The sequence below is a fragment of the Patella vulgata genome, chromosome 2 (genome assembly GCF_932274485.2).
Source record: "Patella vulgata chromosome 2, xgPatVulg1.2, whole genome shotgun sequence".
Classification (NCBI taxonomy): Eukaryota; Metazoa; Mollusca; class Gastropoda; family Patellidae; genus Patella; species Patella vulgata.
Window position 1 is genome coordinate 66,686,728 of NC_065880.2, and position 67,690 is coordinate 66,754,417.

At 35.3% G+C, this 67,690-nt stretch overlaps 1 protein-coding gene across 1 annotated transcript; it reads left to right on the forward strand.

Moving 5' to 3' along the window:
- The first annotated feature begins 23,309 nt into the window (after nucleotides 1–23,309).
- Nucleotides 23,310–60,746, forward strand: LOC126811186 (potassium voltage-gated channel subfamily KQT member 1). The gene is made up of 11 exons (XM_056099186.1): nucleotides 23,310–23,440; nucleotides 28,785–28,881; nucleotides 29,891–30,019; nucleotides 34,961–35,071; nucleotides 42,109–42,204; nucleotides 44,174–44,405; nucleotides 52,424–52,538; nucleotides 52,842–52,917; nucleotides 54,083–54,177; nucleotides 55,127–55,229; nucleotides 56,084–60,746. Exons 1-11 carry the CDS (start codon nucleotides 23,310–23,312, stop codon nucleotides 56,207–56,209), a joined length of 1,311 nt encoding a protein of 436 aa, XP_055955161.1. The 3' UTR covers nucleotides 56,210–60,746.
- Nucleotides 60,747–67,690: the final 6,944 nt, after the last annotated feature.

Here is a 67,690-nt window from a genome sequence, read left to right on the forward strand (position 1 = left end):
ATGTCCTCTATCCTTGGCATTAACAGCAGGTGTTTTGAAATTGACATTTTCACAACTACATTTATAGGTTTAAAAGGATGTTTCTTGTCAGAAATGAAGATATGAGAATGTTTCTTATTTAAACGTGTAAATTCAATCATTTTCTATGTTAAATAGGTCATTGGCAGTCATTTTTATACGCCCACATTGAAATGTGGTTGTATAATGTCGTCGCTCCCGCCCATCCATCAGTCCGGCATACACAATTAATGTATTAATATTGTAGAATTTTTGCTCTTGAAATTAATGGTGACATTATATTTCATTAATTAATATCTTTGGCAAGTTATTAGATTCACATATATGTAGTATTGTTCTTAAAAATCAACTTAGTGAATAAGTGACAGGTTGACACATAAAAAGAGTTACAGAACCAAAACATAGCTGGTTGTATGTGTCAATAAAATACCACGAGATTACACCTGCTTGGAAATTTACTAATTGCATCATTTGGCTAAAGTAACTAATCATAATCAGTAATTGCACAAGTTCAGGGTCATGAGTAGCTTACTCTGTGCGTGATATCCATGAGTCCTATAAAAGAAATCATGGTAAACTTTTAAGACAGACTTTCATTTGATTCCGGAGAGTTTACCATCTGAGTTCCTAGATAGCAGCTTGATTCCAGAAGGGAAAAGATGTAGCAATTTCTATCAGCAGATTCGCCCTGCGAGTCTGGCTGGATGAGGTTTGAGAGAATGACTTTATTCTATTGTACCATATGTAAGCAGCTATGATATATAAAATGTAAAAACGAACTGTTGCATTGTTATTCCCGGTAAGACAAACGTCTTAAGAAAAAAGTAAGAAGTAAATACACAACGTGAAGCAGAAGCAAAGAAAGCTAGAGACAAATTCTAGATGATCACAAGGCTACTAATTAAGATATGTAGTAAGAAAAGATGCATGGGTGGATCCAAAATCTGGTGGATGCTCTCGAGGCTAAAGTTAATATCCGATTGACTTTAAATTTATACATAGTGTTTAAGGTTTGAGACGAAGAAGCCTATTGATTTTCACTGATTTCCGATAATTCTGCCAGAGTTATGGCCCTTGATCACTTTGAAAATCCTTGTGGACGCTCTCAAGGCTAAAGTTAATATCCAATTGACTTTAAATTTATACACAGTGTTTAAGGTCATCAAGTCATGATATTATATTTATACACCGTGGTTCAATTGACTTTAGATTGATACACAGGGTTTAAGGTCTTGAGACGAATAAGTATATTGATTTTCAATGAATTTTGATAACTTGAACAGCTAAATTCATGATATTAAATGTTTTGTATACTAAACGTTAGCATGGGCCAAACAAATTCCAATGATTTTCAGATAATTACTTAATGAGTTGTTACCCTGTATCAGATTTTTGTGTATTATAAATGTTTCATTACCGACAAAAGTAAAAATATGCGACAACTCCTGTTGACTGTCCGAACGATTTAGCTGCTGTAGGCGTATGTTTCGTTGCCTGGCAACCTATCTTTAACTCTCTCATTCTACTAACATCTGTTTATCTCAGGCACTATTTCCACAATGTCTCACCCACTCACTCTACTAACATCTATCTGTCTCACCCACTCATACTACTAACATCTATCTGTCTCACCCACTCATTCTACTAACATAATATCAGTGTCACCCACTTATTCTACTGTTATATGCCTTACCCTCTCATTCTACTAATGTCGATCTGCCTCACACTCTCATTCTGAAAATGTTGTAGAAGAGTTTAAACAGTTCAACTGGGATGTCAATTTAGTATTGTGACAGTTTTTTCTGGGACTAATTTTGATTGGTACTGTGTGGATGAATGAGTTTATTGGTATCCTATGACAGTATGTAACCAAACTGAGATAGCCTTTGTACTTGAAATCAATGAACAACCTGTGCAATTGGTACTATTAAATATTGGTCTAGTACAACACATATTTCCCCCTAGTGTTTTCCGTACAATCACCCAGTTTCAACTGTCTTCACCATGCAAGATAAATTGTATTAAATGTAGTGTTGACACTTTCTAAAAATGGCCCAAAAGCATTAGTTAATGGTATGTCTCAGACTAATAGCCTTTATTGTATATGAACTTTTTGATAGTATACTCGGGATATTCAGAAACAATACAAAACTGTGGAAATGCACTGCTGTTTTTATTAGAGGTAACCAGTGTATGTTAATAACAGGCCAATTGCCTACACATGAACATAAACAGTTCATATGAGCGTCTTATCTGACGGCCCCATTTCACTCGCAAAGAGATACACAGTCAAAATGGACGTTTTTGATTTTTGTCTTGATAATGAGTAATTGCTCCACCAATCCTCAGACATTCAGCAATTCGTTGTGGCATGCTCCTAATCAACCGGCCAATCACGATTTGGGACAATCTGACCCACTCCTCTTGCAGTGCCACTGCCAGTTCTTGCAACGTTGTCCATTGACGTTGACGTCGACGAACACGTCTCCCGGTCATGTCTCAGACATCCTCAAAAGGGGAAAGGTCAGGACTCATGGCTGGCCAAGGTATATTGACAACATTGTGATGCTGGAGGTAGTCATTCACGACACGATAGTGCGGAGCACGGGCATTATCATCTTGAAAGATAAAACATCGACCTGCACGTTGAGCAAAGGGCAGAACTATCGGTGCCAGGATGTGGTCACAGTAGTACACACCAGTGACCCTTCCTTGAACAATATGCAAGTCCGTTCTGCCAGTCATGGTGATTCCCCACACCATAACAGACCCACGCTCGAATCTGTCATGCTGTCTGACGTTATTGTTAGCATGACGCTCATTTACACGCCTCCAAACACGAGCACGCCTATCTGTGAAATCCAGAGTAAATCTGGGCTCATCTGAGAACATTACACGCGCCCATCAACGAATACCCCAATTTCTACGCTGGCTACACCATTGACGCCTGTTTGCCATGTGCTGGCGAGTTAATGGAGGCACAACCTGCAGTCGTCGCGCATGCAAATTGGCTGCATGTAGCCGATTTCTAGTCATTTGGGGTGTAACTCAAATTCCTGTAACTTTGGTACAAGTTTACAGAAAGCTGATTGGTCGTTTGTCCTCGATTTCGCAGGACCTGTGTACGAATGTATCGATCCTGGGCTTGTGTAGTCGCTCTAGAACGGCCTGAACGAGGTCTATCATCAACATTGTGTGTTGGTACCGGTTCCACAGTCTGCTGATCACTGACTGTAACACATTAAGCATGTTGGCTACTGCTCGCTGTGTAGAACCCATTTGAAGCAAGCCAATAGCACGTAGACGTTCATCATGTTGAAGACGTCTCATTGCAAATTAAACATAACACACTAAAGCAAAGATGGATAGGATAAACCAGCACGTGGCAATTTTCATCAACCCTTCCTTGAAGTGTCAAATTTGACAATGAACCCTTCCCATGTGTATGACGCTATTGCGTGTCGCACGTGCAGCTCAGTGGTTCTGTTGGGGTGATAAGTTCTTCATCTGTGAACATATAGTCTCAAAGCATGTCAAGTGTCCATGACTATTTATCATATCACAACCTGCATAGGTATTTTCATTTCAATATCCCCCTACTTTTTTTGAAGAGTATATTTAAGTATATATTAGAGTTTTATTGATTTCTACAGTGAATAATAAGTGTAAATGTTGACAAAGGGCACTATTATAAAATTCATCAATTTATCTGTCAATATATATATATATATATATATTGTTAATGGATTTACTATATGATTATAATACTTGCCATTGTTACTAGTTAATAATTTAGTGACATTAGTCTATACATGCTTTCATATCAAATATATAGCTGTTGTTAATAAGGATAGACAATATGGGGTGTTAATCATTTATCTAGCATATTGCTTCTTTAAAGGAGCTAAATCGCTAACATTTGGGGCCTAGAAATTGACAAAAGTGGGTCGCAACGCATATAATACTGTAATATGAATGTATATAAACTGATTTACATTCAATGGTTTCCGTTTTTACTCCAATTTCAAATCAGTTATGTTCGGCGAAATAAGCCAGCAGTCTCAAGTGAGTTCAAATTTCTAGCGTCTGGTTATTCCAGTCTACATACGCCGTTTGATTTGGTGCAATGTGTCTAGCCTCGTCCCTCGAGTCTCTTGATACAACTGGGGCTGAAGCGCATTATGGTACACGTAAAATCTTTATTTTGTCTTAAATATTGGATATCAAAAGCCCATCTTTTTCCGGTAAGATCACAACATGAATGTTGATTTAATTTGACAAATAAATCGTGTTTTCATTGTTGAAGATTTTGGATGATATTGAGTTAGAGACTTAGCTACTTTAAGTAATTGTGGTTATTCTACATGTATGATGTAATGCGAATATGCCTGGCTATAACTCTACCCTCATTCATACCGTTATTCCAATACACATGTAATACAGGTAATGTGTATGGTGGACAAATTCTGCTATTTATTCTAGAGTCGAGCAATAATAGATTTGATCCATTTATGGCCAAAACTTGTAAAAATGCACAACAAATTGGCTCTATGAAATTAATAAAACCTATGTAAACAAAAAAAACATTTTTTTCAAAATAAACACAGTACTTATGATTATTGTAGCACCATGGGTCTTGTCAGACGTGGAAGCGGGCCCTCAAATCCGGTCACCACATCCTACGTATGACCCATGCACTCACTTCTTGCTACATATCTTAATAGCCTTGTAATCATAAATAAACTACAGATTAGTTTGTTTCTACAACTTTGTTATTAAACTGTTTTGCTTCGTTCTCAATAAAGTATGATAGCTGTTCGGAATATCTGGGTGAGCTCTGATAAATTTCGCTCAACACCCTCATTTATAACCCCCTAATTTCTGTACGTCATAGACTTACCTTGGCATTAATTTCCTTCCCAAATATGGAATAAACATCCCCATTCTCCAAAGTCAGGGGGGGGGGGGAACACATTACCTTATTTGGGGTCCACCAAACACATGTCATAAACAAGATAGTATTTTATGGATATTTTGACAATAGTAAGGATTTTACCAAAATATCACTGATTTTTATATATAAATATTTCACTCAATTCATCAAGTACGTGTGATTTGACTCTTTAGAAAGTGAGAACCAAATAACTAGTTAAAGATACAGTATGGTCGCAAGGACCATAGTATTACATTATGTAAGGTCTTAAACTCTGTATTTAGCTGTTTAAATGGCACGTCCACCAAAGTAGGCCTATGCCATTAATTTGCCTTTGTTATAAAATGTTTTGTTATCTCTAATATATTATTCAATATATTTACTGTCATTTATTATTTGATTTCAGATGGTAGAATACATCAAGCTAATGGCATTTTAGAACTGAGTCAACTGACATGGAAATACCCTGATAAACTAGCTGTTGACCTGCTGTCACAAATCACAGCTCATGTTTGTTGACAGACTTGTTAGCAGCTAAGAGAATCTTTTTTAAATCTTCCATCTGTGGTTGTTCATTAACAGGATCTTTGCTTCAAAAATGTGTTGTTTTGTATTACACAAAGAATGGTCTCTCAAATGTATTGGAGATTTCTACCCCTTATTAAGAAATGTGAAGCTGGTTTAGATTGGAATCTTTGTGTGTTTGAAATCAAGCTAACCACGGATTATAGAATTTATCAATAACACAAGTAGTAAATGGAGAAAAATTGTCAATGTCAGCTTGGATTTATAATTGAATGAAAGAATGTCAAGTAATCGAAGTCAAACAGACACCAAATAATATCAGAGGGCTTTATATTTATTTGTTTTAATGTGTATTACATTAAGATATGTGAAGAAGATCCCATTTATTATATTATAATTTATATATTCTTCAATATATTTAAAAAATGACATGATGTATGTAGGGTTTCAATATAGAATGACGGCTCTATAGAAAATGTGTTTAAATGATTAATATATAAGTTCACCAGTTTTAACAAGAGAACAGGATGTGATTTATTATTCTGCGAGTCTTGTTTTAACAAATATAACACACACTTTATAGATTGCTGCATCATTTTTAATATTTAACAGGATTTGCCAATGTGAGTAATTGAATTCTTGTTAGCGCTAATCATGGACTCAACCAAGGAAAATGACGCCATATCACAGAAGATGCTACAACCCTCTAAGCCAAAAAGTTTCCTCAGGCGAAACAAAAGCAAGTTCTCTGGTAATGGCTTTCCAAGCATATTACCAGAACATTTAGAGGTAGAATGCTCATCAAACACATTCACAGTGACTGAATCGAAAATAGCAGGAACTCAAGTGGATAAAGTGTATACCTCCATGCTGTATGGAACCAAAATTCACCCAAAGACATCAATTCAGGCACGCATCTATAACTTTCTAGAAAGGCCAACAGGATGGAAGTGCTTTTTGTATCATTTCACTGTGTAAGTATATTTTGATAGTACTAATATTTTTCTTCACGTTCTTACTAAAGTGTAGTCTGAAATGTCTTGAGTTTCTCCCTAGTGATTACAATGGATAAAGCTCTGTTTTTTGTTCATTTTCCAAACCTTTTCCAAAATTTTAAGATTTTAGACATAGGGTACATTGATCAAAAGCTTAATCAACTGCCTGTAAAAAGATGCATGATATAGAAAATTGTGTACAAAGTAATAGGTGGTATCATTTGGTACACACTTCGTACTTACTACATGCTATAAAAAGTTCTGTGATGCATCCTTCAAAAAGTAAATTATTATGTTTTCGTATCCTTTAGACTATACAATTGTATGATTATTTGTAATTATATTGAATAAAATATTGTTTAAACCAAAATTCTCAAAATAACTGACCAAAAAATAGGGTCTTATCTCTTAATTCTCATCATTGCCCTCAAAGAGGCTAGACTCTTGTCAAATATTTCCAGCTAAATAAAAATTTTGTTATACATGTATATTGTGTTACCCATGGTGTTAGTCCATCAATCTGATTACCACTGTTCATACTATAGGTAAAAAATATTAATTAATCATTGTGAATTTTTATACGCCCACAATATTATGTGGTCATATGATATCGACGCCCCTGTCCGGATGTCCGTACACAATTTGTTTGTAGACACTTTATAGGTCCCAATTCTTATTCAATTTTGACAAAACTTGAAGTATAGGTTTATCTCCAAAAGATCTCAGTTCCTTTCAATATTGGCATGTATCGGATCGAAACTTAATGGATTATGGCCCCAGATTGTACGTAATATCTCGTTTTTAGCTTGTGATCCCCCATGAGGTCACAATTTTTATCTGATCTAAAAAAACATTCAAATATATCACCATTACACCATAATGATGTTTGCGTTCAAATTTCATGAAAATCGGACTGAAACTTGATGAAACTTTAAATTTATGTTTATATCACAAAGATCTCAGATCCTTTCAATATTTGTGCATTGATGTATAAAAATAGTAGAGTAAAATCCAGTTGTTTGAATATACAAAAATGTAAAACAATTGATCGAACAGACACAAACTACATTTTAATCTATATTTTGGGGTTTGAAGTCAGCCAGGTCTTTATTTCATTTCTATCTAGTATTACTTTCTTCTGTAGCATCCGTATAGTATCAGGTTTATGTTATTATTAGAAGTATAGCAATCATTTAATAGCATTAAGAAACATTATGGGTCTCTTTATCATCTTATCATATCATATAGCATTGATCAAGCTTTAGCTTATATTAATGCATTATCTAGATTGATGAAGTGACATATTATACGTTGAATAAAGATCAACTTCCTCTATTTGATACACTGACTTCTAGCGGGGAAGATTTTATTACAATATACATTAGCTCAAAATTTATTATATTCTTTATATTATACTGTAACTTTTGCATTTACCTGTTTATATGCCCACACTGAAATGTGGTCATACAAAAAGTACTAAGCCTGAAAAGGATAGATCAATTGGGTTGAAACAAACTTTTGCCACCAAGTACAATCATTGAATGAATCACAGACATAAGAACTGCAAAAAGTGGCTGCTGAATTTAAGCATGGCAGAGAGAGCCTTGACGGTGACCCATATCCTGGAAGGACAGCAACCATTCAGGAAAACATTATCTGTGTGCATGACATGATGATGGCATCCCTCATGAGAGGGTTATCGCCAACGAGTTAGGAATGACAAAAGTTTCTGCAAGATGGATGCTAAACCTCTATATATCGGATCGGAAACATATGAGATTCCTGATGTCGTGTGACAATCTGCACCTTTTTGAAGCAGATTTTGATAATTTTTTTGCCAGATTTGTAACCATGGATGAGACCGGTTTCCAAAAATGAAAAAGGAACTAGCAGGTCGTCATTTTCCAAGTAATGTTGACATCATGTGAGCTGTGAACGACTTTTTTTTTTAGAGTGGCTGAAGAAAATTTCTTCCTTGGAACATCATTGGCAAAAGTGTATACACCTGGAAACAATTGACTTTGTACAGGTCTTTCATAGATAGGCTTGTGTGTCTGTCTGTTTGGCATCCACAATTGCATGTGAAAAACTTTCAGTTAATAGAAACAAGTAACACAAATCAATTACAGACGGTTTGATAGGGGCGAACCTTGATAGGATCCCTTTTGACCAAGTCAAAAATAATGTATTGGATATCTTTTTGTATAGATATCAGGATCTTTTCACTACTGTAGGCCTAATTGTGTCCCAATAGGGGACTATTAAAATGGGTTTGTCAGACTGTCCATCTGACCACCTGTTTATCCGTCTCGTTTGTCTGTCTGTCCACCTCAGTTTTTGAAACACAATAACTCTTAAGCTTGGTGTTCATTATGTGAATGTTTTAACTGCGTTTGATGATAAGCATTCTATTTGATGAGTACAAATCTTAGTTTGACAAGTTCTGAAATCGCTTTGTAATTTTTTTTACTCTACAGTTGTAAAATATTTGTGGGAACCTGCCCACATTCTCTATATTACCTATATATATATATATATATATATTGTTCATAGATCATTTAATTACATCAGATAATTAATAGGTACTGTCATAATTCCTGCACAGTTTTATAAGTGAATAATATGCCACTAACCACTGAAATTAATTACTTTTATGATACAGTATCTTATATTAATCATATAGTTATAAAGTTCACAACTAAGCTGCCGGTAAATTTTCATATAAAGTCAAAGTTGTTTTGTATTTTTATTGGTTCAGTTCAGTTATAGGCAATATGAATCACATTATGAACCTCCCATTACACATGCTGTCAGCTTCAGAATTTCAGAAGGGCAAGTTGTAGTTGAGATTAAACGTTGAACAGATATAATTTATACCTACAATTAACACAGTTAAGGTGATGAAATATCCCAAAATAACCAGTGAGGTCGAGTTAACCACCATGAAAATAACCAACTTGGTCAACTTAGCCACCTCAAAATAACCAGTGTGGTCGAGTTAACCATCTCAAGTGTGGTTGAGGTAACATTTCAAAATAATCAATGTAGTCAAGTTAACCACCTCAAAATAACCGGTGACAACAAATAACCAGTGTATTCGAGTTAACCACCTCAAAATAACCAGTGTATTCGAGTTAACCATCTCAAAATAACCAGTGTAGTCAATTTAACCACCTCAAAATAACCAATGTATTCAAGTTAAACCATCTCAAAATAAATATTAGATTGATTTTAGAAGATATACCAAGTCCTCCAAATATATTGGTCTGTATGTCATAAAATTCAACATCCATGACAAGGCTAATCCTTTTTACATTTACCAGATTTAAATATTGATTTCTCTTTCTCAACAAAGAGAAGGATAATAGCAGCAATGTGTTAAGGGTATTGTCTTGCTCAATCTAAATAGATTATACTAGATACCGTGACTACATCAGGTATTAAAATCTAAACCTCCATATTGATTCAAATAAAGCATGCCTTTCAGTCGGTGTGTACGTCATTGATGGTTAGAATAAGATTTCATATCCGTGTATAGAGCTTACGGATTCATTTTCTTCAGTAATGCATCCACCTTAGGGCAATATCAATGATTAAAATGGTAATTAAAGCTTTATATTCTCATAAAAGATACCCATTAATATTTGAATTAAAGATACACCATAATCTTCTAATTAAATTTACACCTTGTTTAAAATTGGTTGATTGTTGGTTGAAGTAATAAAGGATTTATATGCATTGTTTATATTTTTGAGATCAATAAAATTATTAAATTTCAGTTAATTCTGATACCATAAAAGTGTTCATAATACATATATAATGCAAGATGAGAAAGGTCCACAACATATCAATTGCAGATAGAATGATAACTTTTAAGACACCATGAAAAACTCCAGAGGTTGGGTTGTCTATGGTCTCCAGCAAATCATATCAATGCGGAAATTACTAAAAATGACAGATCCACAAACGATAAAAGCAGAGAGAGAAATGGAGATTAACGCCACTTGACACAAACTAGTTCATTTCGGGATTAATACATAGTACAATTTTATTTCAGTCAATCGTTTGCACATAGGGGTCATTAGCAGTGGGAGGAAACCAGACAAAAAGATAAACATGTCGATTGGACTAACCAGGCGCAATTGACTGCAATTCAGTTTGGACTGCTCTCATATTTCACAGATGAAAATTGAAAAATTGAATGTAAATCTGTACAGATTCATATTACATTAATCTATGCTTATTGACACGTTTTCATCTGTTTTATGGTGGCCCTCTCCCGGAAAAGTTTTAAAATTAGAAGCCAGGAAACGCAATTTCGATGGATTAGAGACAATAAAGTTAAGATTGAAAAATGGGCGTTTTTTTAATGATAATTGTAATTTATCACTCGAAACTTGAATTATATTTTATTCATCTCAACTTCGATTTAATTATTGAATGGACATTTCGAACAACTTCATGCAAAACCCCATTCCTTCCTCCACCCCAACCTCTGCCAGGCTCATGGTCAAATATGTTTTTAGATGTATTTATATTTTAATAAAAAAATACTTTCAGTCTTTATTTGACACCCGTATATGGATATTTTATCAAATACAACATACAATCATAAATAGGGATTTTCTAGCTACAGCAAACTCTTAACTCCCAGAAATTTTAGATCGAGGCTAAATGATAGAGTCTACGAAGCGAGGCCGCTGTTGAGCAAGGCCTTAACAAATGACACCTAAACTAAAGTGCAATAAACTAAACACAGATAATGTCAAATTATACAATTCCTGGAGACCGTGTAATGACTAAAACAGACGGACAGGTCTTCTGTCTTAATAATATCAATAAAAATATTTTTATTTTCCCCCCGGGCCCCAATGGACACAACACCACTGCTTTTATATAATATGTTCTTATTTTTAACCTGTGTTTTACTTAAATGTATTCTGTATGTTTTATCTTGTCATTTTATACTTGTCGTTATTTTACATTTTCTGTAACCCTTTTATTTATATGTAGTTCTTATTTATGTATCTTTTAATTGTGTACAGCGCATATGGGCACCTAACGGTGGAAGCTATGCGGTTTATAAATTTTTCAATAATAATAATAACTCATTGTGATGTAAATCTTCAGTCTTTCATAATTTTTTTCCATAAAATTTATTTTTCGAAGATAATTAAATACTTAAAATACCCGTCACAATCCATCATCTTGTATCTAACTTATACAAGAAAAAAAACCTAATGGAAATTAATAAAGACATACATGCATAACATAGAACAAACGATTTTATTGACATTCTGACATAGGAAATCTGAACAAGGTCTCTTAAACCATAATGTCACTGTTTAACTGTCTGGTCAATTTATTTCTTGCGCTTCACCGTATACAAAAAACACATTGATATAACATGTAATAGAAAAATGAGTTCTTCAGACATTTATCAATTACCAGGATCTCAACACAGACTAATCGAGGAATATGTTTGCCATTATTACAAAATAACTATTCTCTTTGAATATACGTTTATTTCAAATAAAAAAAAATTATTATCCACATCTAAACAGATGGGACATATTTCTAGAAATTCAGAAATGTGAAATTTGTAATGTTCTATGCAAAATTAAAGGAGAAATTGTTCAAAAGGTATAAAATACTGTTTATTACATAATATTATAAAAAAAAACTTGGATTTATCATTTATTACAATTTGTTGAGCCACAAGTGTTTTCAGATTTTGGGGTCTTTTTTAATCTTAAAAGATTTTTAAACAAGACTTTAAACAATTTCCTATAATTGCATGTACTGCCAGAGATACTCCCCTCAATTATGTAAACTATACAAGGATCAAGGAATAATATTGTCCGGCGTCCACAATTGCTTGTGGCCATGAGACAAAGAAGCCTATTGATTTTAAGCGATTTCCGATAATTACTGCTAGAGGTATGGCCCTGCCCTTGATCACTTTGAAAAATCTTGTGGACGCTCTAGAGGCTAAAGTTAATATCCAATTGACTTTAAATTTATACACAGTGTTTAAGGTCATAAGACGAAGAAGCCTATTGATTTTCAGCAATTTCCGATAATTACTGCCAGAGTTATGGCCCTTGATCACTTTGAAAAATCTTGTGGACACTCTAGAGGCCAAAGTTAATAGCTGATTGACCTTAAATTTATACACAGTGTTTAAGGTCATGAGGCGAAGAAACCTATTGATTTTCAACGATTTCCGATAATTACTGCCAGAGTTATGCCCCTTGATGGCTTCAAAAAATCTTGTGGATGCTCTAGAGGCCAAAGTTAATATCTGATTGACCTTAAATTTATACACAGTGTTTAAGGTCATGAGACGAAGAATCCTATTGATGCACAGAGTTTAAAATCTTGAGTAGAACAAGTATATTGATTTATATTAAATATATTAAAAGTTTTGTATACAAAACGTTAGCATGGGGCAGAACTTTATAAAAACCAAACAAATTCTAATGGTTTTCTGATAATTACTTCATGAGATGTTGCTCTTAATCAGATTTTAGTGTATTATAAATGTTTCATTACCGAAAAAAGTAAAAATATGCGACTACTCTTGTTGACTGCCTGGACGATTTAGCTGCTGTGGGCGTATGTTTCATTGCCTGGCAACCTATCTTGAATATTATTATGTTATTTAGATTATAGTATGCTTAAAGAAGGCAATATTGACGTTTAACTATAAATGACACCTACTGGTCTAAAGTCATATCCAGTTTTCTTAAAGGGATTGTCCCGAGTCTCAAAAATAAAAGTCTGAATACGTATGAAATTTAAGCGTCAAAATATAGAGGAATGGTGTATTTACCTTGCCTCAAAATTTCAGCTCAAAATATTGAGTCGTTTGGGCGTGAACATCAAAACTACTTATCCGGACACGTAACCCTTTAAAGATTTCTGGTAAATTTTTTCGTTGGATGGCCTGATAATCGATTCCTGTTCCGTCAAAGGTCTATACAATGAATGACCCATGTGCTGTACTTGATAACGAAAGGTAATTTTCACCTACACATTATTTTTATAAAATAAAAGTCTGGTTACATCCAGACACCGCAAAATACAGCTTGGGGCACCGGTCTCCATTTCCAGATGAAGACTGATGGGTTTAAGTTGTTTGAAAACGTATCTCATATGTTGAGTTAGTTACTCGGCCCTAAGGTAGAGAATTTTAAGCAGTTGTATTCTCCAAAATATTATTGGGATTGGCCCTTTAAGGGTGTTGAGTAGTCTAAGATATGCACTAACTTTTCAACACCAATCTTATGAAGGGCATTGAGTACCGGTACTCTAAAATACGCATTTTAAAGTGAGCACTGTAAGATGTGCATTCTTTGTTATTTGGGGTGTTAAACTACATATTATTCAGCAAAAAAATAACAATTTTATTTACCAACTATGTTCCCAACTTGGCACAAAAGCATGATAATAAAGGGTGTTGATGACAATAAAAGTCGAATTTTCTCAGTTATGCTTGCATAGATTTTCATCAAATTTGGCATGAACAATGCTAAATGCAAGTCCAAGAAACCTACGGGTCACTTTTGGGCTATAGACCATGGTTTGTCTGGTATCCATGGAAAAATAAAATTTGATGAGTTTTCTTGGAAATTCTATTAGTTCATGCTAAAAAGAGATATCGATAATCCCTGCCCTGCCATAGAGGTAGGTTATAAGCAACATTTCGACACCAGAGACATTAAGAAATGTCAACTCCGCTGCACTCAAATTCATATTATGCATTCAAAAATGATAGTTGTCGACCATCATAAAAAGAAATTCAACGCTGTTCCAGTCATGATAGATTGTAGATCTGGATAATTGCGTCATAGTGGGAATTTCTTCTGGTCACGTGACTTAATTAGGATATGTCGTCCAGTGCGAAACTGTTGCTGGAAGCAGCCACGATGTATACTACAGATCACTTCACTGATGTTTACAATGTCATAATTTATTCAACAACTGATCTAGGTTGAAGAATTGTTTTTTCTTTCCTCTTGTATCTCCATTATTACACAACAAACAGTCGGACTGTTATGTGTTCTCTGGGTTATTTTACACAGAGAACCAGTGTGCAAAGTCTTAATAAGATTGGTGCAGAAAAGTTAGTGTGTATCTTAGACAACTCAATGTCCTTAAGAACATATATTCTAAATTATTCAGACTTTCATAAAACATATTACATATATAAGCTTGTTTTTATCAATATTAGAATCTGTCCACCAACACTATACCTTATATGCAGGTGGTAAACCAGGATATTTACTGGAAATAAATGTAGATGAAAGAACTTTTTATATAGGATTATATAAGCCCCAGAAAAGTCAAAATTTGTTTGAGTAAAAATATCTTGTTTGTTAAATAAATTTCAGTTGGATATAAATTTCAGTTGGATATAAACCAGTTTCCTATAAAGTATGTTTTGGTATTAAGGTTAGTGTGAAGCCCTTCGGTGTAATATATAGAAACTCACCAGATGATAAGTTACATCAGTCAACCTCAACAACAGTGTTAGTGTAGCACTAATTTTGTCTATTAAAGGCCCTGGTCAATGCACATAATTTCAGCAAATAATTATTAAAACAAAACATACACATTTCAAATATCTAATCTACGGTAATCCATGTGAAACATACATAAATAGCAATTAGGATATTTATATGCCCACATTGATCCGTTTTAATGTTTTTAATGCAACCATTATCTGCAAAAGAACATATATGCGACAACCTTGTGGACTGCTCGTACGATGTAGGTGCTGTAGGCATATGTTTCGATGGCAAGCAAGCTTTCTGGTCTATATAAATAATAATAAGAAAAAATAATAATGTTGTAGAGATTGGCAACTACAATATGTATTACTCGTATACATCAGTATGATGATATACCAGGTGTATTATATCTTAATATGATTGGATTCAATATCCAGTTAGTCCGAGTGAATCAAAAGATTATGAGAACAGCTTGACATTGACAAGGGACATCTCTTGTCATTGATCAAGACAGCATGATGTTGGCCTTTAACTAATGTACTTGAAGCTTTTAAATTAATAACTAGTTCTTCTACTAAGATATTTCTTTTAAAAAAAAACTAGCTGTGTTACCTGGCTTTGCACGAGATGAGTTTATCTCCATTTTTCTAACATCCGTATTAATGCAATAATCATTAATTGTCAGTCAGTTTCATCAGACAATACAGCATCTGGTAAAAATTTGGTTATGAAGTTATTCTAAAGTCCCCTATTTTCCATCTCAAGGACATAAACATCTTGTGCAAGGTCGATAGCTCTCAGGACCCACTTTATAAATACACTTACATAGTACAATTTCTTCAGTATACCTGTTTTGCATTTCTTGTGTGGTATATTATGTATTGTATTTTGTGCAATTACATAACTTAATAATTCCGATTAGTTGCAAAACTGATAGTTTATTAACCTTTTGGTGTTATTTTATCTGGATTATTGCCCTTTTTATTGTGGTGTTTTTGTCACTTTCTAAAATTCTGACGTCATTGACAACCTACGTCATTCCGTCAGCAGACGGCTGTCTTTCAAGATGGTCTACATTTTTCTCTTTTGCTTCTTTGTATTCAGTATTGTTTGTTTTTTGCTCTGTTTTTGTGATGGGGGGAACATTTACCCTACTGTGTTCAATATGCCTCTATTCTATTGAATACTGAAATGTTTCTTAGTTGACTTAGAACATTTAGTTTTTGACTACCTGCTTTTTTTTTTATACATTTCACCTATGTGGTTACTTGTATAGTTAAATTTTACTACAATATATGCTTACATTCATATTTCTTGTAACATATAACAGATCATGACTCATGCTGGCATTACACAATGGTTTCTCTGGGTTTTATTCCTGATTGTTTACAAATTTGAATGAAGTCTGTGTCACTACAGAACCGGGATTGTACAGCGCAGTGGACGCTTACGGCTAGCCCCCCAGATCCATTCACTTTATTTGAATTGTGCGTTTGTTTGTGAGTTCTGTTTAATATGTCTTGTCCGTATATTTGGTTTTGTGTAAATTATGTGTGGTGCAGTCCCCCTACACTTACTAAAACTATTAAAGGACACTTTCCTCGTATTTCTATATTCTAATATTAGCTATAGATACTGTTGGAAGCTCTTTTTTTTAATTTTTTACTTTAAAGACACCTCCAATCAAATGCCACACTAAACTAAAGATCGATCCAATGTCATTAGAATCAAAACTAGCAATCATCAGTTAGAGAAGGTAATTTGACCAGGGGGAGTTGAGGAGAGCAGTCAAATATGATTTGGTGCAATTTATGCGTTATCCATTATATTCACATTTATGTTTTTGCTCTAATATGAGTGATATAAAAATTATGCTTTTTATAACACATTAAGAATTTAGTCAGTACAATTTTGTAATATTTCATTGCATTACTTTTTTTCCCCTCATTACGCAAAATTTTGAAAAATAGGTCAAAATTACAGCTATGTGTGTGTGTGGGGTGGGGGGAACAAAAAAAGTTCTTTACCTTCCTAGCACTGATAAACCATATTATGCCACTGTTACTGAGCATGAAAACAAAGTAATTTTGATACATGAGATAAACAGATTTGGCCTATATATTATAAATATCTCCATTTTAAAGCCATATTGACATATCTAGTAGTATTAATGATGTTGCCTTCTTTAATTAGTGGCAGTGCCTTAATGTGTCATACGTACCTTATAAATTCCTAAAAGGTAATCCAATTATCTGTCCTAATTAAATGTTTCTCTGTTTTATCAGAATATTAAAAAAGATGAATCATTCCCTTTAAAAGAAGATTTATTTGGACCTCTGGTATAGAATGATTTATAATCATCTGTAGAGTCATTCATCAATATTACATATACAGGAAGTAGTTTCATTATGTAGAAATCTTGGCAATCCTTCCTAAAATCATCTGTCAAATAATTTGAATTATTGAATATAATGGTATTGATTATGCATTCTTATCACAGTGTTTTATAGCCAGCATATTGCTGAGGCGGGTGACAGGATTGACCGAAGGTGCTACTGTGGATTCAGCGTTAGTGTATTATCACAAAATTTATACCATATTTTCATGGAATGTTTGGATGAGTTTATCAAACTTTTCTAATACAAAATAGAAATACATCTTACATAGAAGGAGCATTACCTATGAAGTAGCATGATTTTATTACAGAGTTATTGCCCATATCATCAAAAACTTGTAATCACACTCCATACATAAGTTTTTGAGATTTTTTTCCAAACATACGTAACAATGTCATAAAGATGAAACTATTCACTATCAGGGGTATTATTGTCCCCCGCCTTTCGAAGAAAGCAGGGGACTATTGAAATGGTTTGTCCGTCTGTCTGTCCGTCCGTCCGTCTGTCTGTCTGTCCGTCACACTTTTTGGGACACTATGACCACGTAGAATTAGAGCATAGTTAAATTGAGGCCCCAGCCATTATAGATTAGCCAGAATCCTAATTAAAATAAACTCTGTACAGCCATTATAGATTAGCCAGAATCCTAACTAAAATAAACTTTGTAATTATATTAGAGAGACATTGTTTTATAAATTATTATCTATTGTAAAGTTTATCCAGTAAGGTATTAAATATATAACCCATCGTGGAAGGTTGGACCATAAGCAGAGATAAGCAATTTGATTGGTTGATGCTTTGGGACATGATAACTTTAGTTCTAATTAAGTGAGAGTGAAGACACATAGTGTATAGGTTTGTTACATCACTACCTTGACTAAGTTTGATGATGAATATTTTCTGCTGAGGGTAAGCAGAGCGATAAGCAATCTGTTTAGTCGGGTGTTTGGAACACAATAACTCTCCTTCTAATTGAGCTAGAATGTTCAAACTTGGTGAAGGCGTTCATTAGGTGAATGCCTTGACGGAGTTCTATGATGAACATTACCGTAAGCAGAGATAAGCAATCTGATTAGTTGATGCTTTGGGGCAAGATAACTTTAATTTTAATTAAGTGAGAGTGATGAAACGCCGAGTATAGATTCATTATATCATTACCTTGACTAAGTTTGATGATGAGAATTTTCTGCGTAGACTAAGGAGCGGTAAGCAATTTGATTAGTCAAGACTTTGGAACAGAATAGTGGATAATCAGTTTGATTGCTTGATACTTTTGAACAAAATAAATGTGCTATAAATTAATATATGTCATCTATTTATTTTGGGATTTCGGCGCGGGACATCAGCCTCGCTGTTGGCTTGTTTACAGTGATTTACCTCTCATTTTCTATGGTTGGTGTCTGGCTGGATGTTAGTTCTTTTTGAAGCAGCTTGCAGAGATTGTTTGAATGATTATGTGTCAGAATCATATTAATCATTATTACTCAAAAATCATTATTACTCAACAATCAACAAGTTTTGAAACCTTTAGCTTAGATGAGTGAGATGACTTAGCTGGTGGTGGGTATATGTTTCATTGCCATGACAACCTCTGTTTTATGATGTTATAAAAATGTCAAGAATATAAATTCGCTATAATTTCCTGGTCATGGCAACCTTTTAGAGAGAATATTAATTACATTTTTTAAAATTTGATTCAAGAAAATCTAAAAATCTATCCATATTTTCTTAAAGGCCCAATTAGACGACCTAAGCATATATTGAATTGCCTGGCAAGCCATTTTATTAAAAATCAAATAGGGATCAGAGTATAATTTGCATCCTGTCATTGATATTTGTCATTCTAATGAAGGGCTCATAGAAGGAATGTCTGTTCTGATTATTATTAATAACATATTTTAAAAGTGAAAATATGAAGTTGACATGCTGGTATTATAAATGGTGTTATATATGTATGAAGAGAAATAGTCAATATGTTCACCAGCTAATTCTGTGTTCTCAAACATTGTCATCTTATGAAGTTTGATTGTCAAATGACCTTGTTTTTACTGGAAGCCAGATTTAAATATAGAATAGACTTTTTAGATTTCTTTATTCAGAACCAGACATGTTGCTTTTGGTGGTACTAATTGGGATTTGTACATTTGAAGTTGACCGACCCTGTGGGAGAAATGGGGGAACTTTCAGGGGTGTAGCAAGGTTCGAAAAGATAGCAGGAATGAGTACATTAAAAAGGGTGTCATTACACATACCAAACACATCTAAATTCATTATTCATTTGTATTTTGATTTTGATGAGCCCAAAAAGTTATTCAAGGCCATCCATCAAACAATAAAAGAAAATGAGATTTGACTTTTATCGTTGAAGTAAAGAAAACGAACCACATTTTAACATGTGCTCAGAGGCAGCAAATATTGCCCATGGCCTCTCCCTAGCTTATAAGCCACTGGGTACCTCAGTTTCACAGATTTTCAAGTTTTTATGGTAAACGTCTTGAAATGGCAAATTTAGACTTGATACACATTTTTATATGCCTTGTTTACACTTGGAGGCGATATGCGTGCTGGTACCAGGCCATGAAAAATTTCAAGAAATTGACCCGCTTACATTGCTCTAAAATAACCGGTGTTGGAACTGTGCAAGGCACACCAAATGTGGAACTCTTCACAGAAACGTAAATTTCAGTCCCTATGCAAATGACCGGGATGAAAATAATTATGGTGATTGGTTAAGTTTAGGCAGCCATTTTGACAGAAATGATGACAGAACTATCAAAGTTTGCTGGAAAAAAGGTCAAGGTTCATTTAGCGCATGTACAGTAATCCATACCGAGAACTGTTCTTAGACTGGATAGCAATTACGCTACGAAAATTTAATTGTCGTGCCTGGCACCGTTTCAAGATCAGCTGACTTCAGTGGGCCAAATTGGCACCGTACTCAGTACGACATGCTTATATTTGACCCGTTTACACTACAAAAAAATTAACCATGCTGTGCCTGGTACTGTGGATGGCATGCTTAAAATTTGTAATGTAAATGGGGTTATACTTGAGTTGTACTTTTTCAGATTTATTAAGTTGAAATCAATAGGGGTATCTTAATGGGTTAGATGTGACTTCTCTGAAAAATAACTTGATGAATTTCATTGAAATGGGGTAGATATATTGCTTAATTAGATTTGTTGAAATGAGGTTCATCAGAGTGTTGGGGTAACCTTAAAGGCTCAAAGTTAGACATGATTGTGTTACTACATGTACAACAAATTGTAGGAATTTGTAAAGGGGGAGGGGGTTAGACAACACTCCCTTAAAAGAGTAGCATTTGAAAAAGGGTTGCAAGACCTGAAACATTATGAATATACGTTACCGCTCTATTCTAAACACCTGTTTGTACTTCTGGTCGAGAAGGGATTATTCTATGTTGGCTTTTCTACATACTGCAAATTGTCATGTGTACACGGTACGAGAGAAATTATTATATATTCATAGCATAATTTAACCCACAGATAAGGAATGAAATGGGATTTAACTTCCTACTTTTCTGCACCAACTGGGCTAATGAAGATTCGACAGGCATACAGATAGTGGGCTTCAGCTCTTGTAATATACTCTTCAAAAAAAGTAGGGGATTTTAATATGCAAATACCTATGCAGGTTGTGATATGATAAATAGTCATGGACACTTGACATGCTTTGAGAGTATGTTCATAGGTGAAGAACTTATCGCCCCAACATATCCACTGAGCTGCATGTGCGACACGCAATAGCGCCATACACGTGGGAGGGGTTCATTGTCAAATTTGACACTTCAAGGAAGGGTTGATGAAAACTGCCGTCTGCTGGTTTATCCTATCCATGTTTGCTTTCCTATCGGTTCTTAAATAAGATTTACTGTTTAGCGTATCTTTGCTTTAGTGTGTTACGTTTAATTTGATCGGGAGACATGTTCGTCAACGTAAACATCAAACGACAACACTGCAAGAATTGGCCGTGGCACTGCAAGAGGAGTGGGTCAGATTGCCCCAAATCGTGATCGGACGGTCGATTAGGAGCATGCCACAACGAATTGCTGAATGTCTGAGGATTGGTGGAGCAATTACTCATTATTAAGACAAAAATCAAAAACGTCCATTTTCACTTTTGACAGTGTATCTCTTTGCGAGTGAAATGGGGGGCCGTCAGATAAGCCGGCCATATGAACTGTTTATGTTCATGTGTAGGCAATTGGCCTGTTATTAACATACACTGGTTACCTCTAATAAAAACAGCAGTACATTTCCTTTCGCAGTTTAGTAGGCTATTGTTTCTGAATATCCCCTACTTTTTTTGAAGAGTATATTAAGCCAGCATGATGTTAGTTGTTGATATTAGCAACAAGATGTACATTATTAGTAAATATTATTTTACAGGTTTATGATGGTGCTTATTTGCCTTATATTTAGTGTCTTATCTACTATTGACCAGTATGAATCTTTTGCGAACGAAACATTATTTGGAATGGTAAGTATGCTCTATTTTAGTTGAAATTTTTTAAATAGAATTTCCATGTTTTCCGTTAAGATTGTGAGCAGGTTGAATTTTAATTGTCCCCCACCTTTCGAAGAACATGTGTGCAATGCTTATGTAGAAACCTGTTTAACGGTTTCATTGTTACCTGAAGTGACATAAGTTCAAGGGTAACTTGGCTCCAGAAGTGACTTAAGTTCAAGGGTAACGTGGCACCAGTGAAACCCGTCATTACTGCATCGCAGTTCTAGTTTTAATATAAAATCTTTTTCTTTCAGGAAATTTTTCTTGTGGTATTTTTTGGTTGTGAGTATGCGATACGATTGTGGTCTGCTGGATGTCGAAGTAAATATATGGGATTACGTGGGAGGTTTCGTTTTGCAAGGAAACCTATATCTGTTATAGGTAGGTTTATTATTAGTTCTTTAATCTGATGTAAAACTTGACAGAAATACTACTGTTCAAAATGAAAGCTAAGTTCACATACTTTTACCCTATGTTTTTTTTTCCAAGGAAAATAATTTGTCGAATAACTACCGTACACAATTTGGTTATTTTTAGTTAATGAAATAGATACCTGCACAACAAAAAAAAGATAGAACAAATGATACAGTAACAGAGTAGGAACTGTAATATTAGATAGACATCCCCAGATGACCACCTTCCCACATTTTCTTGTTAGTCTTGAATAACACTTTTAGGTATCTGCAAATGTGTTTAAAACTAAGTTGGGTTGCACCAAAAGAAGGTAGACTTTCTTACAGAGAAATTATTGATAACTTGATGGCTTAAACCAAACCACTGTTAGGTGATTAAGCCCACTTTGGCTCTTGTTTATTTTAGGAGTAAACATTAGATCCTTTTAACAAGTCGACCAGTTGATCTTTTATAATATAAATGGGTGGTCTAAGATTGGAATTAATCCCTGATTATCAGTCTAGATAGAATCTAAGGGCTTATTTTACCTCACTCTATACTGGTAGCAGACTTATATATAATGGTTGTTCTAGCAAGTCATTAAGAGGTTGAAAGCACTGCTTCCTAATCTGACATCATTAGTGTTAGCTATGACACCTGCTTCATCTTATATATAGTTAGTTGTGTGGTCATAAATAACAATAATAATACCATGTCTTACTATGTGTTAACTAAATGGATGGATGGATGAAGGAAATGTGCGAACGCACCAATCCAAACAAAAAACAGGGGCTCTTGTTAAAGAAAATCATCTCTGTTGACTAATGAATAAAAAAGCTATTTATTAAATTGTGGCATTTGATTTGAATAGTTAAACAGGTAAACAAACCTTTATTTCAGAGACCTGGTGAAAAAAGATGTTTTAGTTTGTTAGGTAACAAAACGTACAATAAATGTCAAAATTTAACCTTTCTGAAGGACAAGATGAAAACTGGCCAACTGCATGGCTGTTGAGGAAAGAGTTAATCATAAACACTGCTTCTTTTCAATTACAGATTTCATAGTAGTAGTAGCATCGTGTGTAGTGCTTTCTATTGGTTCAGAGGGACAGGTATTTGCAACATCTGCTATCAGGTACATTAGTCATGTTATATTCAGCTAGACAATAATGACCTACAGTAATTTTAATGTATTTTCATATCATCATTGTCACTGTTTATCACTCTACTGTTTTTGAGATTTGTTTATCAAAACCTGTTGGGCTTATTCATAAACATAAAGACTGTGTTGCCCATCAGTTATATCAGTATTGCCCATACCATTGAAAGTTTGTAATCCTTTAATAGGTTAGAGTTTTTAAGTATAACTCCAGCTGTATGAGTAAAAACATAGTTTAACTCTAGCTATAGGCCCTATAAGTAAACATATAGTTTAACTCTAGTCGTACAAGTAAAAACATAGTTTAACTCTAGCTGTAGGAATAAAAACATCTAAACACCGATGAATCCTAAGCAGCTTTCAGGAATACTTCCTATAGTGAATAATGGCATGTGGTTTAAAGATATTTAGTAACAAAATACACAGATTACTATATTAATAGAGTTCAAGTACAACTAATGATTATGTTTGACATAAAAACATTATTTCTGGGTGGAATGTCAACAGACTGGATGTAATCCATTCTGCAACAATAACTACTAGCTGTCTACTGTCTTTAAATTACCTCACAAATGATGAAAAATGGCTCTAGTTAACTAAGTCTTTAATCATGGCTGATTTGTTGCAGGAAATATTGAAAAATGACCATAAAGCATATGATTGTACCAAGCTGAATAAACTACTTATTATTCTGATATGTCTATCAGCTTAGGGGTAAAGATTTTGTTGCCTGACAATCTATTCTTTTCTGGATTTAAGGGAAATGATGTTTTAAATTAATGCTTTATATCAAATGGAGCTTCCTTTAAATAAAATAGGAATAATGACAAGAGTCTGATAATGTCTGTGTCGGTTTTGTTAATAATGACATGTTCATGTATTTGATAAACTGATTGATGACTTCATGATTACAACAAAGCATTAGTCCAGCATGCTAGCGTGATAATTGTACACACTTTAACTCATGATTTTAGTTTTCGTGTCAGTTATACACAGAGCATTTTTCATTAGAAGTAGATGGATTTTCCAATCTAAATAGATTTTTTGAATAACAAACCTTTCTCTCTTCTGTGCAGATCAAAAAGCCTTTATAAAATTTAAGCATACTGTCTAAACAGGATATTTTACAAAGATACTAGGATTTGTCAGAATCTTTTCGATGTAAACTAAGAGTATCAGTAAGATAAGATAAGATAAGACAAGGTTTTATTGTATCATACAGAGTAATGAATAAACTGAATTTTAATAAAATATCAGCAAAGGCAATTGGGTGGATTATTTTATACGGATCAGTTTATCTTAAATGGGTATTATTTATTAATGTCTACTGTAAGTTTACATCATTTGTGGATTAGGACCCTTGGGAGACGGGGGGATGGTAGGGGGTGGTAGACACTGCCCCTTTGTGGGACTCTCTTTAGTATGGAAAAGTGCAGATTATTTATTTAATAGAAATGGGATGTTTAGCGCATGCGTACTGTATTGTAAGGCCTGTCATTGAGTCTACTGGTGTGGTTTCGATTTCCCGGTTGTACATGACAAGGTGTAGGGTCGGCTGTCCAACCTTGTGGGTTTTCTCTGTGTTCCCTGGTTTCCTCCCACAGCTAAAAACCCCTACGCACAAGCAAATTATTGAAATAAAATAGAACCATATGTTAGTCCCAAAATTACCTAGTTTGTGTCAGTGGACATTAAGCTCTCTCTCTCTCTCTCTCTCTCTCTCTCTCTCTCTCTCTCTCTCAATAAAAGAAAAGAAATTGAGGGTTATTAGTTGCACAATTGTGGAATCGTATAGGAATTCATCATTTTTGTCCGTCTGTCTGTCCGTCACACTTTCTGGGACTCTCCTTTAATTGAGCTAGAACGTTCAAACTTGGTGTAGGTGTTTATTAGGCCAATGCCTTGATGGAGTTCGAAGATGAGCATTTTCTGCTTAGGGTAAACAGAGATAAGCAATTTGATTGGTTGATGCTTTGAGACAAGATAACTTCAGTGAGAGTGATGAAATTTAATGTATAGTTTTATTACATTAATACCTTGACTAAGTTCGATAATGAGCACTTTCTGCTCAGGGTAAGCAGAGGAAGCAATTTGATTGGTCAAGACTTTGGAACACGATAATTGAGGTAGAATGTTCAAACTTGGTCTAGGCGTTCTTTAGGTGAATGCATTGATGGAGTTAGATGATAAACATAGTCTGCTTACCGTTAGCAGAAATAAGCAATCTGATTGGTTGATGCTTTCGGGCATGATAACTTTGATTATAATTAAGTGAGAGTGACGAAACTCTGAGTATAGATTCATTATACTTTGACTAAGTTCGATGATGAGAATTTTCTGATTAGGCTAAGGAGCGATAAGCAATTTGATTGGTCAAGACTGAGGTAGAATGTTTAAACTTGATGTAGATGTTCATTACGTGAATGTCTTGACTGAATTCAATGATTAACATTTCGAGCTAATGCTTTGGGATAAGATAACCTTGATTCTATCTGATAGAGAGTGAAGAAACTTAGTGTATAGTTGATAATAATTTTGATTGCTTATACTTTTGAAACAAAAATAAATGTGCGATTAATTAATAAATGTCATCTATTTATTTTGCGATTTCGGCGGAGGAAATCAGCCTCACTGTTGGCTTGTTTTTATATTAAATGCAGATACTTTGCATGCTGTTGCGATACGTGAACATGCCTACAAAGATGGTTCTGGATGGATTTTGTTAATTTGGATATACAGGAATCCACCATTGAAATTCAGAAAGTTTCAAATGACAAATCTAATGAAAAAGTAGTAATTAAGTTTACCAGAATGTACAAATGTGTAATTGTAGTTTTTACACAGAATATATGATCTATTGAGGCTTTTTGCCCCATTCTACTTTATCCTCCATTGCTTGCCAAAATTATTAAAAATGTATCTTTTTCAAATCTATAACCCATTTTGACAGAATAGTAGGACTCGTAGATTTTAATCGGCAGACAGCTTCTATCATATAAGAATTACACCAATTTACATATATTATATGTTAATAATCAAAATTCAGACATTCATATTTCCTTTAACATGTGCTAATTTGGGATGTCATGGCTGAATCATGAATAATGTGTCTATAGTTTCAAGTTAAACTAGATACCTGATAGTGATCATAATGTGCATACTTCTGTTAATATTTTTATAAACCCAGATTGCAGTGCAAATGATCTATTAGAAACAATTATAGTATTATTTACTTGAAATTTATATGCATAGTTTAGGTTTAGGTGTGATAAAGAAGCATATCATATTTTAGATTGTTATATATGTTTGAACATGACAAAATGTTATTCTGTCAAATCAGTTATAAGTTTATCTCTAGAACTTGGTGTGTGTACATAATTGTTTCATAGTTACTGAATAAATAACTCTTTGTAAAATCAAAATATGACTCTGAAAGCAAGCTCGAATTAAAAGTCACCAAAACTCAGGTCTATAGTCTGTTTATAAGGTGTCGTGTGACAGGGGAAATAATTGATGGGTCGTATTCAACACTAAAATACATGTAATTGTTGATTTTATGTTGATACATTTGTCAAAAGAACAAATATTGATCATGAAAATGTTGAAAATAAAAGCAGTAATAAAACCCAGCAGAATGTGGGCATTTAAATAGGAGCTAAAGCTGAACTCCGGTTACAAAAATACTGAAATAATTAAATAAAAAAAAGTTAACACCCCCAAGCCGCCATATTTGTTTCTTATTTGTGAAATAAATATGGCGGACATGGAGGCTTATGACCTAGAAAGGTTAGCCGATCTCACTTCCAGTTTGTTTCTTGTCAGCCAACTGTACACATCAGCAACTTTTCCTGAGCAATAAGGCTTCTTCCCAAACACAGAATTGAACCCAGGAAATGTTCTCAAAAACCCAACCTGACTTCTGAAATGGTAATGTGTTCTCCATAATGTTCATATAACTCATGCTGCACGTGCTGTTCACCAGGACGAGCCCTATAAAATGCACCCCCGTACCTGGTTGACCCATTCACACTACAATGTCAGCAGCATGCCACGACTCAGGACAGCTCAGATGAAACAGGCGCTTGGAAGACTCGACGCTGGCCAAACTGCCCAAGCTGTCGCCAATCACTTCCAGGTCAGTGTTCAGACCATCTACAAACTTCAGCAACGCTTTCTGGTCACCAACACCACGGATGATTGCCCCCTAACTGGTAGACCAAGGGTTACCACAGGGCTACAAGACCGCCATGTTGTGCGACAGCACGTGCAGAATCCCGTCACACAGGCATTTGAGACAGCACGTCAGACAGTGGTAAGACACGAAAGACCCATCAGTAGCGATACAGTGCGCCGACGTCTCACCAGAGAGAACATCCATTGTTGTAGACCTTGCCGTGGACTAATCCTCACCCCTCATTATCGACGTGAACGTCTACAGTTGGCACAACAACACCAGAACTGGCGACACAGGCAATGGGGAACTGCTCTGTTCACAGATGAGTCGGTATTGCGTATCAACTGCAGATGGCCTGAACCAGAGAGTGGGTTCTGTGGTGTTCCAAAATCTGGGTCCAGGGAGAGGAGGCGACATCACAGCAGTGCACTACATCGATCAAGCTCTCAGACCCCACGTCATACCACATTTCACATCATCGAAACAACATTTCCCATACGACCAGAGTTACTCAGGACTTTCTACAGCAGAACGGTGTCAACGTTATGCACTGGCCAGCCCTTAGTCCAGACTGAAACCCGATTGAACATCTTTTTGATGAAATTCAGAGGAGACTTAATAACGTCATACTGAGACCAAACACAGACGATGGATTGCGCCAGGCTTTTCTGAAAGTGTGATTCCAGGTGCCAATGGCATTCATCAATTGTCTGGTCCACTCCATGTACAGACGCTGCGCTGCTATTATTGACACTCGCGGTGGACACACCAGATACTGATGTATAGACTGTGTAGTGTACAGACTCTAAACCTTCTTGTAATGTCTTGGAATTGTGATGATTAATCACTAATGTGTCAACATACTGTTCACAAAAAATTGCTTTGATCCATTTAGTAAGTCGTTTTCTAGAATGATTTGATTAAAGCGCCTCTCTGATTTTGAAATCATACTGAGGTTTTTTTGGCTGTTTAGTATACAATATAATAGAAACACCATATTTAATAGATAAAAATCACAATTTACTGTATTATGGATATATTAGTCTTATGATCAGATTTCTATATGTCGCTTCTGTGTTATAAAACTATGTAACTAAATGTAATCTCAGTGAATTATTTTAAAAATTATTTTGTTTTGTTTTTTAGGGGTGTTCGATTTCTACAGATTTTACGTATGTTACATGTAGACAGACAGGGTGGAACATGGAGGTTATTAGGTTCTGTGATATATCTTCATAGACAGGTAATTGATAACTTTATTTTTGTTGTATTTATACATGTAGATAAAAAAAATATAAAAACTGTGTAAAATCACGATGATCAGTAGCATTGAGGCGACAATTTCTTTAAATTTCACCATCTCAATGTAATTGGACTTAATTGATCCAGCAGATGAAGAAAGCTGTTACACTGAATTTAAACACAATTTTGAGGTCTTATTAATTGTTAAATTGAAAGAAAATAAGCAGTTTCAGTGGTGTGTAAGTGTGCCTTGGAGCAAGATAGAGTCTTTACACACTTACTGTATTGAACATAACAAATACCCTTCTCTACTAAACATGTGTTATCTTGGAACTGTTAATCTATTTGGCCTGAAAGTAAGCCTGCACAGTTATTACATTAGATACTGTATAGAGAATTTTTATATTTGAAGAACAAGTGCAGTGTATGTGATGTTGAATAAAATGATTTTAGATGACATATTCAATTTGTCAAAACCAGTTGCTCTACAACTAGAAATTTTATCTTTACTGTTAAAGACTAAAAGATAGTCAGAATTATGGTTAAAAAGCTATAAATCTAACAATCTTTAGAGTTAAGATGGTATTAAAATTTGTAATTATATTCTCAAATCTTGAATTGCATGGATGAAGTATAGATCTCACGGACTTCAGTTGACTGTTTCAGACCAGGGCATGTGACACATATATAAGTTTTTATATTAGTCTTGATCTCTTCAGACTAAATTGTCTCCCCTTCGACAAAAAATAATTTCGTCATACTATATGTCTGTTATGTGAAATGTTATCTCAATTCACCAATTAACAATGCATTCCAAATATTTCAAATAGACAGTGAAGATCATTTTCTTCACAACAAATCATACAACATTCAAGGATCTCTGAATTGGTGCTGCTCTGTCCAGAGTCTGATTCAACTACCATGAATATTCATGGTAGTAGAATCAGAGACAATGTAGACTGCAGCCTAGTTGTTGAGCTATTGAATGTATATGTTTTCTTTTATTTCAGGAGTTAATAACAACATTGTATATAGGTTTCCTTGGCCTTATATTCTCCTCATATTTTGTATATTTGGCTGAGAGAGAGGATGGAAAGGCAGATTTTGCCAGCTATGCAGATGCTTTGTGGTGGGGAGTGGTATGCACATTTTTTAATATTTTTCAATTACATTATATAATTGTCCCCCACTTTTTGAAGAAAGCAGGGGACTTTTAAAATGTGTCTGTCTGTCTGTCTGTCCATCCGTCCGTCCGTCCGTCCTACCGTCCGTCCGTCTGTCCGTCACACTTTTTTGGGACACAATATCTCTCCTTATAATTGAGCTAGAATGTTCAAACTTGGTGTAGGTGTTTATGAAGGAGTTTGAAGATGAGCATTTTCTGCTTAGGGTAAGCAGAGATAAGCAATTTGATTGGTTGATGTTTTGGGACACAATAACTTTAGTTCTGATTAAGTGAGAGTGACCAAGCTTTGTGTATATTTTCACTAAGTTCGATAATGAACATTTTCTGCTCAGGCTAAGCAGAGCGATCAGCAATTTGATTGGTCGAGGCTTTTGAACACAATAACTCTCCTTCTAGTTGAGCAACAACGTTCACACTTGGTGTAGGTGTTAAGTAGGTGAATGCCTTGATGGAGTTCGAAGATGAAAATTTTCTATTAAGGGTAAGCAGAGATAAGCAAGTTGAATGGTTGATGCTTTGGAACACGACAACTTTAGTTCTAATTAAGTACGAGGCCAAAGTTAATATCCGATTGACTTTAAATTTATACACAGTGTTTAAGGTCATTTCCAATAATTACTGCCAGAGTTATGGCCTTGATCACTTCAAAAAATCTTGTGGATGCTCTAGAGGCTAAAGTTAATATCCAATTGACTTTAAATTTATACACAGTGTTTAAGGTCATTTCCAATAATTACTGCCAGAGTTATGGCCTTGATCACTTCAAAAAATCTTGTGGATGCTCTAGAGGCTAAAGTTAATATCCAATTGACTTTAAATTTATACACAGTGTTTGAGGTTGTGAGACGAAGAATTCTATTGATTTTCAGCAATTTCTGATAATTACTGCCAGAGTTATGGCCCTTTATCACTTCAAAAAATCTTGTGGACGCTCTAGAGGCCAAAGTTAATATCCGATAGACTTTAAATTTATACACAGTGTTTAAGGTCATGAGACGAAGAAGCCTATTGGTTTTCAGTGATTTCCAATAATTACTGCCAGAGTTATGGCCCTTGATTTTCAACGATTTCTGCTCTAAAGGCTAAAGTTATCATCTGATTGACTTTAAATTTATACACAGTGTTTGAGGTTATGATTGATACACAGAGTTTAAGATCTTGAGATGAAAAAGTATATTGATTTTCAATGAATTTTTATGACTTGAACAAATTCATGATATTAAAAGTTTTATACAAACGTTAGCATGGGGCAGAACTTTATAAAAACCAAACAAATTCTAATGGTTTTCTGCTAATTACTTCATGAGTTGTTACTCTTAATCAGATTTTAGTGTATTATAAATGTTTCATTACCGAAAAAAGTAAGAATATGCGACAACTGTTGTTGACTGCCCAGACGAATTAGCTGCTGAGGGCGTATCTTTCGTTGCCTGGCAACCTATCTTTAAAAATTTGATGGAAGTTTCGTTGGTATTTTCTATACATTGCTGTAAATTTTACATCTAGTCGTTTCAAGTTACCGATAGTTTTCATGCAACATAGATCCACTGATTGATCCATTGTTATAACTTACCGGTATCATTAATTATCTAATGGTGAGTTGTCACTGTATGCTTTATGAAGTTGTTTGTAGTTCACAAATTCATTGTTTCTTTGATTGGTATTAAAAATACTATTGTACTATGTTACTGATAGATCTAAATGGTTACAATCTAGGTATTGTCATGCCATGTGTAGTGGGCGGGACAATGGACACCATCGTTTGATTGCCAGTTTGGATAGTATAAAGTATACTAGAATTATTGTGGACAATTAAATCAACCTGTCAATAATATCATATTTCATGTATTGGACATTAAATCTTTAATAAACAACAGCAACATTGTTTCTCATTTACCGGTAGTCAGGATTGAAGTCTCAGTAGCTGATTATGTTCATTTATTTCTACAGTTACTATTTCATTTGTTCATCACCAATACCTATTCATTTATCACAGCCATTTGCTCATGAATTTAACAGGAGGTAATAGATGGTCATGTTTGTTGTGGGCAGGACTGTAACGACAATTTTACTACCGTACGAGCGCCAGAATTACCATTTAAGTTATGAAAGAGTATAATTGAAAGTTATAATTAATATAAAGTCTTATGCAATTCCAAAAATTACAGCTAAAAAATCCGGCACAAGCGGTGTCGGGCGATTTTGACCAAACTTTGCAGATTTGGTCATTGGGTACCCCGTATACCCCACATGAAATATGTGGGTCACCAACCTTGTAGTTACGGAGAACCAGCTATGGCCATTTTAGTGTTAAAAACCGGTGATTTTTTTATAAAAAAATTCCTTAAATTCAAATATTTCCCATAAATTGTCTATTGATTTTTTATTTTTTTAAATTATTTTTTCATGAATGATCATGTCTACTACTTCAATATATATGACTATTAAATTTTTCCGACAACCATTTCAGGCTATGAGGAATTTATTTTGAGACGTAGTTTTTGCTATATGCTAAAACATATAAATTTCATGATGCTATATCTCACCCACTGCGGGGCTGAGGACAATTATATTTATAATGGAAGATGATGACTACTAATACTAATATTTGGTTTTGACAAAATGACTGGCACGGATTTCTTTCATATTAAATTTGGTGGTCGAACTTGAAGAAAATGACTTCATTTTTGACATCATTTGTCCAATAAAATCATCCATTGCCTGGATTATTAGGCCTGATAATGCCCCATGCAACCGCCTACCAGCAACCCTGTGTAGGGCCGGTACAGATGATTCGGGAGTTCCACAAGGATCAGTCCTTGGGCCTGTCCTTTATGTAATGTGTACTAAGAAATTGGGACAACTAATCGATAAGCGTGGTTTCTAGGACGACATTCTTATGCAGATGATACACAGCTGATCGCAAGTTATTCCCTTTCAAAAACTTTTTCATTCCCTAATTATTCTGACATCAAATTGTGTACACATGAAATTAAAGATATAATGACAAGAAATATGTTGAAATTAAATTTAATTGAATTAAGTAAATCAGAATGTATTTTATGTGGTCAAAATACAAATCTGAAAAATACAAGTTCAAATGATGCACATACAAATTCCCTCGAGTAACCTCCGGCCGAACACACATTCATCACATTCATCAGGTGGAAATTAATATCATTTGGATACGGATCGTGCTCAGTGAATGCGCCTAAACTGCGTAAAAATCTTCCAGAGATCATTAAATCATCTCAAACCCTTTCTTGTTTTACATCAAGACTTATCAAGATTAATTAAATTAATTTAATTGTATGTGCAGTGGACATTCTTCTGTACATGGTGTACATGCGCTATATAAATGTACATATTAATAATATTATTATTCGTCAGGCCGAAGCTAGATTTGCACTTTCGTTTAATCTGGGGTCTTCCCTAAAACTTTGGACATGTATTAATGTATTAAAAACGGTGAAAGAATTGTTCGTCTCCAAACAGTATTGTTTACATTGTAGCCATGTTGATAGCCTCGTTTGTCACGCAATTAGTTTTTCTGCAATATTCTGCTATGCACTGGTTAATTGGGCGTAATAAATTTTGTGAATCATGACGTAACGTTATGTTAACATATTTGAAACTCTGTTTAAACCAGAATTATATTGTTACACAGTTAGGTATTGGTTGTTAATCGGACTATTGACCAATCATAATTTGGAACAGAAATTTGCTTTCATTACGGCAGTGTTGAGTGGGATTAGGTCTAATCAAACGAAACACTGCGGGGAGTATGCTAAAATATTGACCTTACGGTCATATACAATTTGTTTTTGTCTTTTTGAAATATCGCTTGATTCGTTTGTCAAGTATAGACAGATATATATATATGACTACTACACTATTTAGTTTTTACTTTGCTGTTCAAAAATTCATCATCCTTCTACTAGATCATGAGGTTATATTGCCGAATTAATAAAATGTTGACAAAAAGTCTAGAGAGATTAATTGTATTTACCAAGAACAGCTCTTTTGGCATTTACAGTAAATTAAGCTTTTCAAACTTGATCGTTTGAAAATTTTAACGGTGTAATTGTGAGCTCCGTTTTCGTGATGAGATACTTATTGGATAGATAGATAAATAGATAATTTGGTTTCAAGTGCCATGTTACAATTTTGAGTGTGTAAATAAAGCGGTTTATTTTTTCGTCATTTTTGTTAAAAATCGTTATTTTTGTACAAAAATGGAAATTATTTACTACTAAACGGGTAAAGTGCCACCCAATTTTTTTCTTGATCTTAATACTATAGATCATTGTCTTTTCAGTCAGCTTTCAAAAAAAATACTTAAACCCGCAGTGGGTGAGATATAGATAGAATAAAATGACATACCTAAATTGAGCTAATTTGGTACCTTGCAGCAATAAGTCCCTATACCAAAAACCGCTCCATGAAAATCCATCAAACTTTCAGAATGTATACTCACTAACCATATCTGCTACGCTATAAAGTTTCATTAATCTACTCGCCGTAGTTTAGTTGTACGAAATAATTGAAAAGTGGCCTGAAAATGATGATTTTTTGGCTTTTTTCGGTCTTAAAATTTCAATTTTTTTTCTACACTCTAAAAATGGCTCAATTGATCTAAAATTGTGGCAGTGGGGTTTGGAGGGGTTATCCATCATACATAAAAAAAATGGTGAAAATCGGTCACCCACTATGTGCCGGTCCCTGCATGGTTCTCTCGCAAACGCATTCTTAAGTACATTCTAGGAACAATCCTATTGTCTGTTAGAAATATAAATTGTTCATATTAATGACGTGCAGCCAGGAAAAGTGTTTCTGGATGATCCAGAAAAGTAAGACCTTAAACCCAATTTCATTTCATTTCACTTTGTTTCAGATAACTGTAATGACTATAGGCTATGGTGATAAAGTACCACAAACATGGATGGGGAAAATAGTTGCTTCATGTTTTGCTGTTTTTGCAATTTCCTTTTTTGCTCTTCCAGCAGTAAGTATTTATATTCATAATAGAAGTGAGTATGGTCAGGTTATCATTTAAGATTATTAAATGCTTGACGTGATCAATAGATAATAGTGAGCATGGTCAAGTTATCACACATTGCGTGAACAATAGATAGTAGTATGGGGAGAGAGAGAGAGAGAGAGAGAGAGAGATTTAACTGTAACCTCCACTCAACACTAGGTCTATTTTAGGTCATTTCAGGACTGTAAGTCAGTCATTTTTGATCTGCTTGCATTAGCATTTGGGAAATGGGAGGAAACCCACAAGGTTAGGCAGGTGGCCATAATACCTGTGCCACCTCTGCAACAGTTCGTAGTGGCACAGCTTGAGTTTGAACCTGTCGTCCAAGTTCATCCCAAAGGTGTTCGATCGGGTTCATGTTGACGTCGGTAGATACGGTGACGTCCATCAGGAAAACTGAGGTTGAATTGGGATGCATCCGAGAAGATGACATTTCGCCATGGTTCGTTGTGCAGATACCCCTGATTTGCGGCCCATTGCTGTTTAGCAAGTCGATGATGATGAAAAAGGATTTGACCATGGTAAGGTGGATGGCAGCGTAACCCAAGAGCAACCAGGCGCCTTCGGATTGTTTGAGGGCTGATCTGACGTTGCCGTGTTCCAACAGTTCCCCTGGCAGTAGCATGTTGTGTAGATGCTGTAGTCGGATGTGGCGATCTTGAGCAGCGGTTGTTACAGGTGGCGCTCCAGGCTGGGGGCAATCGGCAACTCTTCCAGTGGTGTGGAAGCGTTGTCTGAGGCGAGCAATGGTCGAAGTGATGAATGTTGAAGTTTTGATCTGTATTTAAAGGGCCAGAGTGCAGGGAATGCACGTGCAAAACGTGTGACATGGGACTGCTTAAAATCGTGAAAAAAGACAAGTGTTGGGTTTGCACGAACAAAGTTCATTACCGAGAACTGATATTGGGTTGAAACCCAGAACTCCACAAAAAGAGACCCATCACAAGTTTCACCTATGTGCCATAAGATAGGAAAGCTTTGAGTATATATTTAATTTGAAAATTGATGTAATGTCTTGTCAAACGGTGTCAAAGATTTTGTCATTATTATATATTTGTCAACAATGTTTCACCATAGATTGAAAAACATTTACAAGCATTAAAGTTACATAATGTTAAACATAATTATGTTAGGTTTTCCCCTTTCCTAGATCATATATCCCTTTAAAGAGGTAATGACAAGGTTAAGTGTGTGTCAGTGCCTAATCCTTGTCTTGGGAAGTGGATACAGTCAATATGATGACATTGGTTCACCATTCTTCAATATGAAGATATTTATACATTTTATTTTGACTTCTATCATTGCTTAAGTATGATGACATTGTAGCATACATTTCTCAAGAGAGTTGGCTCAAACAAAGTAATTCAGCATTATTCAAAGTAGAAGATGAAAATATAGAAATCACAAGAGAATATTATTATTACCAGTACTCTGATGTAGACAAGAAGAAAGATTAAAACATAAATATACAGGTCCTTTCCTGAGATATTACTGTTACTCGCAGACTGAACTCTCACTAAACAATTCATGACAATGTCACAGTACGGCACGGTAGAAGCTTTGACTTGTTGAATAAAACAACATGAGTATATGTTTGGTTATACCGTTATTGTACAGTACCATAAAGCAAAGTATTAATTTATCATGTTGCTTTATGTTTTAAACAATAATTCCAACTGCTTATTATTACCCTAGTAAAAATCTTTGATGTAGTTGTATATTTATATATTTTTTACCCTTTTTACTCATTATGATGAGGCATATAATGCGTACTGTATTGTATATTATGATGAGGCCTATACTGCATACAGTATTGTATTATGATGAGGCATATACTGCATACTGTATTGTATTATAATGAGACATATACTGCATACTGTATTGTATTATGATGAGGCTTATACTGCATAATTAAATTCATTTTATATTAAATTCCGAAGTGAATAATTTGAACTTTGTGGATCCTGAAAACCTTTACACTGTAAGGACATGGGTAGCTTTGGATATCATAAGCATAATTTGTCTCTCTTTATATGAGAACAGCAGTGCCTATAAAGCATTTTATAGTTTGGCCCACTTCACTACTTTTTTAAAACATAAATTAATATATAAATATTTGGTTCCAATAATGTGGTATTGCCCCACATGATGCAAGAAAGGGAAGTTGATCGAATCATGCAAATCTCGCAATTTTATATGTTTCTGTGGGAATACTTCAAGAGTAGAATGTATCTTGGAATCCTTCAGTGTAAGCAAATTAAATACTAACTGCTGAGTCTTCTCAAAACATTATTTGTAGTTTCGAACATCTCATGATGGTAATTAATAATGAACATTTTGAACATTTGTGTCTGAATCTAAAATTAACTTTTACGTAGTATATTGTCTTTCTAATGATATTGGTTGCAGAAATACAACATTAAATTTTTATTTTACCTAATATCATTATAACAGATGACTGATTACAATCCTCACTCACATATAGACAAAAAATATTAAAACAAAAGACAGTATTCTATTGGGAATTAATTAATATTGATTTCTGAAAAGAATAGATAATAGAGAATGTTGTTAAATCTGATTATCTTCATAGTTACATGTATCTCACTAGAAAAAATATATATTCACATGAGGGCTACAAATTTGATAATATTATCAATCACATTCTGTTAGACACAGATATATACCATAATATCCATTGAAATAAGGTCTGATACGATCAATAGACTTTTTCATCTAATTTGTTTCTTGTCTTCTGTCATGCCCAAAATTAAAACTTGGATTAAAATATTTCATCTTTTAGTCTGAAACACTGATAACTTGAATAGTTTTGGGACCAAATTAATATGAAAACAAATGAACCTGTGTTTTACATGGGGTAGATCTAGGTAATTTGGGGTGGAAAATCGAATGTTGGAATAGTGCAATGCAGGTTTTTTGTTAAAGACAACGATAATGTTCTGTTCGTAAATACTAGCATGTTACTGGTATAGTTGTGTCTACAGTCATGTTAGTTACTTCCCTTAGAAGTGTGAAATGGTCTCATAGGGGATGCTCGATTAAACGTTCCGGAATTGAATTCTGTCAATCCCAAAAATAGTCACAATTGAGTGAAAATGGAATTTTGGGCTACAACGCATGCACTGACCGCATGAGAAAATATCTCAACCAACCATGACAGCCAGAGGCGTAGCCGTGAAATATATATTGGGGGGGTCCGCAACCCTAACCCCTAACACTAACCCTATTTTAAAACCCCTACAAAATATAAACAAACACCATGTGGCCATGCTGTCTACACAACTCGTTTGGTGATTGGCCCACCGCCTGCAAAGTATTATGGTTACGTGGCTGGCTGAGGGGGCAATAAATATTTGGTTTAGGCGATAATGTTTTTGGGTACCTACATGCGATTCACTCTGATAAGTGGCAGAAAAAAATTAACTAGACACAATTTTATGGAACACAGTTAATTTCACTTCACACATGTTTCTAGGATGATTCTCTCTGTGTTTTATTTTAGCAATGTAAACCATATTGGGATATGTACAGGTTTTATACAGATAGAATCTTAACTAACCCTAATAACTGTTGTAAATAAATAGGAGTTAGGGTCTACTATGTAAATTTTTTGGGGGGTCCAAGTATATTCAGACCCCCCCAGAAAAAAAATTGGGGGGGTCGGACCCCCCCCCATGTGTGACGCCCATGATGACAGCTGAACTTATTTATTAGGTTTAATTATGGCGCAATTCTACTCACACCACCTCTGTTGTCGGGACTGACAGAACTGTGACAGGACTGAATTCTGCGTCTCTCGCTTGCAATTCCGTCAATTCGGAGCGTTCCAGACTGACAATCAAGAACCCCCACATTTGAGTAATTAGAATTTGAAGAGTGAAGAATTTCTGAAAAGAAGCAGATATTGGATGTTAAGGCTTTGAATCATTAGATATATAAATCGCACATAACGGGGGGACTAATGAGCAATCAATGAACCTACTCAATATCTACCCCTGGGTCATCTATGTAGGTTACCATTAAACAAATGAACAGTGTTTTAAGTATTTATGAACCAGAAAATCCATGTTCAGCATCATGTATGTAGATGTATTTGTAGTTTAAGAACCATTGATAAATATGATTCGTTAAATGTATGGGTGCGGTAAGGGTGAAATGATTTGTGCTGCCCTTCACACCTTTCTCTCTCACACATGATTATGACATTGGAGTGGAACTAACAAAAATAACCTCACACCATTTGTCTTGCTCACATAATTTAGGGATTGTAACTAACAAAGATTTATTTGTATTGAAAGAGAATTATGTTTAATATATTGAGAGTTACATTAAACATTCTGACACCAAACTGTCATTAGTCGTCATTTCTATTTTATAATACCCAGGACAATTTACAGACATCTTAACATTTTATTTTAATCTTCTTTGAAATCCTGCAGTGAAGGTTTTTCTAGATGCATGACTAGGTCTTGTAAATACTTATCTAAGTGCTCTGATCGTTTTCTCTGTATAAAAGAATCTACATTTTTATAGGCCCACATTTTTATGTGGACGTATATTGTCGTCGCCCCTGTGAACACTCTACAGGTCACAATTTTTATCCAATTTTGATGAAACATGAAATATAGGTTTATCTCCCAAAGATCTTGGTTCCTTTCGATATTGGCATGTATGGATTAGGGCCCTGATTGTACGAAAAATCACGTTTTTAGCTGGTAGACATTCTAGAGGTCACGATTTTTACCCAAATTTGATGAAACTTGAAATATATGTTTATAACCCAAAGATATTTGCGCATTTTTGATGGTAACTTCCTGAATTATGCCCCTGATTGTACGAAAAATCACGTTTTTAGCTTGTGGTCCCTCTAGAGGTCACAATTATTATCTGATTTAAAAAACCATTCAGATATGTCACCGTTACACCCTAACAACGCTTGAGTTCTAATTTCATGAGCATCGGACCAAAACTGCCAGACAAAATGGCCTCCCCTTGTATGCAAATAGTGTAAATATATGGTATATCAAGGTTGCAAGTCTCTAGAGGTTACAATTTTGATTTGATTTTTATGATTGAAATACATGTTTATAACCCAAAGATCTTGGTTCCTTTCGATATTCGCACACTCTAACTTCCTGAATTATGGCCCTTAGTTGTACAAAAAATCACGTTTTTAGCTTTTGGTCCCTCTGGAGGTCACAATTTTTATCCAATTTATAAAAATGTTTGAATATGTCACCGTTACACACTAATGAAGGTTGAGTTTGAATTTCATGAAAATAGGACCAAAACTGCCGGACAAAATGGCCACCCCCCCGTACACAAATAGTGTAAATATGTATATCAAGGTCACAATTTTTATCCAATTTAAAAAAACGTATGAATATATCAGCAACCCTAATGAAGATTGACTTCGAATTTTGTGAAAATCGGACCAAAACTGCCAGACAAAAAGCCCGCCCCTCGTACACAAATAGTGTAAATATATGGTATATCAAGGTATATCAATATACTTGGACCCCCCCAAAAAATTTACATAGTAGGTCCAAACTCCTATTTATTTACAACAATTATTAGGATTAGTTAAGATTCTATCTGTATAAAACCTGTACATATCCCAATATGGTTTATACTGCTAAAATAAAACACAGAGATAATCATCCTGGAAACATGTGTGAAGTGAAAAGTACCTGTGTTCCATAAAATTGTGTACGCAAATAGTATAAAAGTATGTAATACCAAGGTTGTTGACTCTCTATATGTCACAATTTTTAGCCGATTTTTATGAAACTTTAAATGTATCTTTATATCCCAAAGTCCATTTCGATATTTGCACATTTTAGATCATAACTTCCAAAATTATGGCCCCTGATTGTATGAAAAATCGTTTTTATACGCCCACATTGAAATGTGGTCGTATATTGTCCTCGCCCCGTCCGTGCATCTATCCATCCCTCCGGCTCTACAGGCTAAAGTTAATATCCCATTGACTTTAAATTTATACACAGTGTTTAAGGTCATGAGATGAAGAAGCCTATTGATTTTCAGCAATTTCCGATAGTTACTGCCAGAGTTATGGCCCATGATCACTTCAAAAAATCTTGTGGACGCTCTAGAGGCAAAAGTTAATATCCGATTGACTTTAAATTTATACACATTGTTTAAGGTTATGAGACGAAGACGCCTATTGATTTTCAGCAATTTCCGATAATTACTGCCAGTGTCATGGCCCGTGATCACTTCAAAAAATCTTGTGGACACTCTAGAGGCCAAGATTAATATCCGATTGACTTTAAATTTATACACATTGTTTAAGGTCATGAGACGAAGACGCCCATTGATTTTCAGCAATTTCCGATAATTACTGCCAAAGTTATGGCCCTTGATCACTTTAAAAAATATTGTGGACGCTCTAGAGGCTAAAGTTATCATCCGATTGACTTTAAATTTATACACAGTGTTAAAGGTCATGAGATGGAGAAGCCTATTGATTTTCAGCGATTTCGGATAATTATTGCCCTTGATCACTTGAAAAAATCTTGTGGTAACCTATCTTTGTTTTCTTTTTTAGCTTGTTCTCTATTCATCTCTTGCAAAATGTGGGCTTATCTTGCCTGGCAACAGCTGATAGTTCTATAAAGCATGGCTGTGTTGCTATACCATAATGTTGTAATAGGCCTTTAGGGATTTATTGCCTTTACTGAATAGTGGCATGAAGTAATGAGCCCTACTGTCAATAATTTTACCATAAACACAAATTATATATACGCACTGGCTCATCCTTTGAGGGCAATAAATAATTATTCCAATATTTTATGTTGCAAGCATTATTATTCTCGAGGTAGCTATAAAGTTCTGCTTTCTAAGGATGATATGTTAAAATTTATTGTAGTAAAATACAATATTAATTATGTATACATTCATTTGTAATTATTCAACTAGAACATGGCAAGTCTACTTATATAAATTTTTTGTTTCAGGGTATTCTCGGTTCTGGGTTTGCCTTAAAAGTACAACAAAAACAGAGACAGAAACATTTTAATCGACAAATTCCAGCTGCAGCAACATTAATACAGGTCTGTGTTTTACCTCAATTTAAAATACAATCTCAAACATACCAGACATGATCCCATGTAATAAAACTCATATAAGACTTTTACTATACAAGTTATATCTAACTTTACACACGCTTCGTGAAATGGGCTCTATGGTATCTTTTAAGGTAACCAAAGGTCAGGGATGGCCACCCTATGGCACATGCATCAAACGGGGTGCATTGAATGATTAGAAGTGGAACTTTGCATCATTGTGATGATAATAAAGTAGGGCAGTAAACCTGCTCATTATTTTTAGTGATTTTATTAGTTTGTGCACATCCTTTTGAAGGACACATAAGATGGGTGAGAAAACTTTTCAGTATGTATAGCCAATGGTTACTATATCCACTTTACACACCAATCTGATTAAAATTAATTCAGCCATCTTCACTCTAAGTCACAAAAAGAGACCTCCCATAAAAACGACTTTGCCAATTGTCGAAAACACTGTTTATTCCTTAATTACCTATATACAGCCGGCATGTGTATTCATTAATGCCTGACTGATTCCTTAATCCCCTAATTAAATAAAACAATTGACTATAGAATAATTTGTTTTGTAATTTATTTTAATTTAATTTAAGATCCAATTTATAATTTGTTTTATAATGTCATAACAAAGACAGTCGATGTATCTATATCCCTGTGTCATTTTATTGAGAATAAGCCGACATTAAACCAACAATAATTGGCTTCCGATTAAAATGAGATTGGTGTGAAATTGTTATCGACAGTGCTACAAAAATCCAAACGATTCAAGATATATACATTTTCATTAGAAGAGTATTATGGTTCTAATTTCCTGGAGTACAGGAGTAAAAAGATGTGATCAGGCAAAATGTATCATATAAGTCAAACATGATTTGAACGCTATTTGTAAATGACGATCCGTTATCGGAGAAGCCAACTGTATCTCGTTTTCCTGTAGCCATCATACGGCGCCTTTTTTCTCCATGTGGATTTGACTTTATTACTCTGAAATAGGCCGTAAAAATGAAATACGAAAAAATATCTCAATATACGTTAGAATTAACAGTACAAATAAATTTGACCTAATTAATTTTGTTGGCAACCATCTAGATGGATCAAACTATCTTCAGTGTATTAATACTAATATGGCAAGTGTAGTGTTGTTAATATCTGTCATCAATCAATCAGACTGAAGTTGCACAGACATGGGATCATAAATTAATTTACACCTCGATGTCATACTAATGTGTGTGGGATTAAGAGCACTGATTAGGTAATTATCTTTAAAATTCACTCTAAAATATTCCAATCACAAATGTCTAATCTTCAACAATGCAAGGTGATAATTCAGAGATTATGATTAGGCCAGTCATATGTTAACTGGACCGTCAATAAACACTTATCAACTGGTGGTGTGTATAGACAGTGATATATTGTATAGATAGTGTATATAACGTCACCAGCCAATCAACCGGATTAAGGGTGTAATTGAAAAATTGAAAAGCATTTTTGGGTGTCCGATACTTAAACCTTAATATGTTGAATAATTTTAACTGGATTGATGTGAACTTACCTTAATAGTTACCACTGGCTATAAGTACATAAAATCTAGTTTTATCATCTTACGTAACCCTTAAGTGAATGCTATCTTCTTTCAAATTAATCTGTTAAAAAATTAAATGTGCTTAATGAATCAAACAAGCAAAGATTGACTTTTGTTCTAAAAATGTTAATTAGGCCTGTTATAAACATATTTTAACAAGAGTTGTATGACGTATCTGATTTTATGTGACGCATGATATGTAAAATGTTGGCCACCCCTCTAGGTACTTGTATGTGGGCTGCCTGGAACAGTTAATCACATTTTCTGAAAACGAACTAACATAACAATGATAAAATCATTCAAAATGTGTTGTGGAATATTTAATTCTAAAGTTAGTTAATCAACTAATTATTAATAAATGATTGTATTTTCTAGTGTTTATGGAGATGTTATGCTGCAGATTCATCATCCAAATCTGAAGCAACATGGAAAATACACATTCATGATCCAACTTCAGAGGAGACAGTATTAGCCAGGGTTGCTCGAAGAGCTAGTTTAACTTTACGAAAGAGAAGAATGTCACGATTAGATTCAGCAGTTACTAATCATTTTCATAGAGAAAGTGTATCCTCCATATCTTACAATGATAATGATAAATCAGGATCAGGTACTCAAAATATTTCAGATGAAATTAACTCTTTTTGTGTAGTGCTACAGAAGAATTACCCACACTTATTATTTATTTTTAATAGGTTTGTCAATAGCTTGTGTGAAAGTAAGATGAATTGGGGTTTAACATCCTACTTTTCTAGTCCATCTAAGCTAATGAAGACTGGCTTATGCCATGCAGTTTTGTATGCATGCAATTTTGGCTGGACAGCAGTGCTACAGCCCATGGGTTCCACGTCGGCCATATATGCTGGTCAGGATCTAGGGCTATGGAAAATGACCGTAACTAGAGCTGACCCAACTGTCATTTTGCATGTCGGAAAGAGAGCCTTTTTTTTCAAAACTCAATTTTCAAACATGGCTACGACTGACCTCCACTATGTAACTATACAATTGTACGGCCAGTACAGAATAATCCACACGTATAGAAGCCACATAATCTGCTGATTGGTGATATAGACTTGTATACAGTCGTCAACAGATTATACTGAGTGTAGTGTTGATAATGATGAGTGTCTGGTAGTAGAACAATAAAAGTTAATTGATATGTGGGAATCTAATCAATGGCGTGAAGCGGTTATTATGATCTTTGAAAAAGGGCAATTGATATGAAGTACTGCTCTTCGAATCCAATCAACTGTCATATCAAATAAAAACAACATAGAAATTACGTAAATCCTCAACAACGTACGTGTTGGGAGAAAAATGCATTTATAATTTTTTATAGCGCCATTATAGTTAATTATATATGTTACAAGTCCCTGTAGGTTACAGGTCCCTTCGTTCATTGTTAGTTCTCGTGATACGAGACATCCGGGTTATCTATTATGTTATTGTAATGGTGGCACGTCAATTAAAGTTATCAACAGTTGTCGCTGTCTGTGTTTGTCCCTGTAGTACTCCCCACTAAACTGTCGTGGTGGCTGATTGTGGATTTATTCCTTACGTCTCCGTGAACTGCAGGACTCGGCAAACAAGAAATATCATTCAACAGGCAGGTTACAGTGTACTGTAAATAGATTTCTGTTGGCTCGCGTAGAAGCGCGCCATATAATTTTTACTTTTAAGACGAACCCCCATCAATTTATCAATCAATGGCTTCAACTCGCGCCCCAAAGCAGCGTGTTTTGACAAAAGATGAAACTATCACCTCGTTCGAGGCCTGGAAACAGAACCTTACATACATTTTATCTCTAGATGACAACTTCGCCCCATTCTTCGCTCCCGATATTGTATGGTCTAAGAAAAGCAGGGATAACCCAAATCGAGGCTTTACCGACGAACGTGGGAAGACTGCAGCACAAAAGGTGGTTTTTTTAGAGCTCATGTTGGGTCAAATCGCCAATTTTTGCCCGGTGATAGCCCGCAACACCATTATTCACAAGTCTGTGAGTATAAGCTCTGTTTGGCAATCAATCCGTGCTCACTATGGATTTCAGAATAGTGGGGCACAGTTCCTTGACATCTGTGATATGAAACTAGAAATGGATGAAAAACCAGAAGACTTATTTCAGAGGCTGATCGCCTTCGTTGATGACAATCTATTAACTGTCGGATGCGGTCTTACACACTATGGAACTCAAGTTACCGAGGAGGAAATGTCTCCATCCTTAGAAAATCTGATAACAGTATTATGGCTTCGTTTAATCCACCCCGGTTTGCCCAAGCTCGTTAAGCAACGGTATGGAATCCAATTACGTACATGTACTATCGCGTCACTTAAACCAGAGATATCAATGGCCTTGTCATCCCTTTTAGAAGAGGTGGAAACTGCTGAAGAGGTTCGTTGCATGCGTATGGGTTCCCGACCACCGTTTCGCCCAGACTCCAGACTGCATAACCCCCCGCCAAGGCCCAGGCCACAAACCTTAAAGCCACAACGTGTTACAAAAAGATCGCCTGCAATGTGTCCTCTATGCTTACAATCCAACCGAGGTTCCACTGACCATTACCTCAGTCTATGTCCATATTTGCCCGAGAGCGACAGAAAGTTTATGTCACGAGCCAGGCAGGTTATCGTCGATTCTGACGATGATGAGAACACTGATATCATTTCAGATGCCAATAATGCTGATACGCCAACTTTGTCGGTTTCATCACGAAGAGTCCAAGTCGATCAGTCTCCCTATCTTGATGCATTCTACGACCACCATGCCATCCGCATAACCGTCGACTCTGGTTCCGAAACGAATATGATAAGTCATCCTCTCGCTCTCCAGTTGGGCATTCCTGTTACTAAAAGTACACAATACGCTACTCAGGCTGATGGCCGAACATTGTTAAACGTTGTCGGAGAAACTCGCTTTGAGTTGACAAGAGACGATCATATCTTATCATTCACCGCATTAGTCGTGTCCTCTATGGATGTGGAACTACTTGGAGGAACCCCTTTCATGTCTGTCAACGATGTAGCCGTGCGACCTTCCAAGCAACACGTACTTATTGGTGGCCATATTTATCCATACGGTTCCTCTTCTCCAAAGTCAAGTCCATCGGTACGACGCACTCAAGCTTCTGTTTTAAGATCGAATACTGCTACCACTATTTGGCCTGGTAAATTCATAGAAGTAGATGTCCCAGCTGAACTCGACAACATCGACACAGTGGCCGTAGAACCCCGGCTAGATCTCTCTCCCCATCAGACCGAAGCATTATGGCCTGCTCCGTCCGTCTTACGACCGATAGGCGGAAAGTTACGTATACCTAACTCTACTGATTTACCAATCATCGTTCGCAGAAACAGCCACTTTTCTCAGGTGCTACCTGTGTATAACCCCCTGGTATCACCGAATTCAGCCAATGACATACACACACTGACCACATCCATGCCCAATCCGCCCTCATCTGCTGTTACGCTTGATCCGGATGAAATACTGTCACCTCTTGTTCACAAGCAGTTTCGCACCCTACTACGACAATACGACTCTGTTTTCAGCACAACACCCAAGGGCTATAACGGTGCATTTGGTCACTTCACCGCAAAAGTCAATATGGGTCCAGTCCTTCCACCCCAACGAAAAGGGCGTGTCCCCCAGTATGCTAAAGATAAGCTAGATGAACTACAATCCAAATTTGATGAGCTTGAGAGCATCGGAGTCTTCCGGAAACCCGAGGACCTGGATATGGTAGTCGAATACTTAAATCCGTCATTTTTGATCAAAAAGCCCAATGGTACATACAGACTGGTGACTGCGTTTGGCGAAGTCGGCAAGTATGCTAAACCACAACCATCCCTGATGCCAGATATCGATTCAACCTTACGGTCAATTGCCAGTTGGACTTACATAATTGCTACAGACTTGTCAAATGCCTTTTACCAAATTCCCTTATCCGCGGATTCTATGAAGTTTTGCGGCGTCGCTACCCCATTTAAGGGTATCCGGGTATATACTAGGTGTGCCATGGGTATGCCGGGCTCAGAGACAGCGTTAGAAGAGTTAATGTGCCGTGTGCTGGGAGATTTGATACAACAGGGATTTGTCGCCAAAATTGCCGATGATTTGTACTGTGGGGGGAATACTCCTGAAGAACTCCTAAAGAACTGGCAGGCTGTTCTCAATGCCTTACACACAGCCTCTCTCAACTTAAAGGCCTCTAAAACAATCATCGCACCGAGAAAAACTACCATTCTTGGATGGACCTGGTGTCAGGGATCTTTAACTGCAAACCCTCACAGAATCGCCACCCTATCGACGTGTGCAATCCCTAAGACTATTAAAGACTTGCGAGCCTTTATAGGTGCATACAAGTTCCTCTCACGTGTACTTCCGCAGTGTGCTAAATATTTGAGTCCACTCGATAGCCTAGTGGGAGGAGGAGCTCAGTCTAAAGATATAATCGTCTGGACGGATGACACGACTGCTTCATTCCACCTGGCACAGGCATATTTAAAAGATGCGAAGTCTATCACTTTACCAAGACCCAACGATCAGTTATGGATAGTCACAGATGGGGCAGTCAGAAGCTTTGGATTGGCCTCCACATTATACCTTATTAGAAACGACAAACTACAATTAGCTGGTTTCTACAGCGCGAAGCTCCCTGAACGAAAACATGGATGGAGTCCCTGTGAGATCGAAGCTTTATCTATTGCGGCATCCATCAAACACTTTGCTCCTTATATCATTCAGTCTGGTCACGTAGCTCAAATTCTTACCGACAGTAAGCCTTGTGTTGAGGCTTATTCCAAGTTACAAAGGGGTGAATACTCTACTAGTCCAAGAGTGACCACATTTCTATCCATTGCCAGTCGATATCAAGTTTTCATTCGCCACCTAGCCGGCAAGGTCAACATTCCGTCAGATTTTGGAAGTCGAAATGCTCCAGATTGTGAAGATATGAGTTGTCAAGTGTGCTCATTCATATCGGTTACCATGGACTCTGTTGTTCGTGCCGTGTCTGTGAAAGATATTATGAATGGATCGGTCAGGCTGCCATTTGTTAATCGCTCCATGTGGCGCCAGGCTCAGCAAGATTGTAAGGACCTGCGTCGAGTGCATGCCCACCTTGCACAGGGCACTCGACCATCAAAGAAATCTACCAATATTCATGACGTCAAACGGTACCTCAATACCGTCTCCATCGCATTAGACGGAACCCTAGTCGTTCAAAAGTCTGACCCTTTAGCTGTGACTCGAGACTTAATCGTCATCCCAAGGGACCTGATACTAGGTCTACTCACTGCGTTACACATTCGTTTGGATCACCCCTCAAGCTACCAAACACGTCTTATCGTTCGTAGATATTTCTACGCATTGGATTTAGATCAAGCCGTGGACGCTGTATCTAGAAACTGTCAACAATGTGCAGCTCTTCGCAAAATACCATCTTCTATTATTCAACAAACTAGCGAACCCCCACCTAAAGCTGTTGGAACCTATTTCGCCGCAGATGTTTTATGTCGCGCCAAACAGAAAATTCTCGTACTCCGTGAATGTGTTACCTCCAAAACTTCTGCGACCCTAGTTCCGGATGAAAAGCACCAAACTATCCGGGACGCCCTTCTCCAATTGTGCATTGAGATGGTACCAGTTGAAGGCTGTAGTATTATACGCTGTGACCCAGGCCCCTGTTTTCAAGCTATAGTTAATGACCGCTTACTGAACCAACATGGTGTTTATGTCGAGCTTGGCCGAACAAAGAACATAAATAAAAACCCTGTAGCTGAACACGCCATCCAAGAAATCGAGGATGAGATCCTCCGACAGGACCCTTCAGGATCCCCCATCACCCCAGTTTTATTAAGCTGTGTCATTGCGCGCGTTAATTCTCGTCTTCGGGCCAGTGGTTTGTCGGCTAGGGAAATGTGGTGCAAGCGGGATCAAATCACCAATGAGCAGTTACTCATCGATGACAGTAATCTCATACATGCTCAACAAGTGCGACGTCACCAAAATCATCCTTACAGTGAACGGTCAAAAAACCCTCTTGGCAAGTCTGGTCCTCCACAGAACGTCCGTATTGGGGATTTAGTTTATTTATTTTGTGATCGTGATAAAAACAGGGCACGTGACAAATATATTGTCTCGGGTGTTCAGAACGGCTTTCTACAACTTCATAAGCTGAGGAACTCTCAAATCCGCTCGAAGACATACTCCGTCCATCCTACAGAGGTTTACAAGGTAAATATTTCCCCCACAGCTTGCTCCGTTGCTTCAGATGATAGCGAAGATGATACGGTCATCATTCCTTCTGTATTGACCACACCACTCGACCCGACTGCATCAGCTCAACTACCCGACCGTGGCGAGGCAGAAGCATCAAGCAGTTCGTCAGAATCTGATCTTATCGATGATACCCTGAACATCCAGACCCTGTCAAATACAGCAACAAGTGTTTCTTCTAACATACCAGGATTACCACGAAATCGTACACGCCAGTTGCCTAAAAAACTAATAGACTATGTTCTTTATTAAGACTTTTAAGTGTTTTCATGTCTAAAAGTTATTTTTAATTCCATAAATTGTTCTACAAGAAAAGGAAAAAAAGGGTCGCGCCATTATAGTTAATTATATATGTTACAAGTCCCTGTAGGTTACAGGTCCCTTCGTTCATTGTTAGTTCTCGTGATACGAGACATCCGGGTTATCTATTATGTTATTGTAATGGTGGCACGTCAATTAAAGTTATCAACAGTTGTCGCTGTCTGTGTTTGTCCCTGTAGTACTCCCCACTAAACTGTCGTAGTGGTATTACGGCCTTGTGGGAATTGTAGAAATAAAATCTAGAGATTAGTTAACTTGATTACCGAAAAATCAAGAAAATTACGTATTCCAGTTCTATTGTGCAGCAATATTGATAATTCCATGTGTAGCAAAAATGTTGTGTATATACGGTTACTCTTATACACGACGATATTCTAGGAGGCGCAAGTGTCGCTAGCTGTGAAGTTAGTTATCCGTTGGTCATAGTTATACATTATTAGGATTTACGTCACAATTCTGCAGCTCGTAATCCCGTAAGAGATGGTCTAAAACCAATAAATGTGAGATATATGCCGTGGATAATTATATATGTATCTTCATTTCAAAGTTATTGTATTATAACTCAAAATTATCCAGGTCAGTGTGTTTTCTATAGAGCATGTGGTAATTACATGTGAGCTACTGAAATGGTTTTTCTACAGCCAATTCAGCTATTTCGTTATTTAAAGAGCCAAAACGGAAGATTTAATTAAACATACATTATGCAAGAGCTAAATCTGTCTATTGCAGGTCTTTCTTTAGGCCTGAAATGTTATCTAAATTATTAATTAGACATTAATTAACCTATCCAGTCCATAATCAACTCTAGATGGCTTCGCTAGCCTGCGATCTTTAGTGGATTGTGAGCCGATTTACTGCATAACTTTCCTTCACGATTTAACGCTTAAATGGATAATCGAGACTATGCTGTTTATCGTACTGACTTTAGTAAGGATGATCAAGGCTAGGCGGAAAATTCAATTGCTTTGTTCTAGGTTCATAGTGGATCAATTTTAATGAAATTTTCAGCAAATTGCCTTTACATTATCTAGTTTTTAACTATTATAGTGAGAACTGCCAACTCGTTATGGAATCTCCCATAATGTATCTTTAATAAATAATTATCATAAGCCTTACTAATATTTCATTTTTAAGTCCATTATATATTTTTTTGTGTACCCTATGCTGACAAAGTGGTATAGACACGTGAATTCACAATACCCTACCATGAATAAAAAACATGAAATATGAATTTACTTTGAAAAGTTTTCTCGGGTTATCAAAAATGACCGGCATTGAAATTTTTGAAGTGGAAGCCCTGCTACAGCCTACTCTTATTTCAAATTTCAACAGTTCTTTTACATTCACTCCAACGTGTACACAGGACCTTTGTTTTTTTAAGGTCCATCCTAATAACTAGACACTTTTTCTTGCCAGGCCCTCCATTCTGCACTACTAATGAGGGGAAACGACATCGTAAAATCCAAAAGAAATTTCTTGGTGAAAACAGGAATCGAACATGGAATCTCTAGGTTAGCGAGCCAGCACCTCTCCACTGAGCCACCGCGGAATCCAGCTTTTGTGGACGTTTCATCTGAAAATATTGAGTCATTCAGAAGTTATCGCTTCATTATTTATGAAATTTCACTGAGACAAAAACTTACAGCCATGACTTTGGCAAATGTGTAGATATTGCTAACCAGGGACTTGGGGACAGCTTAGAATTTGTTGCACTGGACTAGAATAAAGGTTTCAAAAGGTCTATAGTTTAAATGTTATATTTTGTTGTTATAACTTTACATCTAAAGTTCCATGCATGGTTATAGGCTATTCTTTAGTTACACCTAAAGGTTCATGGTGTTTAAATGTTATATTCTTTAGTTACACCTAAAGGTTCATGGTGTTTAAATGTTATATTCTGTAGTTACACCTAAAGGTTCATGGTGTTTAAATGTTATATTCTGTAGTTACACCTAAAGGTTTATGTTGTTTAAATGTTATATTCTGTAGTTACACCTAAAGGTTCATGGTGTTTAAACATTATATTTTATAGTTACACCTAAAGGTAGTAGAAAAGATAGTCATCGTGCTAGTATATGCGGTGGTACTAATGAACAATTTGTAGATGATACAGATTATGATGGAGATGAAACAGAAAGGGTTGCATTGTAAGTTTACGTGAAAACTACATAATGATTTTTTTCATCCATGTTATATTAATTTTCACAATTTTATTTTAAAACTATTTTCACATTTTTTTATTTTTAAACTGTTTTCACTGTTTTTTATTTTTAAACTATTTTAATTACCAGGACAGTAGAAGTTATTAATTTTATATCAATTCAGACAAAATAAATTGAAATTAACCAAGGCAATAACATTAACCCCTTTTCTTTCATAATAATGCCTACTTTAATGTTTTTAGTTTTAATTTACTAATATTATATTAGTGTTGATTAATTATCTTATAGATTAACAGAAGCACATAAAACTGCTATCAGAGTTATTAGAAAAATCAAATATTTTGTAGCCAGGAGAAAATTTCAGGTAGTTTAGCCTTTTTATACACTCACATTAAAATGTGGTCTTATATTGTTGCCACTCTCGCCCACAATTGCTATAGTTATCATCCGATTTTCCCAGTTTTCATGTTCATATGACAAAGAAGCCTATTGCTTTTGACCAATTCTCGATGATAACTGTTAGAATCAGGGCCATCGGTTGATGAGAGTGAGTCAAAGTGGTTATTTGCAACATTTGTGATTGATGAATTTGAAAATTCTTGTGGCTACTCTCGAGGCTTAATTGATCAGTGTTTTGGCCCTTAGTCACAATAAAATTTTGTGGAAACTTTAGAGACTTAAGTGATCATCGGGTTGACAAAGAAACCTTTTGATATTCAACAATTTCTGAGTTATTGCCCTTGACCACTTTGAATATGCATGCTCAAAATTCTTATGTTATCTTTGATTAGCTTTAGATTTATACACAGTTGTTTTTGTTCATGAGATGAAGACGTTTATTGGTTTTCAACAGCAAATTACCTGTACCTGTTTTGCATAATAAATGTTAGCACTAGGTAGATCTAGAAGCCAATCAAGTTTTAATTATTTCTAATAATTACTTCATTCTTAATTAGTTTTGAGTGTCTTGTAAATGCTCCCCATTGGATACAAAAGAATAGATATGCTACAACCTTTGTGGGCTGCTCTGATAATTTAGCTAAAGTGGGCATATATTTCATTACCTGGCAAACTATCTTTAACATTGATAATGTTTTATGCATATCTCTGTTAGATATTCCTCAAAGTCACACACCCACTTTGATCATGTGAAATGTTTTATAAATGGCCAAAATTGATTTCATATGTAATGTTTGAAAATATATCAACTGTTGATGTCATTTAAATATATTTTGATTTGATAGGATGGGATAAGGTGGGATATAAAGTGATTCATGGGATATAAGATGAATCATGTACTAAATATACTTGCTTTTTTCTACATTAAATATACATACAATGGTTGGGCCTGGTATGGTTTCTAATGTAATTTTTTAATACATTACTAAACCATGATTCATGATGACAAATACTTTTTATTACATAATACAGTTAAATTTAAAATAATTAATATCATTCTTATAATAATAACTTGTTTATATTATCCTGCTAAATTAAACTAAAAAGGGCATTTCATGATAACATTTCAGCAAGCAAGAAAACCATATGATGTTCGAGATGTGATCGAACAATACTCTCAGGGTCATTTAAATATGATGGTTAGAATCAAAGAATTACAAAGAAGGTACTGTTATATATTATATTAATTACACCCTCCCCCAAAATAATTTATGACAGCTAGGTATAAATGATTAAATAGAACATAGATCGTATTGCCTGTATAGTAGTTTGCCGGAAAGCAATTTTATTCAAGTTAACATAAAGTACTATGATTGTTATTGATTTTGTTATTATTTTTTTGTAAACCTTAGAAGCACTTACTTGATCTCCGAGGCGCTTACTTGGTCCCACCCCCCACCCCCCCAACTTAAATCCACACCTGCGATTTATTGTTTTATGATATTCAACTCAGTCCTGCAATTAACTAACCTTGGTAATAGCCAGTCTATTTTTATTATATTAAAGTCGTGGACACACTTGATATTTGATTGGCTTCAGCATTTGTTGGCATTGTGGTTATATAGCCTTGATCGTAAAGTATCAGCCTAACTATTACCAAGGATAGCTAAAGGATTTTGTTAACACTTGGTATGTGACTTTATATTCATGAGATCTTAGATGTGTTCAAATTTCAAGATTCATCAATTATTTGCAGAGTTATCATCCTTGAAATAATAGAAATATGTCAAGAATAACAAACACCTTTGATTGAATGTAATGAAGCTTCTTATAAAGGAGATTTCTGATGAGTTCGATCAAACTTGAACATGTTTTATAAATAAGTCCAGGAGTAATCGCCCATCCCAGAGTAAAAATATCCTGAGAATAGCTAGCGAACACGTCTACAATTTTCATCTGATTTAAATAAAACCTGCTTGCTATATGTGGCTATATATAAATCAGATAACTTGATTCCTTCTGCTGTAGTGGCCGTTCATTTAAAATAATGCACACCCAGACATTTTTAGATTATTTCTCTTATTATACGAGAATCTTGTTACCTAAATCTATCTAGGTGGATAATCGTTAGCCCAATAATATTCTACTGCTGAGTATATTTGTCTTGGTTTCAGATTAGACCAAACACTAGGTAAACCTAGTACCTTATATGGTAATCATTCCAGAGATAGAGAGAAATCTACCATTAGTGCTCGAATAGTTAGAGTAGAGAATCAGGTACATTTATACTTTTTAAACTCCACAATGAAATGTGAAGACAATAGGTTGACTCTGTCTAAAACAATCCTGTAGTTTCTTCTTCCGATAATGTGCCGGTTTCTGTGTTGAACATATTCGCACATGGTTAAAAGATTTTGTCAAATATATTTTCACATTTTCAAAGAAAGTTCAACAGTCCCGAACAAGAATTATTGCCTAAATTTCTTGATTAAATTAGTCCCAAAACTGGCTGATTATGTATGATAACACATAACATCAGGTATGCACAAGATCATGTCCCATCACAAACTTACACCTGTCCTGGTATTCTGTATAATCTATTGAATGGGAAATAACTGTTATATAGCCAACTGATATCACCAGATATAGGATGTACCAAACACAAACAGTATGTGGCTCAATACTACCATTACTGGATGAGACTGAGTCAAAGAGGATATATGCAACATTTGTAATCAATGAATTTTAAAAAATCTGTGGATACTATAGTAGCTAAAAGTATCATCCGAATGACTTGAAATTTAAACACAATGTTTATATTAATGTGACCAAGGGCAGAATCCTTTTAATTTTCGATGGTTTCTGATTATTACTGTTGGAATTATGGCCCTTGATCACAAATATGCATCTAATTGATGTTATATGTTCAAAGTTGCTGTAGGTGTTCGTTAGATGAATGTCTGAACTAAGTTTGATTATGAGCATTTTGTGCTAAACGTAGCTTAGCAATTTGATGTGTTGATGCTTTGGAAAACGATAGCTTTGATTTTATATTAAGGTTGATAATGACCATTTTCTGCTGGGGTTAATACAGTATATGTTTATATTAACATATACATTTATGTTGACAGATATCCAAATTAGATCAGAAAATGGATCAAGTATTAATTTTACTTAAAACTGTTGTTAAAGATCGACTAACAACAACAACAACAACAACAATAATAGCAGAAGAAAAGAATGCAGGTGATGTTTGATGTTGCTTCGTGTTTATTATAGTTTTTATACTATAATTTAACTGTGTATGTAGAAGTTGAATAATTCAGATGGTTGTGACTTGTGGCATTAGAAAAATACTCATAATTACAGTATACATTGTACATGATAAATAAAACTGCAATATAATATATATATATCGTAGATGGTTGGTACATTATGTTTGAAGGGTAAGAGGTGTTGGGGGTTGTTTCATTAATAACGGAAAATTATAGTTTTAATTATTACTTATTAGATTTTATCAGGCAATAATATAATGTAACACAGTTTCATATTTGGAAGACATTTGTGAAGAAGAGGAACATTGTATTTTTAAGAGCGTTATCATTGATTGATGAGTTGAAAGAGATTTATGTCCGCGAAAAAACTTATTATACTCATATCATTGGCACCAGTAGTGAAATAGACTACTAATATTTGTCTATCCATGTATGTCTATTTTTGTGTTTTTATAACTTTTGGTTCTCTTAAACATACATTATGCAAGAGCTAAATCTACCTATTGCAGGTCTTTCTTTGGGCCTGAAATGTTATATAAACTATTAAATTAGACATTTATTAACCTTAATCAACTCTCGATGTCATCTTATGTGTCGTATTTTCTCTGGATTTGAATCTGATTTGTTGCTCAACGCTCATTGATGATTTAATCCAAAAGTGGAAAATTGAGACTATGTTTTTTTATGTACCAACTTTAGTAATGATGATCGAGGCTAAGCCTAATATTCAGGCACCAATATCTCTGTTCAGAGTGGAGCAATTTAAGTGAAATTCTCAGCATATTACCTTTACATTATCTACCAGCTCTTTATCTAATCTCCCATAATGCGCCTTTAATTGAAAGAGATCAAAACTGAGCTTTAATTTTCACTATCAATTATAATATGCACAATTTCACATGCATATATAGCGCAATCTTCTTTTTTTAAAATCGTTTCTCATTCTTGCACATTGTTAAAATAAAAACAGTATAATGTAATGGTGATATATGCAATACCAAAGAATATATTTTAATCAAAGGGTATTGTATTTAGTTTTCAGGAAAGGTTAGGTCACAACTAGAAGTATAATGTATATACACATGTTAAAGTATTTTCTTGTTTATATTTGATATTTATATTAATAATATTGAATAATGATATTATGAAAATATATTGATATAAGAAGATATAAGACGTTAAGAGAACATTATTATGATTTTATTATACATTATTTCAGAACTTTATACAAAAAGTTACCAACATGTTTAATAAAAACTATTCGCTGTATATCAGCATGGTTCAAATAAACTATCCAATTACAGACATCTTGAACATATTTAATGTTCATTAACCACTGGACCTACATGTTTAACATAAACTATCAACTGTACTGACATGTTTAACATAAACTATCAACTGTACTGACATGGTTAACATAAACTATCATCTATACTGACAGGTTTAGCAGACACTATCCACATGATCGACATGATTAACAAACATTATGAACATATTATTATAATATTAATTATCCACTGTACCACAAACATGTTTAAAGTGAACAAAGATGGCCGACAATACTGTTCGGTATGTATAGCCAATTGTTACTATATCCACTTTTGGACAAGTTCACACCAATCTGATTAAAATTAATTCAGCTATTAACATTTTAGTCACAGGCACTTGAAGGGATTAAAAGAAAACTTCTTACTACTGCTTGACTATATATTATAGTATAATACTAATCCCTTCAAGTGCCTGTGGTTTAAGTATCCGACAGAGCAAAACGTGTTTCAATTTTTCAGTTACAACCTTAATCCGGTTGATTGGCTGGTGACGTCACAGAGACTACACATAGTATACATTATCTATACAATATGTCCCTGTCTATACACACATACACAAAGAGCTTTGTAAGTGAATTCACTTGTCTCTCATTCCTTTGATGATTTATGATCAATAAAATAAGTTTAAATTAAAATTAAGGAATAAACATTCCGAATATGCATATTAAATACCGTAAAGAAATAACTAAAATAAAACTCTCAAGCCATAATCTTAACATCGAAAAGGGAAGATATAATAAAATTAAAAGATGCGATAGAATTTGTACTAACTGTAATTTAGAAGATATTGAAGATGAATATCATTTTATTTTAATCTGCCCATTATATACGGATTTAGGACTAAATAAATAAATACTTTTTTTTTTACCAACCCCAGTATTCATAAGTTAATTCAATTATTAAATATAGATAAAACTATTGAATTCATTAATCTAGGGAAATTTCTATATTTGGCAAACAAGCAACGTGCATAGAAAAACGTTTGCTCTCCTATATTTCTAACATATGTTTAAATATCTAACCCAGATTGATATGTGTGTATATATATGTTTGATATTGTTTTTGTACATATTGTATTTATTTATTTTGTTTGTACTGTATGGGGGGGGGGGGATGGCTGAATGGTTAGCGTGCGCGCGCTGTATCATAAAGTCTGTCATTGAGTCGACTGGCGTGGTTTCGAATCCCTGGTTGTACGTGACAAGGAGTAGGGTCGCCTGTCCAACCTCGTGGGTTTTCTCCGGGTCCTCCGGTTTCCTCTCACCGCTAAAGACCCCTACACGCTAAGCGAATTATTGAAATAAAATTAAACCATATGTTAGTCCCGAAATGACCTAGTTTATGTCGAGTGGACGTTAAACCACATTTCACTCTCTCTTTCTTGTACTGTATGTTATACCTGATGAGCCTTTGATTTAAAGGAATAAAGCACTTGAACTTAAAACACTGGCGTCTGAGGGCATTTAGAGTGTTTTCGATAATTGGCAAAGTCGTTTTTATGGGGGGGTCTCTGTTTGCGATTTGAGTGAAGATAGCTGAATTAATTTTAATCAGATTGGTGTGAACTTGCCGTAAAGTGGATATAGTAACCATTGCTTATACATACCGAACAGTATTGTCGTCCAATGCACTTTAACATAAACTATCAACTATGCTGACAGGTTTAACAGAAACTTTCGCCTGTATTTACATGGTTAACATAAACTAACCATTGTACCAACTGTTCAACTTAAACTAATGCATTGTACCGACATAATTAACCTAAACTATCCATAGTATATGATTATTTATAACTAAAATGACTTCTTTGATTTAATTTAAGAGTTAAAGTTTTGGTTTATTTTGTGGAATTGATATATTTCTATGTCAAAGTTACTTTAAAGTTCAATTCAAATATGAAACTTAAATTTGCTAAAGTGAAAATTTATGGTATTTAACTTTATAATAAATAATACATTGTAATATATAACATCTCATATTGTACTTATTATTCCTCGCCTTTCAGAGAAAACACAATTAAAATGTGTCCATCTGAGGTTAGTCCGTCACACCTTTTGGAACACAATAACACTATGGAAGACCAAACAGCTCTTTATTCAGTATTCTTAATTTGAAAAAATTGTTGTTCAAGATTTGTTTTTCGATCTATGTTTCTGATGAAATGTAAATGTACTATTTTGATTTTCAACAGAAATTTTATCATTATATTAAAATACAAATAAATTAAACAAAAATACAATTTATAAATGTTAATATTTTAGTATACAAATGTCGAAATCGACAACATAAGAAATAAGAATTGAGGACTATGAATTAAAAACTAAGAATTAAGAACTATGAATAAAGAGCTGTTTGGTCTTCCATATAACATTGCTTTTAAATGAGATAGAATGTTCAAACTTGGTGTACATGTTCATAAGGTGATTGTCTTGAGTCTCTTGACTGAATTTGATGAGGGGTATAAGAGATAAACTATTCGATCTGTCTAGACTGCCCGTGCGTTTACCCTCACTCCCAGCCTCACCTTTCGACCTGCGAAAAACACATCTCAATACACAACGAACATACATAAATGTTAAATAAACAGCGGTGATTGTACTTAACCCTCGGCCAATGAACAGTTCGTTATTTTTTTAAATATTTTAGTTTGGGGTTTTATGAAAAGGGTCCAGGAGTTTTTGAGATTGAGTTATTACTCTTGTGGTGTCAATCATAACATTATGTAAGGCCCTCTTCTTGCCTCCGTTTATGGATGACAAAGCTCCTGGTGGATGAATATTTTGTTGTCTGTCAACGTTATGTTATTTATGTGTATTACCAGATTTCATGTATTGTACACATTATGTTTTTCTTAATGGAGTCATTCCAATGCTATGTATATGTAAATAAGCATACTTTTTACCCAAAATAACCATTCATTTAAATACTTACATATGCCCCTGAAAGGCTGACACAATTTAAATATTTTCAATATTTATGATATATAATGCATCATGCATGCTAAGCCAGTTGTATATAGTAAAGCATTATTTCTTCATTCAAAATCAATTTTTATCCTTTAATCAATCTGTTGTATGACAAATTCTACTATATTTAAACGATTTGTAAAGGAATGTCTATAATAAAATGTTATTCCTATTTATTTTCACAATTTGTACAAGTTGTTGAATGTACACAATAAAAGCAATTTTCAATTTTGTTGGGTTTTTTCTTTAAAGGGACTATCCCTTATTTGAACAGAGTCTCAAAAATAAAAGTCTGAGTATGTATGAAATTTAAACGCCAAAATATATAGGAATGGTGTATTAACCTTGTCTCAAAATTTCAGCTCGAAATATTGAGTCGTTTTGGACGTGACCGTCAAAACTGCTTATCCGAACACTAACCCTTTTAAGATTTCGGGTCAATTTTTTAGTTGGGTGACCTGATAATCGATTAACGTTTATTGAGAGGTCTATGCAGTGAATGACCCAAATGCTGTACTTGATAACGAAAGGTAAATTTCACCTACACATTATTTTTATACAAAAAATGTCTGGTTTTATCTAGACACCGCATAATACAACTTGTGACACCAGTCTCCATTTCCAGATGAAGACTGACGGGTTTCAGTTAGGTAGAGGATCTTAAAACAAAATTAAACAGTTTTATTCTTCAAAAAAATAATCAGGATTAGCCCTTTAATAATAATTAGTCATTTACGGTTGAGAGGAGACACGGTCCTGCAAGTTAATTGGCTTCAATAAGTACGTGTATACCGATATGTCGGTTGTGCTCTGTACAGTAACTACCCCAATCTGTTTCACAGAGATTTTTTAATATCTCTGTTACAGATGACTGTTTCGACACGTGACGTCACATCACGCGGCGTCCATCATTGGCTCAATAGCGCGTGCATTGTTTTGATAAGACGTCACAGATTCGGGCTAAATGGTGAATTTTACTTATTTTAATACCCATTTACACTAAATAGGAAATGATTTTTACCTACAAACAATTCAAACGACTTTATTTATTTTTCTAATAAATGAAAAAAATGTTTCAGAATTTAATTTGTCGAAAGAAAAAAGTTAATATTTTGTAGTCATTAAGTCGCATCGATGTCATCCTTATCAGTGATTGTAGCGGCCAAGCGAATATTCACTGCGGATCAGTGTGTAACTACCCAGGGTGTAGCATATTTTAGCAAATATCAAACTATAAGACAATTACTGCTGGTGCGGTGTCTTAACTTTAAGATAATTAGGAAGTATATTTATGGACCACGGTGGTTAAGGGCGTGGATTTGTCATAACTTTTTTTTTTGGGGGGGGGGGGACGGACGAACCCTGGAATCTGGAACATTTCATTACCAAACGAAATAAATAAGTACGAACAGTTTACTGTACCAGTGTTATTTCGATGAAGGCTGTAACTATAGGGAAGGCTGTAACTATAGGGTAATATGATGACAATATGGAAAAATTGACTACCTACATGAAAGCTGCATAAATATTAATTGTTCATGAAGTTAAGTGAATCGTCCAAAGACGTTCGTTCTACGATCAGGTCTGTTCTCTTTGAATATATTGGCGACTTGAAGGGGGTCATTATGAACCGCGCACGCCATCAAGTGGCTCAGTCGGTTTTGCGTCATGGAGTTGCGCAGCCGAGTTTTGATACGACGCAGAGTGCTGAAGGATCGCTCGGCTGAGCAGGAACTTGCAGGGTTCAGCAGTGTGAGATGAGAAGAGCTTCGACAGAAGGGAACGTCTGCCTCACTTCAGGTGACATAATGAGGAACGCTTCGTACACAAGTGAAATAGATTTGGCCGAAAACTGGAGCTTTAAGAATGGCAATTCTTGTTCCAAGTCCCGATTCAGCTCCAGATACGTAGAAACAAGCTCACCATCATGTGGATACAAACCTAAAAATCTGTCCTGGCGATCAAAATCATCGGGGGGGGGGGGCAGAGACCTATTGGTCCCCCTTCCGATTCTAATGGGGAGACGCGCCCCCCGTCCCTAAATCCACGCCCATGTCGGTGGTCGAGAGATTTTAGTGGCATCTCGGGTTTGAATCCGAGAGGATCCTTTGGAATTTTTCAAGCACGGTTGTTATAGGAGCTGACAAATGACATTGTGCCGAATCTTGAAATTTGCGATTCTACAGTCACAGTCATTATAGTGACCAAACTTCAAGAGGACCCTCTGTGAGTTAAGCAGGTTCAAGACTATACGTTGATGGGTGAGGATGATGATGAGAATGTCACCTCCAAGTCCCTAGGCGTCACCCTGGATGTCCTAGGGCCATACCACTGATATATGTCCAGATGTATTTGTAGTCCGCCTCCCCGCCACCAGAAGAACTATTGTAGTTCTGATAGGTAGATCCGATATTTGGAGGGTATCTACTCACCGTTTTGACAGAAAAACGCTACCTATGTACAGTAGCTGTACTGTAAAAATACGTAACTATATCGGTAGTCTAGCGTCATGCACGTTAGATGGAAGCATGCTGAAAATTGATGTACGTCTGAAAACACTGCATTCGTTGACCATTCGTTACACAAAAGCTATGTAGATGTTGGGCATTTGCTGTGACAAAGTTCCAGATCGACGAAAAGCGGACGAAGAAGCAACCTAACGTGCGAAACGTTCACAAAGCGAATGATCAACGTATACATAGCGTATACGTTGTCACCCGCTCAAAATTTTGAACATTTTCCTAGACCCAAACGTACTGCCAAATTGTCACGAACGTAATCCCAAATTTCCAAAAATGTCGTGAACAAGAACAAATTCAAAAATAAATAATAAACAAAACGGACGGGTGTTAATTTTTGAAACATATCAAAGATCGAATATTGATAATTATAATAAAATAGAATCATAGGCTTGTCAGTGATTCTCAACCAGTGTGCCGCGAGATCTTCCTAAATGTGCCGCGAAATTTCGAACGGCACACTAATAAAATGAGAAAAACCACGTAATCCCAATTGAGTATTCATTCACTAGTGTCTACGGGTAAGTTCATAGCTGTGTTTTATTTTATTTAGTTTGAGACATTCTATGTTTCTATGACCAGTCTGTGTCTATGACTTGCCATGTTTTTATTTTGCAAAATTCAAATATTTTTCATATATTATTTAGCCAGGTGTGCCGCTATTTTTTCATGTGTCCAAGGTATGCCGTTGGCAAAAAAAAGGTTGAGAACCACTGGGCTATGAATGCATATTTGGAATCAGTGAAACACCATACAGATTATATTAAACATACATTATGCAAGAGCTAGATCTGTCTATTATTGTAGGTCTTTCTTTGGGCCTGAAATGTTATATAAACTATTAATTAGACATTTATTAACATGAAAAGACCTTATTAATCAACTCTCGATGCCATCCTATGTGTCGGATTTTCACTGGATTTGAATCCCATTTGCTGCCCAACGCTCGCTGATGATTTAATGGATAATCGAGACTATGTTTTTTTTTTTTTTATCGTACCGACTTTAGTAATGATGACCGAGGCTAGTCCTAAAATTCAAACGCCAATATCTCGGTTCAGAGTGGAACAATTTGACTGAAATGTTTAGTATATTCCCTTTACACTATCTATTTTTTAACTATTATAGTGATAACTGTCACCTCTTTATCTAATCTTCCATAATGCCTCTTAATAGGCCTACAATAAAAACTGAATGAATTAGAATTGTACATATTGTTTATATTATTTACACACATGTTGTATAAAATCACTAATGGACATGGAGAGGTTCATCTACCTTAGAACCTTTACAATACAAAACAAACTAAATGAAGACCGTTTCAATTGTAATCACGTTTATTGTTAAGAAACAGAAGTCTTAAACGTCTAAATTTGACTCTCCGCTGTGTCCATTCCTCAGTAGCGGATTATCAGTGAGGCTGATGAGGCTGCAGCCTCAGGCCCAAAGATTTTGTAAAAAAAATTTTTTAGACTTGTCTGATACGATTAAAAACGCATAGACAATGAATGTTAGGGGGTGGGGTTTAGGCCCAACGGGAATCAACATAGGCCCTAACCCGAAATTAATTAGGCCCACGTCATTTTAAATAGGCCCTATTGTTTGGAGATCTGATCTTATTTTTTAAACGTAGGCCTAAAATGTTCGTTAAATCCTTGTAAGTTTTCGGTTATGTCTTGCTTAATATATTGTATCCACGTGACGTCATTTATGGGCATATAAAGTTACATTACCAATATCAAACGACTTTGGCTTAAGAAAAAATATCTAGCAAAAGATCTTGGACTAGTTTCGATGTAAACACCCCATCATGAGGAAATATTATCCTTGAAAATAGGTGTATGTACAGTTGGTTTCCGGTAACGTTTCTGCTGTCAAAGCATTTTGTACGACAAATTTCAATAGTTATAACTAATATTTTAATAAAATTATAACCTCAGTAACGAATCCCGTTTTTAATGTTAGCAACTACCTTGGCTCTAACTTTAAAAACTAAATAGGCCCTCCAGCAACTGCCGCCTCAGGCCTTGGTGGAGCTTAATCCGCCACTGCCCTTCCTTGTATCTTTTGAGACCAAGTAACTTTATTTAACCAAATCAACCATGTGGCTAAATTCCTTTTATATTATCATTTTAGAATAGTTCCTCCCCAAATCCTCTGAAAACGATTCAGTCATTACAAGATTGCCTAAATTTGATCCTTAAAGTAAAGGTGATTGATTGTTTACGTGGGCGGAACATGGGTTCGACAAAAATGGCGCAAAAGGCGACATCAATATTAAAACGTCTTTAACTTGATCTGGATCATAACAGTAAGGGGATATAACTCGTTGTTGATTGTCCAAGAACGACCAAATAAAAACACAACTCTTCATATTGTGCTGATAGCGTATAAAGACGAGATATCACCACTCCCCGTCCCCCGTCGAACCAAATAAGAAACAAAAAACCCTTGTATTGCTTGGCGGCACAACAACAACAAGAACCTAATAGACCAGTCAACTTATGACAAAAAAATGGATCAACCACTAAACTATTCCAAAAGGTTGTTTATTAATGGTTTCTGGTAGGGTTGGGTGTACTGATTGACATCGTAAAAGTTTACCAAAATTGGAGTATCGGAAAGTCCCAAATTGTGAAAGTAAAGTCATTTTCCTTTAAAAGGTTCAACTTCAGACAAGCTCAAACTCGTCAACTGACGCCTTCCTTTAGGTCGTCAGGGTGAATCTTCATATGACATGGTTTTGGTAGATGTCCGATGCTCTCTTGTACCATTTTCAGGTATATCCTTACCCCAAAAACCCAAATCTGTTAAGGGGCATAACTCTGCACAGTTTTATTATACAATAGCAAGTTTGGTCTCTAAATTATTTTTTTTTGTCATTCTTTCATTTGAAGATATACCCAGTGGTGTTAACAGGTTCCTTATACCATTTCGGGTGGGTATACCTCTACCCCCACAACCAACGACAGAGAACCCCGATTTACGAATAGGCATAACTCTGCACTCCATCATCCCAATATGAATATAGGCAATTCGGTATCTGAACAAATGTTTTTAGGGTCAATATTTCATTTGAAGACATGCTCAGTTGTGTTCAGTTGTTTCTTATACCATTTTCGGGGTATGTTGACGCGAACAAAAATTTACGAATATTCGTAACTCTACTACTTCATCAAATACTGACATATTTGGTATGTACATGTGTTGGAGCCCCTACCCCTATAACCTGCTGTCTTGAAAGATGAGGGAAGCAAAACAAGCAAATAGATGTGCAGGAAAATATTCTCCAATATATTTACTCATAATAGCGAGTTGTCATATTATGTAGTAGCTTTTCATTAACTGGGCAACTTTTGCTAAAATAATAGTCAATCTCAGTTTGCTTGATTATACAACGTTATAATTTTCATCAGATGTACTGTTATACATTCGTAGAACCACAAGGTGGCTGAATCTGCACAGTCTATTTGAAATAAGTATGTGGTTAATCATTTCTATTCTGTTGTATGGAAAGCCCAATGTGTAATAATTCCTGGACGTTTACACACCAAATCACATTCCGGTTATGACTTCATTTGTATACCACATAGTTAAGCCAGTAGTTTAAAATATGGGATAGTGTTGTTCTATAAACTACCAAAATGTTAATGGAATGGAATTTTTTTTATGTATCATATTGTACAACTAGTTAATTGTAAGCCATTATGAATTTTTACCAGCGCCTTTTCGGGTGATTTGTGGTAACTAAGAATAAGTGATATCAATACCATTATTGCTACATTATTGCGCCCTGTTCACCAACAACGGTTGTTTCTTTATTGTCGGGCTCTTCCCGGCAGAATGGATAAGTGTCTTTGCCAACGCTTGCATTTATTCTTAGTATGGTATCTAAAATCACCCCCAAAAGTATCGATAAACAATTATTTATCTGGAATGTAAATTCAAATGTTTCAGTGAATCACCTTCTTGTGAAAACGTCCTAGAATTATTACACAGTGGGCTTCCCGTACAGTATATTTAAAATGATAAACAAAACGACACTCTTAGTCAAAAAGCCTGTGCAGCAAAAGCAGCCACATGTATTGAACTTTGGCCGAATGTATAAGAGTAAATTTGATGAAAACGAGATTGGCTATTATTTTAGCAAAAGTTGCTCAATTAATGAAAACTCGATGTGCTTTAAAAATCATAGATGGCAACACGCTTCATTCTATTTATAGCAAATTGGTAAATAATTTCTTGCTTGTCTTGTTTCACTCATCTTTCACGACAGCAAGTTATAGGGGTAGGGGTATGCCCCCCCCCCCACCAATAAAATAATAAAACATGTACATACCAAAAATGCCAGTAAATGATGAAGTAGTACCGGGTTACGGATATTTGTAAATTTGGGTTAGAGGCCGAATGTTTTGGGCCGGTAGGGGGTACCCCGCAAAGGGTATAAGGAACCACTCTGAGGATATATTCAAACGAAATATTGATCCCACAAACATTAGTTCTGATGCAAAAATTGAGCGTGGTAGGGGTACCCCTAAAAATGATATAAGGCACCAGTTAACACCACTGGGTATATCTTCATATGAAAGAATGACCCTAAAAGCATTAATTTATATGTTCATAATACATTTATTGGATCTTAAAAATCAA

What these genes read in the sequence shown, in the direction of transcription:
- LOC126811186 (XM_056099186.1), top strand. Translation starts at nt 23,310, where the DNA reads ATGGCTGTTGAGGAAAGAGTTAATCATAAACACTGCTTCTTTTCAATT. An exon ending in TGATATATCTTCATAGACAG is followed by an intron (nt 28,882 to 29,890) that starts GTAATTGATAAC and finishes CTTTTATTTCAG; the next exon opens with GAGTTAATAACAACATTGTA. An exon ending in CCTTTTTTGCTCTTCCAGCA is followed by an intron (nt 35,072 to 42,108) that starts GTAAGTATTTAT and finishes TTTTTGTTTCAG; the next exon opens with GGTATTCTCGGTTCTGGGTT.